General features: G+C 36.8%; 2 protein-coding genes across 4 annotated transcripts; one reads left to right on the forward strand and one right to left on the reverse strand.

The window, feature by feature from the left end:
- The first annotated feature begins 5136 nt into the window (after positions 1-5136).
- Positions 5137-8795, forward strand: LOC145792312 (uncharacterized). 3 transcript variants are annotated; one of them, XM_082873072.1, is made up of 6 exons: positions 5137-5364; positions 6761-6971; positions 7058-7150; positions 7231-7347; positions 8209-8337; positions 8429-8795. In XM_082873072.1, the coding sequence occupies exons 4-6, from the start codon at positions 7327-7329 to the stop codon at positions 8609-8611; spliced, it is 333 nt and encodes a 110-aa protein (XP_082729198.1). In that variant the 5' UTR covers positions 5137-5364; positions 6761-6971; positions 7058-7150; positions 7231-7326; the 3' UTR covers positions 8612-8795. The 3 variants fall into 3 exon arrangements, with proteins under 3 accessions (XP_082729198.1, XP_082729200.1, XP_082729199.1); XM_082873074.1 differs by having other exon boundaries at positions 7256-7347; XM_082873073.1 differs by lacking the exon at positions 6761-6971.
- Positions 8796-19128: 10333 nt separating this feature from the next.
- Positions 19129-22077, reverse strand: LOC114266629 (uncharacterized). The gene is made up of 4 exons (XM_028207556.2): positions 21939-22077; positions 20239-20516; positions 19723-20127; positions 19129-19634 (listed from the first exon to the last, which is right to left on the reverse strand). The coding sequence occupies exons 1-4, from the start codon at positions 21953-21955 to the stop codon at positions 19387-19389; spliced, it is 948 nt and encodes a 315-aa protein (XP_028063357.2). The 5' UTR covers positions 21956-22077; the 3' UTR covers positions 19129-19386.
- Positions 22078-72089: the final 50012 nt, after the last annotated feature.

The raw sequence follows: 72089 nt of genomic DNA on the forward strand, positions 1-72089 counted from the left end.
GAGATTGTGTGCTTTTTTTTTTCATGGTCTTTATTTGTGTGAAGAAGTTTGTTGTAAGGAGAAAGAAAGCAATGTCAGGTGAGTTAAATGATCTATAACAAGAATTCATGTAACTGTGTGTAGTTAAAATGTTTATCTATTAAAATTACTGATCTTTGGAAATATGTTCAAATTAGCTATTTGTTTGATTTTTACAACATGCATTTGTGCATATGTTGAGAGTTTCTTGCTTTGAAAATGAGGTTATGACTAGTGTGTAGATCTAGAATGAGGTATCTATTGAAAATTTTGAAATAAAATTCAATAGATAACTATTATATATGTAAAAAAGTATAACCTCATTTGTACAGATAACATTTTTAAACCCAAAAAAAAAAAACAAACAAACAAACAAACAAACAAACAACAACAACAAAACAAACAAACTCAACATTCTAACAGATAAAACCATAATTTCAAAATTATTTCAACAAATACCTCGTTTGTTAGACAAATGTTTCCTATAAATATAAAAACAAATTCAATAGATAACACCATTCAATTGATTTAATATCTATGGGAAACATTGTTCAATTGATTCAATAGCTTTTTTGTATATGTTCAGTAATGAGAGTTTATATTGCACAGATAAAGAAAAATTATATATCGAAAGGGATTACCTATTGAAAATTTTTTATCTGTGTTAATTCGTTAAGCTATAGTTGAAAATCATTATCCATTAATCACATTGAATTTTAGCTATCTGTTGAATTTTTTTTTTTTTTTTTTTGGATTCTATTAGGAACTTTGTTCCATTGATTCAATATGTTTATTTATCTGTTCAATATTGGTATATTTATATTGCACAGATAGAAAAATGAATTATCTATGCAAATGAGGTCTTTTATTTATATGATATATGATACTTATCTGTTTAAAATTTTTATGGCGACTCTGGTTTAAAATTGTTTTGGATGTAGGATTCCTTGTCATATTTGATTGTTCATGTCCTTATTCATCTTGTACTTCATTGAGTTTGGCTATTAGAGTATCATTGTTGTGTTCGGAACAGGTTCGTAGCTTATTTTTTTAAAAAAAGAAATTATGCTCATATTTTGGCCTCTTCGCTCAAGTGTTCTTTTTGTCACTCAAGCGGTCCTTATGAACTCTCAGTGCTTTTGCAAGTTTGCAAAACTACTGGGAGGGTGGCATTTTCAGCTCGAGCGGTCTTTGGGAACTCCCAGTACTTTTGCAGGCCTGCAAAAGTACTGGAGGGTAGTGTCCTTCGCTCAAGTGGTACTTTGTTCGCTTGAGCGATCTTACTTGTTGTGTCTAGTCACTCGAGTGACCATTTCTACAATCGTGTAACACCACAAAATAATTATAATAATCCAACTCCAAGCAACTAATACAAGATGACATAACTGAAATGATAAACTTTCATTAATCAGAATTAATATACAAAAGGTGATAAAGAATGAAAGCTAAACAAATGTTCATATGCCCTAAAGGCTTACATCTTTCCAAGCCAAGGCTTGGGTACATCAAAAATGAGTTATAAACTCAATACAAATAAAGCCCTAGGCTTGTACAAAAGTTAAACACAAAATAAACAAAACTAAGACTTCAGCTCCACAGTCCTCTAAAGCTAAGTCCTGGATTAAGGCATATCACCAGCACCTGAAAATGATTTTCCCAATTAAGGTGAGCCAAAGCCCAGTAAAAACAATCTAACACAATATATAAATCTTAACAAAGATATAAGTATGATGTACATCTACAATGCCTGTAATAAAATCATTTATAATTCTTCTACAAAACCATTCTATGCCAAACTTTATATCTCAATCCATTTTATCTCAATTCATAAATCATTTTCTATTTCATTCAAGCAACCAAGCTGAGGGTACAACTTAGTGGGTCTCTAACCAACACCACTATTATACAAATACTTCCATTTCTTTGCCATTTTACGGAAATTTCATCCACGGGAATCGACACCCATGTATGCGCGCGGTTTTCAAAACTTTCACATTTGGTACACAGGCCAACTTAATTCAATGGAGTCCATCTCCTTTCTTCTCCCAAGCATGAAGTACATCCTCTTTCTTCTCCCAAACATCATAAATTTACAATGTATCAAAGACATAGTCATATTCAATGACAACGGATAAGAAATTAGTTTCAATTCATCTAATTCTCATGCAATTTCTACAACAATCATAGTTATCCTCCACCAATAGCCCAAAACAGATATTTCTAAACATATGCATAATCTCTAAGTAGACAAATTATTCAAATTTCCATAGGTGAGAGGTAACACATATCCAACTCCACCATTTATAAATATTCATCAAATTTCATATTCCCAAAACCAATTTCATTTATTTATACAAAATAACTATTTGAGACATTTAGGGCAAAACTCTATTTTCTTCCAAAATCCACCCCGGGTATCAAAATCAGCAAATTTATCATAACACAATCTCACATCTACTCCCATAACCATTTTTGATACATACATATGAAAATCCCTCTTTTGATTTTAGACCAAAACCCTAGGTTTGTTCAAAATCATCCCAAAGTTTCAATATTCTTTACACATCAACAAATAACTAAGTTAAAACTCATAGAAGAGTGTAGAAAGTCCCTACCACGAAGCTAGAGATCAAGGAAACAATGGAGAAACTTCAAAGATGCCAAAACTCAACTCTATTTGGATCAACGGAGAGCCCTTGGAGTGCTCTACCTTTTTAACAAAGGCCCATGGGTAGAAAAACTACCAAATCTAGGTGAAAATGTAGAGAGAAAGTGAGTTTTAGAGAGAGAGGCTCTAGATCTAGGGTTTTGAGAGAAAAAGATATGAAAAAGTGATATAGAAGGGTGATGCTGCGAACTGATATACGCACAGTTCGCTAGAGTACAAGAAGTGATGCTCGAGCGTCAGACGTAATAAGTTGTTCCACTCGAGAGCAAGAAGTGATGCTCGAGCGCAGAATGCACACTCCTAGTAGTTTTGTAGACAACAAACCAACGCTCGAGCGCAAGAAAGGCCACTCGAGCTGATACCGCTCGAGCGCTTGGGCGCAGAAAGCACCGCTCGAGCGTAGAATACACTCTCTTAGTAGTTTTGCAAACCTACAAAAGTATTGAAAGTTCACAAAGCCTGCTCGAGCGGAAGAAGTGTCGCTCGAGCGGAGAATTAAAATTATGGGCACCCAAAGTTTAAAAACCAAGCAACCAACCTGTTCCAAACGCAACCATTACAATCCAATGAGGGGAATAAGACATGAACAAAAATATGAAACCACAAAACTAGGGTGCAAAATACAATGAAGGTCGGGTCAAAATCAGAATCGCTATAGCTGGAGCAGTCTGCGCATATATCAATCTGTAAAGTCACCTTTTTGGCTCATTTTTTCACGTCTCTCTCTAAATCTCAGATCTACACACTCCCTCTCTCTCTCTAGAAATCATATATAACACCAAATATACCTTGATCCATCAATTTCTACACCTTAGTTCCTTTGTTAAAAAGGTAGAGCACGTCGATGGCTTCGTTTTAATCGAAAAAGTTTGTGTTTTCGGCTTTGTCAAGTTCTACACATCTTTCCTTTGAGTTTTCTTCTTTGAGGTGGGGATTACTTTGACATTTTGTATGGTTTTTAACTTAGTTATTTGATTTTCTAAGCTATGTTGTGATTTGGGAATTTTTAAACAAAAATCTAGGGTTTGTTTTAAAAATTCAAAAAAGAGGTTTTCAAAATAGGCTCTTGTATATGATTGTGGCTTTATAAAAATGATTGGGTTATGATAAATGATAGATTTTATCCATGGGAATTGACTTTTAAAGAAAAAAGGATTTTACCCTAAAATGTGAATGTTGGATTTTATAAAGAGGAAATGGAATTGATGTTGGTTTTATGAAATTGGAGCAATGATGGTGGTGGTGGTGCAGTTGGATATGAATTATCACTCCTAATTAGAAATGTTGGAAAGTATATCTGTGTTGAAAATTAATTATCTGTTTAGAAATATCTGTTTTTGGCTATCGGAGGAGGATAGCTATAATTGTTGTAGAAATTGCATGAGAATTAGGTGAATTGAAAGTATTTTCTCATCCATTTGCATTGAGCATGGTAACATATTTAACACATTGAAATTATTGTTGTTTTGTGAAAAAATGGGTGAATTCCTTAGTAAGTCTAGATAGGAGTGTAGTTGTGGTATTATGTTGGCCTGTATATCCTTGGTGAAAATCCGTAAATCTACGCAGTTAGGTGTCGAGCCTTCCGGTTAATACTGGTAAAAATGACAAATTGGTAGTGCTTGTAGCCTACTTGCAGACACGTCCTAAAGATTCTCAGTGTTGTGCCCACTGCCCTATTTTCTATTGTAGGGGAAATGAATTGATATATTTGACATGTAAACTTGGCATAGCATGGTTTTGGAAAGAGATATAAAATATTTTGACATGAGTATTGCATATGCATTCACTTTATAACTCTGTTAAGATTCATACACTGTGTTAGAGTATCTTTACTAGTTTTTTACTCACCCTATGTAGAAAACCATTTTTAGGTGCTGATGATATGCCTCTGCCAAGGTAATAGCTTGGAAGGACTTGGAGCCAAGAGCTTCTATTTTTGGTTGTTGTTATATTTATTTTGTACAAGTCTAGGGTTTTATTTGTATTAAGTTTAAACTCACTTTTGGTGTAACTAAGTACCATCTTGGAAAGTTGTAGCGAATAGGGCATTATATATTTATTTAACTTTTATTTCATATCTTTTGTTTATATGCTATAGATTCAGGGTTAGGACTTATGAATGTATAAATGCATGTGTCACTCTTCTGTGCACTTGAAGTATATGAATGGAAGGATATTATGTTCAGAAATGTATTGTTATTTCACTACAACAATAATACTTAACGATCACACAAGAAGAATTAAAAATATCTCACTTTTTTTAGAAGTGTGATTAAAAAAATTAGATTGATATTTTAATCACACTTAATTTAATTGATTGTGATAGTATTTATTTTTATCTCATTTTGTAAATAACTGTGATTATATAAGTGTATACAAAAAAATATACGCTTGATTGTATATATTTTTGAATATATTGTTTTTATATAAAAATATATCCTAAAACTTGCGGCTTTTTCTCTTCCACGATTCTCAGCACAAAGACATGACTCCTTCCCTTCCAAAGAAGATTGAATTTCCAAACATATTAGACTCTTCCTTTCCAATTCACTTTGCCTCTGTTTCTGATTCATTATCCCTAATTCGGTTTCCACCTCCAAAATCACCATTGTTCCTCACTCAACAACCACTATTGAATTTTGTCTTTTGAAATCAACAACCTCTTCAAACTTCTTGTGAGTTCTCTCAGTTTTTTATGCCCCTTTCATATGTCATTCATGAGATATGTTTGTATATATTTATGTTTATGATTATTATTAGTGGAATTATATAAATATGGGGTTTCATTGTGAATGAGGGTTTTGGGTGGTGCCAGAAAATAGGTACTCTGTTTGATTGGTGAGTGAGTTTCCTTGCCATTCTGATGTCCTTTGGCGGGTGGGTTTCAGTGTAATTGGTGACGCAGCAAGTACCTTGAATCTTCCTTTAGAAACTCTGCGTCTATGAAAAAGTACCCATCTTTCACTGCCTCTACGATTTCCCAGTTCTGCTGGAGACCCCCAGCAGAACACGACCCCAGCACCCCCCCACTTCCACGTGGAGGGCTGCCACTGGCTGAAACCAAAAAAAAAAAAAAAAACAGTTTTCTTGGCCAATTAGGAGAGACCCCAGCACCCCCAATGGGGGTCTTAAGCTTTATTCTACGATTTCCTCTTTGTGTCTACTCATCACTCCCTTCATAATGTTTCTATCAATGTTGTTGGAGACAAATTCAGTAGCTTTTTCCTTTCATGCCCATTAAAAACACCAAAGATAGCCTGTAATAATAAAAGATAAAATAAAATAAAAAGTACCGTCACACAACCCTCTTTTTATTTGTATTTTTTGTTTGCACATATATTCTACAAGTGTTTTTACAAGTTTCTAAGTCATATAAAAATTTCCTTGATTATTTTTTTTTATATTATTTTTTTATTGATTTGCCAATTTTCTTTTCATTTCAAAGTTAAAACATTAATGGCCTGGTTTGAAAAGGTGGTTATTTTATTAGGTTATTTTAATTTTTGGCTATTTTAGTAGGCTAAAATATTTGTGTTTGGGAAGAGAGTTTATTTTTTTGTAGTTAGATGTGATATTTGTGAGAAAAAAAAATGAAATGATTACAAATTTAATGTGACATTTTGTCTTATTAGCTATTTAACCTATTTTGTATTTTTGTGAATTTTAACCCAAAAAAACTAATTTTTGGCTCCCCAAACACCCCCCAACAATAAATTAGCAAAATAAACCAAGTCCTTCAAAAATTCTTGATAGTGAAATTTCAGAATCATTACCAATTACTTGAAATATATTCTACTAGAAGCATGGGCACACACATAGGAATTTAAAATAATTATATTAGTTATTTGAAGCAGTTAAAATATAATAAAGTAGTTTAGATATACAAAAGTACCTACACTCCTCTTTTTATAAATTTTATTTTATTTTTTATTTGGTTATTTCACTAATTCCAATTTATTGAAAATTGCATTTTTTACACTTTATGGATTAAATTTTGTGTATTTTTGTTTTATATGATTGATTATAAACTACACCCCTCTTTTGATAATATTTTTTTATTTGACTACTCAGTTAACATACAAACTGGATGAAAGAAGTAAGAAAAAAGTGTTATCTTCAATTTGTTCAAAATGGAGGACATTCAAGAAAGAACTTACCAAGTACATACGTGAAAACAAATCCAAATCCTGAGATCATATCAAAACCACCAGCAATTTATGGATTCGTTGAACAAAGACATTGGGACTCATTTCTTGAAAGGCGACTATTAGAAGAGTTTGAAGTAAAAACAATTAAACTTTAGTTATTTAAAATGTCAATATGAAATGCTATACATTTGGATTAACTTTGTGTGTTACATTTTTAAAGATTTTGACTCAAGTTCAGAAATGGAGACGAAGTCAAAATAAGTATAACCATAGAATCAGTCGAAAGGGCTACGCTCGCTTTCAAGAAGACTATGTAAGTGGTTATAAATTTTACAATTTAATAGCAGTTTTGATGTGATTATTTTTAAAAATTGATGTATATTTGATTGATAGGAACGTAATACCAGATCTACTAAAGATTTAGACGGAAGCATTTTATGGAAAAAGGCTCGTTAAAATCAAAATGGAGAATATGATGACAAGACAATTATGGAACAAGTTGCGAAAATTGTAAGATATTTGTGTGTACTTATTGCATTTATTTTATACTCCTTCAATTGTTCATCTTTATAGTAATGTAATATTATAGGATGAGTTGACTAAACAAAAAAGTGATGGGAGTTTAACAACTGAAGGATGTAATGACATTCTTACTATGGCATTGTTGTACCCTTAATATTTTAGTCGAGTAAGGGGTGTAGGAAATTCTGTCACACCTAGCACCTACTTTCACTTGCTTAAACGTGGGAATCAGTCACATTAGGAGAAGAAATATAACGATCTAGGTAATGGTGGTACAATTGCAAGCTAGGCTCAGTGCAGTGGAACAACAAACACCACATACACCACAATCTGAACATGCTAGTTCAAACACCTTGAGAAATGGTGATGGAGGAAATTTTCAGCCTGATTTTCTCTCAACAAAAAACAAGGTGAGAACTAAGGATGGCATTCCACCCCAAGCAAAGATCATAAAGGTGTGTAGCATCAGAACACCTAAAGTTGTTATTTTTTCTAATACCGTTGGTGATATTCTTAGTTCTTTAATTGTTATCTTCTTGTATGTCATAGAGCAAATGTTCAAACACAATGAAAAGTGGTGAATGGTGAGTACTACCTTGTCTAGGTATTCTTTTACTGTGAATGGTGAGTTCTGAATTACAGGTAGTCCTCATGTTCATCATGGTGAAACCTCAAGGGGAATAAGCACTTTACTGTATTATATCAATTAATGCACTTTTGGGGCTGATAGTGTCATTTTTGTCTAAAGCCAAAAAAAAGCCTCTACAATTTAGCCACCCTCCACCCTCCCAGTCCCTTCCCCCCCTTATCCGATTAATTCTAATGTTGCTATCTTCGTATTTATTGTAGAGCAAATGTTCAAACACCTTGAAGAGTGATGATAAAGGCAATTTTCAACTTGATTGTGTCTCACAAGACAATAGGTTGAGAACTAAGTATAACATTCCACCTCAAGATCCTAAACAAAATAAGAGAAAGGTGTGTAGTTTTTATATGTTGATGTTGTTATATTTTCTAATATTGTTAGTGATATTCTTAGTTGTTCCATTGTTAACTTTGTGTGTTATAGGGCAAACCGTGTAAACTTGCAGTAGATTATATTGAAAATATTGTTGCTCATGGTACGGTGTATGAGAGAATTGAACCCAATGAAGTCATTCTTACGGTGCCATTAGGAGAATCCAATGTATGTATGTCTATTCAAGTTGTTATAGTAAAAAGATGTTCCTCTTCCTATACCTATTCCAAATGAAATACTTATTGTTGGAGAAGCAATAGGATTTTTTGTTGCTTGGACCAAAAATCTTGTATTAGTTGGTGATGAGGAAAAATATTCAAAAATCTTGTATTACACCTTCCTAAAAATATTTTGACTTCTGAAATTTCTTTTGTAAAAATTTATGAAACTACCCAAAGGAGGGGTAGGACCAATCCAGTTTTGAAAGTAGTTCAGGTAATCAATATCATTTTCTCTAATTTTATCATACTTATATTTATGCTAATGGTTGTTCAACTCAAGCATAACACTTTATATGTAGTTTCTAATCATAATGAAAATGCTTTCATGTAGTTCTCACAACAACCCACAAACGTGGAATGTGGGTTTTATGTAATGAGCTATATAAAAGACCTCATTAGAGATCAAAGCATCCCAAGAAAACAATGTGTGAGATAAATTCTAACTTTTATTACTATATTATATTCATGATACTTTGTACATCTTTTTCATTAGCTAATTGTTTCAAAATAACCTCTTGCAGTTCAATGAAAAAAAACTTACACATAAACCAAATGTAACGCCCCAAAATAAATACAATGACCTATCCACAATGTTACTTAAATGACAACACAAGATGAAATAATTAACTTCCATTAATTCCAAGTTCTTGTACAAAAGAGCAACACATGCGGGTATACATTCATAAGTCTAACTTTGAATCTATAACATGTGTTACATGGTAAAGAAGCAAATGAAAGATAAGCAATTAAGAGAATGCCCTAAACGCTTACAACTTTTCAAGCTAATACTTGGTTATAACAAAATAAATTTAAATCCAAATACATATAAAAGCATTTGGCTTGTACAAAACAAATACACAAATAGCAAATGAAGCCTTGCTCCAGGTCCTCCCAAGCTATTGTCTTGGGGGACCACCTTCTAGAAGCTTCCTGTCGGCTGCCAAAAGGGCTTGGCCGGCCAATATTTTTACGGTCAAGATGTGCTCACTTGGACAGAAATTGATCGTCGGTCATTTCAAAAATAGTCTGGCCACGCAAAATATTATTCGTCCAACCACTAATGCGTCCAATGATGCTCTTCTTAGAAGGTTTTCCCCCCTTCTCACTCATTTTAGCGTCCTATGCTTGTTTCTTTTGAAAAGAGATCTACTATTTTTGAAATACACAAAGTTTGAAATGGCTGAAATGCTTGAGAATGTTTCTCTTGCCTTAAGAAAATCATTTTGAAAATAGGTTTGAAGGTCTGGAAAACTCTTTGGCCAAAACGTGTGTTGAAATGTTTGGCTTTCTTTATCCACAACTTATACTTGAGCTGATCTTTACTTTCATCATCGGGAGCTTTTCATAGAGCCCCGAAGTCTTAAGGCCAGAGAAAAATAGGGTGTCTATAATTATTTGTTATGTGAATTTATGTACAAGTTCAAGAAATGATGAAATATCTGTACTCTTCAAGTTAAGTTGGACATGTTACGTGGTTTTGGTAGGTAAAGTTCGGTAAACTCTCAAGGGCATCAAGTAGAGTAAAAATTTAGTATCACGATAATATTGATGATACAGTATCATTAATTCACAATAAATTTATATGTAGAGGTTGAACCTCCCTTTCTAGATATAACCACTTTGCCATATATACAAGGGAATGTAAATGACAAGAAATTATTAGATGTTGATAGCAATAATGTGATATCACTGTTGTATTTAAGTTTTTTAAGAATTCACATTTGAGATTCAGTAATGCAACATCTGCATAAAATATAATATATAATGTGTGATTAGTTCATTTTAATGGCGGCAGATGAAAAGAGGCCCAATTAACACCAGGTGCGATGTGGAATGTTTGATCATTGAAATTTTACCATAGCCCAATTTAGTCCATGTTTGTATCTTCTTTTTCTTCTAGACAAGTCGAGTCCACATAGAGGGTAACCAATGTTAGTGCTTGTTTATAGTGGATGGAGCCTAAGCTTACAACTCATCAACCAAGAGCCCTAGCTTCTTTGACCCAGATTCAATTATAAAATTCAGAAAAATCGTAGCCCAAGCCCAAAGCACACAACAAAATAATAGAGCCCAAAACTGCAAGTATCCAATCAGAAATTATTCATTCGAATTAACTCTACTGAGAAATATATATTGTTTCTGTGAGATCAAATAAATATATGCTTGAATAATTCATTATAGGATGTTTTCCAAATTTTGATATTTGTTGGTCATAAGGACACGTGTATAGCACTTTTTTGCTGTTAAGTCCCAAAATGTGGTGATAAGGATAATCCTTGACATTTTTTGTCCGTATTATTTTGTACTAAAAAAAAAAAAATAACATGCTATGATTTTAATTATATAAATATATTTTTTAATAAAATTAATATATCTGAATTTGTCTTTTTCGAAATCTTTCAAAAAGAGATTTTATATTGAATATGAAATTTTAAATATATATATCAACAAATGAACCTTTGGCAACGCAACAAATAGATACGGTATGGTAACAAATAAATCTATTTTCTAACTAATTTAAAACATGTCAACGCAAAGGAAACCCATGGCAAGGTTGGTGTCATGGAAACAATGATTGAATACCATAAACTGAAATTTTTCCTGGACCGAATGACATGATTTTTCGATATTATGTTTCACGATTTAAGTGAAAAAGTATCAATTGAAAACTAAAATATTTTTTTATTTTTTGTTTTCAAAAAATGCACACAAAATCACTTACAGTTGTTTTGGATAGATATATTTCGAAAAATACATGGAATAAAAAAGTATTACTTTCAAAACAAACTACCAAACACTGTTATGGCCAATTGAAGTTTTAGAACCATAAATATTAATCTCATTGTGGGGGCCAAACAAAAATTACAAATCCAAACGGCAATCTCCAAGCCCGTCTAAATATGGGCCGAGTAAGGTCAGGGTTCACTGGACCAAGCCATTGCCGAATATGAAGAAGCGCCGAATAGTTCTCTACTAAACAGAGCCGAGTACATCGAGGAAGTCGGCATTGACCCATTAGCTGGGACCAGAATGCTCTTTTCAATGAAGTATGGTGAGGGATGGGCCTAGACAGAGTAATGATGGAATGATAAGCTGCATGGAACAAGAGTCAAGGAGGGGGACTCTATAAAAGGAGAGAAGTTGTATAAAGAGGTAGGTGCTAAACAAACTTAAATCCAAAGAAACTTAAAAAGACCAACCCTTATACCAGAACTAACTTGTTCGTTGGAGTGCTGGTTCCGGCACCGTCGTCCGAAATGTTATTTCTATTTTGGGCGACAGCTGGAAGATCAAAGGCTTGTTTGGACCGAAGGAGTGTTCTCTTTCCACCTCCACACACTCATTTTTTTTATTTAAAAATAAACAAATATATGTGTATCAGTTTTTTTAATTTTAAAAAGTTTTAAAAGTGCACAGATAGGACATCTAATGCATAGACAGCACAGATAGATAGCAAATAATGCACAGATAGACAACAAATTACACAGATAATGCACAAATGGACAACAAAGAATAGATAGTCTTGTCTTCATTTTTAATTTGAAAATACTTTAAATGTGCATGATAGACATACTATTTGTCTATGTTTTTTTATAATTAAAATGTGCATAGATAGACCTATCTATTTATGCATATTTTTTAATTTTAAAATAATTAAAATGTGCACAAATAGATCTACTTATATGTTCATATTTTTTTAATTAAAAAATGGACACATAATTAGGTATCTTTGTTTAAATCGCAGCCGGAGAATCACCGGCGCTAGAAAATTTGTTTACATCAAAGGGAGGAGAGGGTTGGCGACAATAGGCAATGGTGTGAGGTGATTAGATAGGGGGAATTTGTTATTATAGTTGGGGAGTAATATGATCTTTTAATTTTGTAGTTGTCATGATAGTCTGAAAAGATTAAAAATTAGGAGAGTGGATCAAAAAATTTCAAAATAAAATTTATGACCGAAATATGACATGACATAATAATATAAACTAATATTATGATTTAATTTATTTATTTGTTTATTTTTTGCTAGATCGGGTTGTCAATATCTATCTCCAAGTCTTGACTTAAACCAAAGGGCTTTATCAAAGTTGGCCCAGTTGTTGGCCACTATGACTTTATTCAAGCCTGAGCCTAAACATAGTAAACAATGCCAAGTCCTAAAAATTATTGGATTGTGTCATTTAGGTCGGGTTGAATCTGCTCAAATTGTAGAAGAATGATAAGGGCTTTGTCTCATATTCATTTGTAGATCTGAAGATGTGATACTATCATTTTTCACATTGTAATGGTGCATAAACTTGTTGATGTGGAAACACTCAAAATGGATTCTAAGGCTCAGTTTGGTTAGATACATAACACACGGAAGTAAAAGAAAAAGAAAAAAAAAAAATTATGTGTTTGTTTAGATAGAAAGTCTTAGAAAGTAATTGAAACTAAAGTTTCCTACACAATTCAAACTAGCATATTAGTTAAGCTAACAATTTCTTGCAAAATATATAGGAAAATTTATTTTTTTCTTACAAATCTTGACAAGATTTTTTTTTTCCCCCCTTTTTGCTCATGTTTCTCCCTTACAACTCCCTATTATGTAGTGATTATTATTTTTTCCCATCATTTTCTTACAAAAATTTTCATCTATTCAAATGCATGCAAAAATATACATTTTCATTTCTTTTTCCTTTCTTTTACTTCACTTTCTGCTATTTTTATTTTCTATCATCTATTTCTTTCTAAACAAACGGAACCTAAATGATTATATATATATATTACAAAGAGAGTTGTCATTTTTTTTTTTGGGGGGGGGGGAGAATTAAAAAAAAAAAAAAAAAAAAGCTTATACTATCATAGTTTCACTTTCACTTTCCTTTTAACTGCTGCCTCTGTGCTTTTTACTTTAAAAGCAAAAGATTAATCATTACTTCTCCCTCTGCGCGTGCTTGGATTTAGTTTATTTGATACAGAGATTTAGTTTATTTTGATTTTGACTATGCAGTCATAAGTGATATTATAATTATCTATTACTATAAACCTTAACATATATATATATATATATATATTTATTGAACAAAGAAAAGAAATGCAACCCTTAAAAGCTTATAAATAGATGTCTCAAGAACATTCATTAACAAAATCGACGTAATTTTCAAACGCCAACAGCTTTGATATAATTTAGAAACTCATGATTGTTGCTTCTTCTATAGAGGATGAATTAGACCTTTGGAAAATTGGAAAAAAGTGGGAGAGCAAACTTCATATAAAGAAGGGAAGAGAAGCCTCTTCAAAAGTATAAATCTTCGTGGTCAAAAAGAATGTTTTGCATCAAGCATGGACTGTCAACTTAGTAAGGCAAAACCAGAATGTCATTTTTTTTTTTATGCAAAGAGAAGAGAAGTGGCATTGGAGTTTCTTTTTATTTATTTATTTCTATTTTTGTAGGAGGGACAAAACAAGTAAATTAAGTCTAATATATGAATTTCCTCTGACATCGAATGCCAGTTGATTAACAATACAAGAAGATGCCATATTAATACTAACTTCCCAAGTCCATGTTGTTCTCGAAATTGGCTAGTAAAAGTGTATATAATTGTAGAAATTGTAGAAGATTGTCAGAAAATATGAACTAAAAAGTCATTATAATTACTGTTATTTAGACTTTTTGTATCCATCTATATTTATTATGTCAGGACTTTTTTTTCTAGCCTTTGGAAAATCAAAAAAACCTACGGTTAGACTTGATGACTTTTTTGTTTGTATATGTAAAATGTAGTTTATAAATTGACTTTCAAGTCAACATAATAAAGTGTGTAAATTCTTTCCATTTTTGATTGTTTATTTCGTCTTCTAACTTCTCTTAATACTATAACTCCATCATAATTTCATACTAAAAATAGTAAAAGGCTTGTTGGCCTCCCGGTAAGTGTGGATGTGCCTAGCTTAGTCAGCAAGGACCTATAGTACAAAATGATGTTACTAAATGTGTGATGTGAGATACCTTTAGCTTCTATCAACAAAGATATCTTTAGCTAACACATGGTCCATAACCATTTTTGGTCCACTCCCACCACTATGTTTCTAAGGTGAAGATTGTTTGCCAAATTTAGTCCATGTCTCCAAGGCCCATAATTCCGCCTTAATGGCTGTGGTAGCTCCAATGTTCCTGTAGAACCCGTCAATCCACTGTCATTTGTGGTCTCTAATGATTTTGCGGCCTCACGAGTGGAATTTACATCAAGTGATTGTAAGAGTCAAAATTGAACATCACTTCCACTAAGCTAGCGTGTGTAACTAATTAATAGTTTTGAAATAAATATGGTTCTTATGCAGTATTCTAGATCAATGACCCACTTAATTTGTTGTAACTTTTTATTAATTAAACAATACCACTCTCTCAGAATATCTAATAAATTTCCAAGCCAGCCATTAATAAAATAAAACTCATCATTGCTTTGTTAGGTTTAGGCAGGACCACATATTGTGGGGATTAGGGGGAGGGGATATACTAGGGCATAACTTAAGCCAATTGGGTATTGATTAATTATTTCAGGTACAATTCACTGATGATTAACACATGCACCCATAGCCACTGGTCCCAAACCAGGCAACATCTGATGCAGGTGACCATCTATATTATATATTATTCATTGAACAAATTATCAAAGTGCATTGGCATTTTTTTTTAGTGTGATGGAATCACCCTTCAATTGTGGATTGAAACACAATCATTTGAAACTATGTTTAGATTTTGAATTTGGAAAAATAAAAATATAAAGAAAAAAGTGATGAAATATAGAGCTTTTTTTAATATTTATTATTTATTTTTATTTTTTTTCTTTTTTCCATAAATTGTCCCCCAAAAAAATAAAAATAAATAAATAACAGATTAGAGGATGTTGAAATGTAGTTAGATTGGTCAAGGGATATAACTGTGAAGTGCAAAGAATTGATTACAGGTTGGCAATATCAGGTTTGGAGCTAATTTTACAGCTCTGTAAATTGAGCACTTGAATGTAGCTTGCCTTCGAAGATGGGCATGTTCCTAAAGACCTTAACAAAACTTTGACTACTTAAGGCCTCGTTTGGGAAGAGGTTAATTTAGTAACTTTTTGGTTATTTGGCTAAAAACGTAGGTAAAAAAAAGAAAATGTCTCGTATCTCAAATTTTGTGGCTCAAAAGTGGCTCAAATAGCCAAAACGACGTCGTTTTGGCCATTTTTATGTTGTTCTGTACTCAAAACGACGTCGTTTTAACCATTTGAGCTACAAAATTTAGCTAATTGGCTAAAATAGCCTCTTGCCAAACGAGGCCTTAAGGTTGATCATCCTGAAAATATGAGCCAATTGCGCCCTATTTCACTTTGTAATGTCATTCTACGGATTATCTAAAAAATTCTTGTTTCGCAACTTCGCCCTTTCTTACCGAAGCTCATCTCACCTTTTCAAGGTAGTTTTATCCCTGGTCGGCAGCCCGCTGACAACATTGTGATTGTACAAGAGCTGATTCACTCGATGTGAAAGAGTAAAAATTGAAAAGGGTGGGTAACTATCAAGATTGATATTGAAAAAGCTTATGATCAGATTGAATGAGATTTCCTTAGAACAGTTCTAGATGAAATTAACCTCCCCTCCAATTTGATTTCTCTCGTCATGGATGGTGTCTCTAACACCCAGTTATCTATTCTTTGGAATGGTGAAGCAACCCCTCTTTTCAACCTAGCCGTGGATTGAGACAAGGGGACCATCTATGAAGCATGGGTAATTTGGAAAACTTGTCATACCCGTAACGGATACTTACCGGCGTACTGTACCTCGTACGGTACTTGTATATATGTACCGGGTACACGAAACACGTACTCAAGTTTTTTCTTCTTAATTTTTGGCATACCCAGACGTACTTAGTATATATTCAAGCCGTACCGTACCTCATTTGAAAAAATATTTTTTTCTACCACAGAGATAAAACTCATTTCACTAGACTTCCTTTTTATTTTTTGTTTTATGCTTAGCATGATTTTAAAATTAAACTATAATTTGTAAGTTATTTAATATATTGACATTTAATTTTGATTTATACTTTTACTTTTGGAATTAAATGTTAATTATAGGTTGGACCTTAACAAATTAAACCATTTAATTAATTTTTGCATTACACTAAATTAAAAATAAATATTTTTTTACAAGTGTACCAAGCCGTACCCGTATCCTATTTTTTTTTAATTTTACCATGTCGACGTACCCATATCGTACCAGTACTCGTACATACCCGTGCTTCATTGGGGACCATTTATCCTCCTATATGTTCCTGTTGTGTATTGAGAAGCTAGGAAGGAATATTGAAAATGCTGTTAATCAGGTCCAGTGGAAGCCGTTAAAAATTGCAAGGGATGGTCCAACTTTCTCTCATCTTTTCTTTGCGGATGATATGCTTCTTTTTGGGGAGGCTACCGATCATCAACTTCAGATTATGCAATCAGTCATGAACAAATTTTGCCAAGCATCCAGGTGGCGAATTAATTTCCATAAATCAAAACTCTTTGCCACTTCCTCAGGGAGAGCTCGTGCTTTGAGTCAAGCCTAATATTCCACATACGAATGAGTTAGGCAAATATTTGAGAGTTTCTCTATCTCACCCAAGGATCCCTGTCCTTAAATATCCCTGTCTACCTGTTTCAAATCACTCATAATTATTGGTTGTCTTAAAATTCTCAAATCTTGAAATTCTCATATGATGTAATGATTGTAAATGATTTGGGACATGGGACATGAATATTTAGGGATAGGATGCTTTCTCCTCTATTTCATGGTCAAGTTTCAAAAGCAACCTATGGTTATATCCTTGACCGTGTGCGCAGCCGTCTGGCTGGGTGGAAGTCTAAACAACTTTCCTGGCTGGCTGGGTGCTTATGGAAAGCCAGAAATGATTGGGTTTTTAATCATGTTTTGGTCGATCCAGCTGATACAATCAACAAAGCCATGCTCCTTTGGGCTGATATTTGTGATGCTAATGAAGATGCTACCAATAGGACAATTTCTACTCCCCTAACTACTCAGGAAGTATCTTCATGGTCCAAGCCTTCTCAAGGCCAGTTCAAAATCAATTGTGATGGCAAGAAAACTTCTTTAGCAGTCATCATCCGCGTTCTTCCATTCCCTTTTCTTTTTCTTGGGCCGTCGAAGTGAAATCATGTGGCCCATTGCTTAGAGCCTCAAGCAACCTCAAAGGCTCACTCCCTCCAGATTGGGTTAGGAATCCCCCTTCCCAATTGTTAGCTTTGTTACTTTCTGATGTCTTCTTCGTTCAAAAAAAAAGTTCGTAGAATTGATGATTCTAGCAAATTAAATCATATTTTGAAATGATTGATGCAAACTGATGTCGTAGTTCTTGGGTCAAGCTAAGTTCAGATTTGAAAATTATGTTCCATGACAATTCAATCAATTGATAAGACCATTTCAGACATTTTAAGAGTTGTTTTGGGTATGTCTTATAAGTTGGTCTTTTTATTTATTACGAAAAGACGTGCAAAAAAATAAAAAAATAATCAGCATGCTTGGTTAGAGTTTTTCAAAAACTCTTTTCAGAAAATTTTACTTTCTTATTTTTCATATTTTTTTATTTTTACTGAATTTTTTAATATTTTAACCAATTTTTTTTTTTTACTTTTTAGACGTATCTAACATAAATATACTTAAAAAGTAAAAAAATTGTGAAAGAAACCTTTTAAAAATTCACTAAATATCAAAAATACAAAAAAAAATACGAGAATTCAGTACATTTTTTGTATTTTTATGTATTTATTAATTTTTAAAAATATTTTTCACAAATTTTTTACTTTTTAGATACATCTAAATAAGGTGCGTATAAAAAAGTAAAAAAAATGTTTAAAATTTTAAAAATATTCACTAAAAACAAAAAAAACACGAAAATCAAAAAACTCAGTTTTTAAAAAATTTAATCCAAAAAACTCAAACCAAACACACATAATGAGACTCAAATAAGTCAATAAGTTGATTTTTTTAGCAGATCTCAAAAGAGGCCTTAGAATAGGAAAAATTATCCATCAATGGGAAGTTGAGAAAATTATTACTCATACCTGGAAAAGTTTATAATTTTAATAATTAATATTAATAAAGGTTATCATTAATTTATAATTATTTTTAAACTTTTACCCTAATTTGAAAATTTTCCTTTTATGTAAGGTTTATTTATTTATATATAATACACGGGGACTAAAATTTACACGCAAATGAAAAGATTTGAACATCTAACCTTGTATTGAGATAGGATCATTTTGGCCAGTCTAGATAATCATATCAAAATTGTTAAGATCGAGATCCTACGTAGGATCGTTTTGGGGGTCTGTAGAATCGGATCGGGGATCGTAAAATCCTACCAAAACGATGAAAAAATGCAATAATTCTTAGATGTCTAACTAATACTATCAAAATACATATAAAATGACCCAAAAAAATTTGAGAATGTAGCTCAAATGGTAGAGCTCTCATACTTATGAGTAAATCGAGGTTCAAATCCTCGCATTCTCACTTGTGTGCCTTGCTCACTAACAATAATCAATTCAAATATACATTTTGCACATTTTTTTAAACAAAGAAAACATAATAAAAGAAGGTGGCAATTCAAGTTGTCATTCAAACATTTTCCTCAAATCTTAACAAAAGAACATACTGAAAGAAAATAGCAATTCAACTTCAAGTCTTCAAGTTAACACTTGCACAACATTGATATCCTTAAGAAAACAAACTAAAATAAGAGAAGAATAAATAAATAAGAAACTAAAATAAGTCATCATCTTCATCGCCGAAATCATCATTGCCACAATCAACAACATTGTTGATCTCATTGCCTCCCTCATCTTCATCATCACCTACAGTGTCACCCAACTCCTCAATGTCATCATCACCAATAGTAGCATCATCAAAGTCATGATCAAAATCCCTTGGAGCATTCATGTTGTCATCCATATCATCATCATCACTTACTTCATGAATTTCATCGACATTTTCTCCAATATGGTCACGGCCTAAGTTAGAGTAAAAAAAAAATCCAAATTAAATCCAAATTGCAACTTCTAATTAAAACTAAAAGATGTATCATGTACCTATACTTACATGCTTGTTCCAAATCCCTTGCAAGAGCATCTACCTCCTCATCTTCTGAATGACATCCATGTCGAGCATTCCTATCAAGCACATTCAACCAATTTCCTTCTCTTGGAAGAGTTGGCTTCTCTCTCTCTGTTATCCACTCATCGTTTGATGGAGCATCATCCAAACATAATGGATTCATGATTGCTGGTCTATTCTTGTGCCTTTGTCTCAGTTTCAAATTGTACATGACAAAGACCAAGTCATTCATTCTCTTTTGGTGTAAACGATTCCTCCGCTTTGAGTGTACCATCTCAAAAGCACTCCAATTGTGCTCACACCCCGATGAACTACATGTTAGACTTAATACCCTAATTGCAAACCTCTTCAACTCAGGACATTCATCACCAAAAGAGTCCCACCAATCCCCTACATCGAAATTTTAATTAAGTAGTTCAAAATTTAAAGTTCTTCAAAACAAATAATCATAACATAAGATTGATACAACTTACAAATCAACTTAGAGTAAAAATAAATAACCTGGAGATTTCTTTTTTCTAGTCAAGATTGCATTTTGTATACCAAAGAGTCCTCTTGCATTCTTGAATGCATCAATTTGCAAATCTATCTTCACCCTCTCATTAGTGTCAGGGACCATTTTTTCAAGACATTTGTACAACCCAATTTTAATCTCTGCATTAGCTTGAAAATTGGGACTATAATGAAACTGAGGGTTCAAGAAGTATGCCGCAGCATGCAATGGGTGATGGAGTTGGGTTTCCCATCTTCTATCAATGATGGCCCATATAGGATCATAGCTGACACAATTTAATAAATATTATTAATGAATAAATAAAAAGTTTAGGGAAATAGTATTAAAGAGTAAATAGCCAACACTAAATAAAAAGTTTACCATGCTGGGACATTATTGAAGTTCTTTTGAATTTCCTCTTTCGCACAATCCATTGCTTCATAAATGAATCCCATTGTCGAATGCTCATCCGAATCAACCAACCTAAGTACCTTAATGAGAGGTACTGCAGCCTTCAAACAGGTAGAAACACCCTTCCAAAAATGTCGATTGTCCAAAACAATATTTTCAATTTTTTTTCCCTTTTTCAGACTTCGCAAATCTACTATTCCTTCACTTCTTTGATGTAAATAGAGAGAACAATGCACCTTTTTGCTCATGAAGACGTCTCAATGTCAAGTAAGAGGTAGCAAACCGAGTAACCGCAGGCCTTATAAGTTCAATGTCTTTTGTAAACTCCTTCATCCAATGAATAAGATCGGTTCTTGAATAAATGCATACCACAATCTTTTTTCCTTTACCAATTGTAACACGATGAACTTGTATTTCCTTCTCAAAATCTTCTAACATCAAATCTATGCAATGGGCAACACAAGGAGTCCAAAACAAGCCCTTTCTCCTATCCATTAATGTTCGTCCCGCCAATTTATAATTAGAAGCATTGTCAGTTACAACTTGCACAACATTTTCTTCTCCAACCTTCTCAACAACCTCATCTAACATCTCAAAAACCTTTTCACCCGTTTTTGAAATGTCGGATGTATCTAGTGATGACAAAAAAAATAGTTCCATTAGGGCTATTCACAAGAAAATTACATATGGATCTTCTCTTTCTATCTGACCATCCATCCGACATAATTGTACATCCGGTCTTCTTCCATTGTTCCTTAAACTCATCAACCAATTGTAGTGTCTCATGCACTTCTTTTTTTAAAAATATCACCCTAATTTCATGGTAAGATGGTGGCACGAGTCCTTTTCCATAATCCCCAATCTTCTTAACCATGAGTGGAAATATAGGGTTGTTGACACAATTAAAAGGAATTGCACTAGTATAAAAAAAACGAGCTATAGTTTGACAAACATCATCTCTCTCTTCTTTCTTAAACATTTGATTGAGAGTTTTTTGATTTTGACGTCCAGATTTTTTCATCACAAATTTATCCATGGCACCCACCCGTTGTTGTTTGTTTTTATGATGGCATGATAATAGTTCCATCTCCTCTTCAGAATCATCACCAACGTCAAACATCTTTCTCTTTTTATTTTGAGACTCTAATGTTTGAGTTCTTAAAAAACTCATGAACTTTTCTCTAACATCTTCTGGGACTTGAGGACATGGCTCAACATTTTGATGAGTACAAGCTAAATGATGTTTTAATCTAAATATACCTCCCGATCGAGTCACGTTACAATACTTGCATTGTACCTTTTTGGTTGCAGCATCTATTTCAATTCCATGTTCCCAACCAGGATCCGTTCGGTTACCCGCAACATTTTTCCTCTTCCTCCCTCTTCCAGAACCAGAGGCAAACATTGTTAACTCAATTCACAAACCTACAAATCATATATTGAATATCACTAAATTGAATCAATTGATTACAATTTACAATTTGATAGTTGTGAAATATTAGACAGAAAAAAGTCAAGTTACAGACTACATAACACCTTAACAAATTTGGTTTTCTTATTGCACATCATAACACATTAAAAAAATAAAATAAAATAAAAAAGTATATGTTTAATCCAATCTTTATAGTGAAAATGGAAGCAACCAAATGAAAAAAATGGAAGCAACCAAATGAAAAATACAACAGAATAAAAAAGCAGAATAGAACCAAAAAAAAAAGAAGAAAGAAACAGGAGCAGAAGACAACAGAAAAAAATGGAAAAATGGAAGAAGAAGGGGAAAAGGAGGAAAAACAAAAGGCGAATGAAAGACAGAAAAATGGAAGAAGAAGGAAAAAAAAACAGCAGCAGAAGAGAACGGGAAGAGAAGGAGTCGAACAGAGGAGAAAAAAAGGATGAGTCGAACAATGGAAGAAGAAGAAAAATAAAAAGAAGTCGAACAGAGGAAGGAGTCGAAGCACAGAGAAGAAGAGAAGAATGAGTCGAACAGAGAAGAAGAAGAAGAAGTAGCATACCTGGATGAAGGCTGGCTGCTTTCGTTTCGTCGTCAGTTATCGGCTGATCATATTCAACTCTCGTGACCAACTTTCCCCAATCTTTTGCCCTAATCTTATGTCGTGGGTCTTTAGAAAAGAGAGAAGGCATCAAACCTGTATTAAAAATATGAGAAAAAAAGGCCAAAAGTAGGATCGTGTAGGATCGCGATCCAAATACGATCCCACGATCCCATATACGATCCCACCGATCCTGCTACGATCCTGAACAAAATGTGATTCATCATACGATCCAGATCGATTCCCCAAAAATGGATCATAGGATCGTACGATCTTACAATCCGGATCGCGATTTTAACAACTTTGAATCATATTTAGACATTTCAAGTAGGCTTTAAGGGCATGAGTTAACAAATTATTTGTATATTCTTCAACTATTTATTTTTTATACAAAATATGCAATTATTTTGAGTGTGTTAAAAGTAAATTAATTATCTAGTCTTTTCAGAGAGAGTACATTAGCAGTATGCCCATCCGTGGAACTATGTACTTGTCTCAAAAAAAATAAAAATTTTGACAAAAGAGTAATGTAATACAAATTAATAAATTCTTCAAACTTTTGAGTCTTTAGGCCAATTTGAGACTAGCCACAACTTATAATTATAAATTAGTAAGGTTCTTATGAACTTCTGTTTTGGATAATCCTGTTGAAAAAAAAAAAAAAAAAAACCATTTACATTACAAATGCATCTATTTTGTTGTATAAGTGAGGATGAGAGTGTTATGACACACGAATCCAATTCAATGTAAAATGACTCAAATATATTCCTTTATTGACTTGGCTTCTTGTGCTGTTCGCTTGATGGGTTAAGCAATTTAAATTGGACAATCAGTTATAACTATACATTTGAGATTAGATCTCGATCTAGACTCTCTATCTTTCATCCCTAAAGTGCAAAAACATAGCATGAGGGTTCTAGTGAAATCCATGGTTATATCTTGATGAATTGAGAGTAATGAAGTGGTCAAAGCTCTGTGGTTGAAGATCATAACGAATTTCTACTTCAATCGCACTTTTCAAAAGAAACATTCTTCAGTGAATTCTGAAAACTTAAGCTTGAAAGATTATGTTGACTTTAGAGTAAGTTCACTGCATGGATTTTACATTGACGTTGGAGAAGTAATTTTGTAGTGAAGATGGCATCATAATAAGTCTCAAAGAGTTGCGTTAAGTCTTGTTTGTCGTAATTTAAAAAAGTCAAAAAGTCACTATCATATTTAAGTTACATCATTTTATTTAAGTCTCTATCGCATCACTTCAAACTCAATCCATACACAATTCATATTTCATAAAAAGTCAAAAAGTACATTTATTTAGAATATCTCAAACAACCCCTTAATTGGAGGTGGATTTGTTAATTGATTTGGTGAGGATGCCTTTTGTGTAATTCTTATTCTTTGTAGTAGATTGTTTTGTAGCCATTGGTCTGTAGGTTTTTTTTTTTTTTTTTTTCATATTTAATATCACAATTGGATGTCCAATTGTAGTTTTTTTTTCATATTAAATTTATTTTATCATTAATTTGCTTAGATGTAATTTGATTTGCTTTGAATTAGATGTATCATGTTGTGATTATGTAATTTGTTCAGTTAATTGAGAAATCGGTGGAATTGGCTTTAAATTACAAATCAACGAATTTTGAATTTAAAATTTTTTTACTCTATTAAAAATATATGTTTATGTAACAAAGAATTATTTTCACTGTGTTACAATAGTGGATATGCTGTAAAAAAAAAACAAATCTCGAATATCAACCTTTAGGAAATGAGAAATTTTTTGTTAATTCCAAATATTTATGTGATTTTACATCCATTCAATAACAAGAGAGATGTGTGATTATGTTATTTGAAAAAATAATAAATAAAATGGTCAAATGTACTCATATTATTAAAAGAGCATATCATATTTTATATGTTTTGAACTTCAATTTTTTTTTAGACAGTAGTCAAAGATCTTCGACTATCAAACAATTACATTTTCAATTGAATGAAAATTATTTAATAATTTTGTGACACAAAAATCTCATAATACAAATATGATTCAATAATTAAAAGCCATTGAAATAGAAATTTGAGAAGAAAGAATCTCTACAAGCAACCCTACACTGACACATTGCTGAGAAGTCTGATTTGGTGTGAGTACCCACACAGATAAGTTAGGTCTGCTATCTCAATCATCTGCATATAAAAAATCATCATCATCATGATCTCCATTTTCATTCATTACAGTGGTGATTAAGAGTTTCAATAATAAAATTTTAATAAGAACATTAGTGACGTGATAACTTAAAAAAAAAAACAAAAACAAAAACAAAAATAAAACAAAACAAAAGTTAAAATATCAAATCACACTCACAAATTATAACGCTTCTAAAACTCATAATTTAAAAGTTTATAGCATTTTTCTTTTCATTATTATAATTCTGACCGCACAGCAACTCATGTGGGTCTCTTCCACGTCACACATCAACTCACTTCATAACTTCACACCACCGCCGCAGCAATACCCATTCTTACGAGAAGTTTGGTTCATGTAAGGATAGCTCATGTGATGCTTTGGCTCAATTTGGAAAGAAGGTTATAAGTGGCGCGTTTTAGTTTTTTGCCAAAACGTGAAAAGTGTTTTTTTTTGTCATAAATTGATTTGGGATGTTGGTTATAAGTCAAAAAAAAATTACAAAATTACCCTCCATAGATGGAAAATGAAAGGGTAAAAATGTGTAATTTTTCAATTAATTAGGGATACTTTAGTCATTTCATTATGATTTGATATTATAAATAACTATTAATGAAAAAAGTCAAAAGTCACTTTTTATTAACTTCTCAAATCATTTGTCTAAAAAAGTCAAAAGTTTGGTTAAAAGCCAAAAAATTATTTTTTACTATCTTTCCAAAATAAGCCTTTATATTGTGATTAATAGATAACTTGATATTTGTGATTTCATATATCAAATGATTAAGAAATTTAAGAGTTTATGATTGGTTCAAACATGATCACATAGTCTCTAAGAATCAATTAATAATTTTTACATGCCTACGTTTACTGTTCCACACTGGATCACAACTTTTGACGGGAAAAAATAGGCATAGCTTCAATTTTCCAGCAAGATCACAACCGGACGACGTGTTGACCAGATGATCTCTGGGTTTGACAATGTTGGTTGTTAGAGAGAGAGTGAGAGAGAGAGACTACACTACACCACACAAACCTACAGCTGGAAAACAGTAGACTCGACAAGGACAAGGAGGTAATTATTTGATAAGATTCCATTATTCCTTATGTTGTAAAAGAAAAAAGATTGTACTGAGTTGTCTATTTAAAAATTCAATAAATGAATTAAAGTATGAGAAAAATATTAGAGGTTGTTTGGGAATAAGTGTATTTTTAAAATTTTTAAATTAAAAAATTGAGAAAAAAAAGATGGTTGTTTGGGTTAAATTTTTGAATTTTTATGAAAAAAATATATATTAAAAAATTGTATAAATTAATGTGTAGGAAAAGATTAGGACTATGAGTTGTACGGCCGTACAGTCTGCACAGGCCGAATTGGTGCTAAGAAATGATTGCCTACTTTTTGGGCATTGCACTGGACGGTGCTGTTCAGCTTGTGGGGACTATCACGGGTCCTGTTTTGATAATCTGAACCGTTTAATGTGTAAAACTCGTCAAGTATTATATGGCTGTAAAAAATCACGTTTATCGAATATCAATAGTTATTTAATCAGATTAGTTTTTTTTAACTGTTAACTATAACACCATTCATTTTTTTATACAAAACTGATTGATCATGTAGTTAGTGATATCCGATCAATGTGATTTTTTACAGACATATAGTACTCGACAAGTTCTACATATTGCACGGTTCAGATTATCAAAATGGGACTTGTGATGGGCCCCCACAGGCCGAACAACAATGTGTTAAAATTTCACCCCAACTGTTCAATTTTTCTAAAAAAACGCAGTAATAGATTTGAGCCGGTCAAACTGAGTTGTAATTTTATGTGTAAAATTTATTTATTTATTTATTGATTTTAGTGAATGGTGATAATTTTTTAAAATTTTTAATAATTTTTTGACTTTTTAACTCTTTTTGGGTATCTCAAACCGGCCATAGTGTAGTGTGCAGCAATAGAAGTAATTATTTTAGTTTGTGCAATTAGTTAAAATTTGATATAGCGGCGGTTTGGAGAGTTAGTGGTTAAAATAATTAATGAGATAAAATATTATATTTAAATTATAATTATTTTTTATATTATTAAATTAATTATAAAAAAAGTTAATTAATCTTTTAAGTATAATTTTTTTTAATCAGGTTAAAATAGCTAAAATGTTAAGAAATCAGTGTGTTCGAAATGATCATCCGGTCATCTGGGCGGTCGTTCGAATATACCAGTTTCTATGTTTGATTCTGCAAAAATAACACCTAACCATTAAAATATCATTGCTATAATTTTACCATTTTTTACTATTCATTATTAAATTGCAACAACGATAATATTATTATAACATTTATCATTAAAGATACTCTGACATTGATGTTCCTTAGTTTCATAGAAGAATATTGGCTCATGGAGTGAGAACCCAGCTCGTTTAAGAATTGGTTTGTTTTCTTAACATATGTTTTTCATTGCTTCTCAAAATAAACCCTTAAGTAAAATCCTGAATTTGTAAACACTAAATTTTTAATTTTGTCAATTTAAATTTTAATTTTTTTTATTTTTTTTCAATCTAAACTATTTATCTATTTTTAATAAGTAAAATCGATGAAAAAAATGAATACTTTAATCATTAAACTACCTATTTATTGGGGATTTTTTTTAGAATCCCTGGTATTAAGATTTTATACCATAAAGGGCATTCAATATTTTAATAATGTCTATGGTCTCTCAAATTGATCCGGAGAAAATTCGATTTAGAGAATTTCTCTGGACTTCACAGAGAAAATCTCATCAGAATTTCTCTAGACTTTTTAGAGAAATTCACTTCAACCTAGAAAAATTCTCTCAAACCAGAGAAATTTCCCTCTCTGACCTAGAGAAATTCACTCAAACCAGAGAAATTCTCCGTCTTTAACCCAGAGAAATTCTTTCTAAAACCAGAGAAATTCCATTTTATGTGATTTTCAATGGCACGTCACACTAATTGTACCTGCAGGTCACGGTCTGCTTGTTACCTGCCTTTATGTGTGCAACCAAAAAGCTTTGTGTGTTTTTGCAGAGAGTTTTGTGTATCTACAAAGATGTGCCCTCATGGGAAGCCACTGATCTTTCTCTGATCTTTGGATTTTTGATTTCTTATAGCACTACAACAAAATGGTTCTTTAATGACAAAATCACTTCGTCTCTAATAGTGAAATTTTCGTCACCAAATTGATCCGTGACGAAATAATTTCGTCACCACGTTCGTCATTAATTCGTCGTCACTAAAAGTACCTGATGACAAAAATTTATTTTGTTACCTATTATTGGTATTTGGTGACGAAATATTTGTCACTAAATGTTAAATATTTTGTCACCTATAACGTCCATTTCATCACCAGAATTAAATAAAATTGGGTAAATTACATTTACCTCCCCTGAGGTTTCTGACAAATACAGGGACCTCCCCTGTGGTTTGAATAATTACAGTAACCTCCCCTACTTTACCTGACAATGTCAAGATTCCCCCAAAATGTGACTGTCGTTAGAAGATCTAACAGAAAGTGCTGATGTCACTTATTATAAATTATGAAATGTCCAAAATACCCTCATTACCCTCATTGCGTTCTAATTCATCTTTCTACAGCCTCACTGCCTTCTAATTCACCATTCTACTCCTGTCCTGCCTTCTAATTCACCTTCTTATATATGTATACATATATATAAGATATTTATGTATACATATAAAGATTTCTCACTCATTATATATATGTATACACACAGGTGACCTTTCCTTATAATTCCTTATAATTACTTATCCCAATCAGTAAGCTTGCTATAATTCTTCTGATTGTGATCTGTTTTCTCCACGGCAGAGTTCTCTTTATGTCTTCCTCCCGCACCGCCTCATTGGCCCCCTCTTCCGAGTCTTCTCTCTGAATTTGGCTTGACTCTTCCACACCCATGTTCCCCATTTGAATGATCAAACTCTTGACCTTTTTCTAATTCAATCATGAACAAAACTTATATATATATATATATATATGTACTCATAATGAATTTGAAGAAGTGAAACAGAGTAAACATGAGTGATTTCTCGCCTGGGTAATTCTCGAAATTAATGTATGTGTTGAGAAATCTTTAGAAAAAAAAAAAAAAAACCAGAAAAGGTCGCCAAAAAGGTCAAATCATCACCAACACCGAACCACCAGATGGGTCTCTGGCTTCCTTTGCATTTACACAAACAGAGATTCTCCAGAAAAAAAAATAAAACAAGAAACTAAACCCAAAAGCCCATTATTTTGAGGGAAGGTTCGTCGTCGTCGGAGAAACGGCCTAGCGCGGCGGCGGCGGCTTCAATATTAGAGGAGGAGGCGGAGACGACACCCCAAGCTGAAGCGAGCTCGAGAGGAGAGGGAGATGCTGAGAGACCCTCGACAGGGTTGCGATCGTGTGAGGCAGAGACGAAGCAGCTGCTGTGGGCGTCCCAGTCGCAGTCGTTGCAGAGAAGGAGGTTGTCGGTGGCTAACCATTTCTCTCTCTCTCTCTGAAAACCCTAACTGGTATAGGAGCTTCAAAACCCTAGAACTAGAATGGAAGAAATTGAAAGTATATACTAATTTTTGCACAAGCTATTGAGGAGAATAATCGCCGGTGGGCTTTGGGATCGCCGGAGGCAGTTGTATTGGTTGGAGAGATTATAGGTAGGAGAGAGGAGGAAAGATGAAAGAGAGATGGGGACAGAGCATGATGTTAGTGAGATATGTACGAGAGATATAGGAATTAAAGGGTATTTTGGTCTTTTTGAATTCAAATGAAAGGGCAATATGGTCATTTTGTATAATCAAGTAACGTCGTTTGTGCAAAATTAGCGAATTGGGGGAATCTTGACATTGTCAGGTAAAGTAGGGGAGGTTACTGTAATTATTCAAACCACAGGGGAGGTCCCTGTATTTGTCATAAACCTCAGGGGAGGTAAATGTAATTTACCCAATAAAATTTTACTATATTTGTTTTGGGTGACAAAATATTTCGTCATTAAAAATAGCGATAGAATTTTTAGTGACGAAAATATCGTCACCAAAAGATGGAAAAAAAAGACCCTTCAGTGACGAAAACTTTTGTTAACAAATATTTTAATTTAGTGATGAAATAGTGAATATGTGTGACGAAATTATTTGTTGGGATTAGAAAGTTTTAGTGTCAATTTTTTTTCGTCGCCAATAGTAAATAAATTTTAAAAATTGGGGGCGAGGGTTATATTTGTAATTTTTTTTTTTCAATAAACAATACCTGTACATTTTAATAATCTATTAAATAAAATATCTAGTACAAATCAATATAAAATTAAACTGTTCATTATCATAAAACAACCCAAGCAAAATACATGTCTCATAGTATCAAGAAATTAATATATAACATCCAAATTATAACATCTATTCTAGTAAAATCAAAAGCTACAACACAATCAAAATAACTTGTGCATTTTAATAACCTGCTGAATATAATATCCATTACAAATCATTACAAAAACCTGTTCATTTGGTGATATCAACAAAAACCTGTTCATTTTAATCTATTCAATAAAATATCAACAAAAAGATAAGATCCATCACAATATAATCATAACCCACAACAACATAGTCAAAATACATGTTTGGTAATATCAACAAAAAGTACAACTACACTGTGATGGATGTGTCTGGTAATATCAACAAAAAAACTCTTGTTATGCAGGTTACCAAATTCGTTCATCTCCAATCTGCCATTTAAAAAAGAAAAAAAAAAAGAACGACAACAACAAAAGGTTAAGGTAACCATTCACTAAATATGTTAATATGCAACCTACAAGAGAAAAAATAAAAATTTCAAATTAAATTTTAAACCAAATTTTACCGTGCTTGTTCCGTAAATTTTTACAACTTACATTAGTTTCTCCCAAGGTGTTCATGATATTTCTCAGCCTTTTAACGACTATTTCAAGATTTTACTCCCTAACGGCCTATTTTCAAGCCTAAATATTTTCCAACCGAGAGCCCTATGATTGTTCTGTAAGTTTTCACAACTTATGTTGATCCCTCCCAAAGTGTTCATAATAGTTTATGATAATCTCAAGGTGTTTGTGATGTTTTTTGGGCCTTTAGATGCATATTTCACTATTTTCCCGGGACCTTGTGCCTAAATGTCAAAAGTAGTTTTTTTATTTTACCCTAGTTGAAGAAGAAATGTTCTACTAAATTAACATATAAACATAATATACTAACCAAGAAGCTTGTCCATCAGAATCTGAACTTTTCCCACTCTCAAAATTTCCGGTGATACCTTTCTGCATCAAACACTCTATGATACTTTGTATCTTCTTGCTTTCTTTCTTCTTTGACTTTTGAAACCTTGCAATTTGTTCATTTTGATGTGCTATTTGCATCTCAAGGCATTGAACATAGTCACTATTTTCAGAAGGTGCAACAGTAGTCTTCATTGAAGAAGAAGGCCTCAAGCCGAGTCCTTTCACATAACCTGACCTTGGCTTAAGCACCTTGACTGACAACTCCTCTGGGCTCAAGGGGATCACACCAGTCTGCGAGAGGTGCTCTGCTTGCATCTGTATCATGTCGTCCTGTTAATTTCAAATAAATCGAACAATTATTAGTTATTCTACCCTACAAAGCAAATAAATAATTTTATCAAAATTAATATGCATTGCCTTGTACATACATAATTAGCTTGGCTCTCCGACGAAATCCATTCATGCGTGTTTGAATTATAGTGGATGGACTTGTAAAATTCTGCCAACTCAGGCACTTCTCCATTTAAAATTATCTGATTCATTTGTTTTTGAATGTTATTTCAAATATTTAAATAACAAAGCCTACTAATCCAATAAAATAAAATAGCATAACACACCGAGCTGTGCACCCTGACCGGGATTGATTTTGATCCACATCTATGTTTTGTTTTCATTTGCATCCTATTATTCACATTAGTTAGTGATTGTTCCGACACGATTGAAACACCAATAAAAATAACAAAACTTAACATTAGTAAGAAGAAAATTAATTTTTGACAATTAACATAAAACATTATACCATGAATTTTTTACTATTCCACTTCTTGTCAATTAGAGATGTCCATTGATTAAGAGTAACACTTGTAGGTGGGTGGCTTCTCGCGTACTTCTCCCCTCTTGCATCCTTAAGTTGTTTGTATTGTTTATGCAACCTATAGGTGAAGCTACTCAATCGCCGACCAAACTGTGTTTAAAGTCCTTGCTACATCACTCGGATTGCCTTGTAGATCAAATTGATCCTGCAAAATCAAATCATTTTTTTTATAAGTTAAATAACCTAAATTTTGTTCACATACACAATTAGACGTAGCAGCAACCAACTGTGATATATACATTTTATTTTGTAGGCTTCACTAGTTATATTAGAATTTCGTGGAAGCTCTCAAATCTAATTTCACACTGACCAGAAATTATATATTTAGATGTTCATTTTATCTTATTTTAGTTTATTTTCCTATAAATGTGAAATTGCTCTTTCATTGCTAAGAACAACCAACTCAGTAATTAAATTTCCAAGCACCTCTGTTAACAAAACCAATCTTATATTTGCTAAGAAACCCACAATTATATAAATATTCTGGTTATGAAAGCAAAAATCATCCCAGTAACAACTTGCAAGTTGAAAGCCTAGAGAACATATTAGCTAACCCTAAACTTTGCAACGCTATCGAACTTTCAACAGAACAGAAGACACCACAACATTCAAGAGCCATACCCAAAATAAATGGTAGTCAATAAAAGAGTTGAGGAACCATTTGTTCAACATGGTTTCAATTCAACTAAGATCATTTACATAAACTATAGGATACTATTACTAACCAGAAAGAGCCATACCCAAAATAAATGGTTTTAGAAGCAAAAAATTAGAATTCAATAAAAAGCCACACATTAAATTAGCAAACATGAATGACATGCAGAAGCTGAAGGTGTCCTGATACCAAAAACATAAAACATTCGTAAATTAAATGAAAAAAAGAAACATCAAAATACAAAATAGTAAAATTTAGGTGTAACACCTTTTTATCAAAGGCCAAAACAAAACTTCACTCTAATAGCTATGAAGGCATGAATTTAAATGACAATATTGATTATTGATGTTGATGAATTGTCAGTTTCCAATTCATGCCTTCATAGCTACTTGAACTATTTGATACTCTTTTCTGATCTGACATCATACAGAATCTCGCAAAGTTTTCCCTATCCATTGCATGTCGGTTCTCCCTTCATTTGATTACCACTTTGAAACATTTATCCAACCTCCAAAAGATGATGACCATTACATCCCTAAGCCATTTATAGAAACTTAGTATTTTGAAGTATAACCAAATGACATTGTTGATGTATGCATTGCCCACCATGAGTTAAAGCATTAGGAAATCAAGTTTGAAAACTTCAAACAAATTCAATCTACAAAACCCCAAAAGATGCAACCACCAACTGAGAAAAGGAGCAGAAAAGAGCAATGTGTAGAACACCAAACAATTTCAGTCATAGAAAGAAAAAAGAGTGCAGAGTTATACAATGCGAGCAAAATAAGTCAAAAATAAAATTGGTCAAGTCTCAATGCATGACATGAAGGTGGTAGGATACAATGAAAAATATCCATTAGGCTTGAGGAATGTGACCCTCTAGCCACCATTAAGGATGACCTTAACATTGGATAGTTTTCCAAGAAGTCCAAATCCCTTTGCACCAAGACCTACTAAACAAAATGATTAATCATCAGGAGAAGTCAGTAAGCATGGGAAAAGACATTTTGATCCCAGAGAGCAATTTTCTTATTTAAAAAAATAATATCAATCTTGGTAAAATGTAGCAATCTTATCAGTTGACAGAAAATGAGGTTGCCTACTACATCACACAACTTATCAAGTGAAAAGTGGCCCATCAAACATGCTAGAGTTACTGCCCCTGTTTTAGCTAATTCATCTGTTTCTGAATTGGACAATTCAGGCACCCTTGCTTTAGCTAACCAAGGATCTCTGCCTCTTTCCTCCATCTATTCTAATTAAATCAAATACCCTCTGCTGTCTGTCACCTTCCTGAAGCCAATATAATGACCTCTATCTATTCATAGCTATTGTTTCCATGATTTGATTAGTACTGACAAGAATACTTCCTTGTTTATTTGTTGGCATCACTAATTATATTAGTGTTTACAAATATAGGCATCACTAGTTAAATTTTTAGATTTTCTGTTGTGTTTCACTATGCAAGGATGCAAACTGGAATACATAGTTATAGTTGCATTCTTACTAATCGTTAAATTCTTTCCAAAAATAGAAGTCTTTGATATGCTACCATGTAATATCTTGTTTAGCAGCAAGTTCTTGTAATCACCCTAACAAAGAGAGTAGTTCTCACAAGAAGCAAAAACTTGAGCATGACCAAGCAACAAACTGAAATAAACCCCTATGGTACACCATTTTTCTCTAATCCTTTCCATCTATCACCTCAATTTCAATTTCAAAAAATATAAAAGGCAATAGTGAAGGGTTTTAATTTCAATTTTCATGTGTCATGCCTCTTTTACTTGACAATAATTACCTCCAAGTGTTGGATCATCGGCTTCTTATCAGCATCGTGAACCTTCTTCCACCTACGAACACTCAAGTCTGGTAATTGCGTTCGAACCTCTATGTCAATCTTGGAGGCCAACTTAGAGGCTTGCTCTCCTACTAGTGCACGGAACTGTTCAGGTACAGGAACCAACATCTTTCCATCTTTCTTGACAATGCGTTGGGTTTGTATGCCGTGTGTTGGACCACAACCACGTCTGTTATGTGATGCTGTAAGGATATAATATTAATTGAGTTAGTAAGTAAACAAATGCAAGTTAGACCTCAAATTGAATATAAACAACTTTGCAAACTTACCAACACTGTTAGATGCAGTCACTTCATGCTCAGGTTGCACATTATGAAGTGGTAAGGGTTGGGTACCAATCTCTTGACCTGGGGGATCCATCCCTTCTTCTTGGGTGGGAGTTAATGGCCCCAAATGAGATTGTAAACGAAACCCCGGTGGCATCTCTTGTTCCTGAAATAACATAATCGAATAGTAAAGAAGATACTTAACACAGTTAAAATATATTTTAAAAAAGATATGATGTTTAAGATATATGAAGAAGATATTTAAATAGTAAAAGGCATGTTCACACACAAATATAAAATAATGTATATAATACCTTGCGGTAAAAGGAACCCAATGACTCATTATCGCTATCGTTCTCACTCTCTGACGGTTTATACTCATCATCATCGTCTACCTCAACCCTAATTCCCTTTTCCTTTGCATTTGCACATTTGGGCTGAACCATACTCATCAAAGAATTTGTGATATTCTTTACTCCAAGATTGTTCATTACCTCATAGTTCTTCTTGATTCGCTTATTTCTTTGTTTCTCATATTCTGTTAGCTTCTTAGTTCTCAAATCACCTGGTTTCAGCCATTGTCTTTTTCCTTTGACCATTTTCTACAACTATATAACATAATTCAACTTTAATTGGAAAATATAGACAATATAATTATGCACCATTAAATAAAAGAAAAAAAACATAATCCCAAAATATCCAAAACACCTTAATTGAAAGGTATTTTACGTAAGCTTGTCGTACCAAAATAGATCAAATGTTTTTAGCGAACTTGTTGCCGAACCATAATCCAAAAGGTACAAAATATAAAGTTGGCACATGACAAAAGTACTCAAAAACATTACTCATCATGTGAACCATGTATTTTTGGAAAGCAACATCGTGAAAAGTTTCCAGTGGGTAAATCTTGGAGAGCTACAAAGCATCTAATGCTGGTGCATGCTGATGTATGAGTATGTGGTCCAAAGGTGAAATAGATGCTTTGGCAAGGGAACGACCAAGTGAAATAGAACAACCAGGTCCAAAGTTTTGCATGTTTTAACAATCTCTTTTTGTCAAAAGTTTCGATGGCTAGAAGAGTCTCCTATATAGGTTCATGGTTTTCTCTTTGTAAGAATTTCACAGGAATCTTCTTTCTTTCTTTTTCTTGGTGGAGCTCTAATTTCTGTCTCATTCTCTTTGTCACTTTATAATTTTTATCTTTAGGAAAATTACTTAACATGCATCAAACCTGGTTGTAGATTCTCAAAAGCTATATTCAGCAAGTTGCAAAGGCAGAACAAATTTTATAGTTCAATTTGTATGAGCTCAAAATCTGTGATGTGTATTGCCACTTAAACCTTTGACAATCTAACATCCAAATTAGATTTATAAGATTGCAATAGACTTTGATTTACCACGAGTAAAATGTAGTTAAATATGGTACCCAAATGCAGCTTTTAAGTAGGGAAAGAAATGCGAACAGAAAAAAGACGAACGTAATAGTTATATATGTTAGGAAAAGTTGTTAGATTTATAGTCCAAAAGGAAAAAAAAAATGTTGGTTCCACCTTTGACATTAACCAGGAATAGCACTTTTATGAGGCTAGATTCCAATTTGTATATAAACATAGCATTCTGATTAAGAAAATAGTACAACTACCATAAACTGTTACTTAAGGAACCACTTGCCCTTAACTTCATCAAAAAATTCCAATTAATGCAATATTTTCTTCTGTCAACTCATAGATCACTTGTTATGCTATTAGTAAGCATGAATAAAGATGACTGAAGTAAAAAGGCAAAGGAGTGATATTAGTTAAAAGGTAAATGAATCCTACTAAAACGAAGACCTTGTAGGTAATTAGAGAACAATCAAATGAAGAAACCAATAAAAAGAAAACCACCTATAGAAAATGTAAAATAAACCAGCACACTGAAAGTAACTACCAAAAATCACTACTTTAGCATATGGATGAGGGAGATAGAGGCAAAATATTTGGAGTGACAATGCATTTGGAAATCACTTGTTTCTAATCTTTTGCTTGCTTTGGCAGGGAAATGGATATCCAGGATCCCAGGGAAATGGATTTTCGGATCCCAGGGAAATGAAAGGAGGATTTCAAGGTGTCAACGCTTCAGTCCAATTTCCTAGGAGGGAAGTTTATAAGTCCTCATATATAATTAGCCAAACATAAATTCAACACTCCCACCACAAGCATACCATGTAGCTCTCATTACTGCCACAGTAACAGCCACTACCACCACCCCAATTTTTTGAATTGTAATGCATATATTTTAACTCCAAATATTTCATAACAAGGAAGTTCCAATCCCTTGAATTAATATTTCACACAAAAATTTTAAATCATATTGTAGAGTAGTGAAGGTTTCCATGGAAAAAAAATCAAGACAAGAGATCCTCTTCTTAAAAGAGGTGATGTTCCTGTAATGCATATATTTTAACTCCAATTAGGATTGATGATCATTGATGCTTAACATAATTATGTTTTGCATTAATCATATATTACATTTGATTTTCTAATTGTTACACATTATGCAATATTGCAAATTCTAAAAATATTTTTTCATAAACACCCTAACCATATTTGTATTTTTATTTATTTTTTGCTATATCGATGTATAGAATTTTATTACTTTTTAACTAAACTTGATTTTGAAATAGAATAAATATGCGCTTATTTTCATTTTTTTGTTTTGAAAAACAGCTTAGATATGGTAGTGAGTATGCAGAGAAAGCGTACAACAGTGGCAGTAGTAGTACAAGAAGCCATGGCCATGATTATATGTTGAATGAAGAATATGGAAGATATATTTATCCTACAAATGAGTCACCTTCTATCTCCTATAACAATAAGGCAAAGCAGCAGCAGCAGCAGCAGCTCAGGCAGAGCAGTAGTAGCTCCATAATTCTAAAACTATCAAGTTGCTCCATAATTCTAAACTATGGGGTCTTTTGATAAGGCAGAGCAGTAGTGTAGCCACAGGCAGAGCAGTAGTGTAGCCACAGGCAGAGCAGCAACAGCCACAGCAGTCAGCTGCAGCCAAGGCCAAAGTCCACAGACAGAGCAGCCAGCTGCAGCCAAGATCACAATCCACAAACAAAGCAGCTAATACTACAGCAGCTGCAGTTGCAGCTCTCTCTATGGTATAGTTAGACAGTTGTAGTCAGGTTTAGTTAAACAGAGCAGATAAAAGTTAATTTGGTTGGGGAAGCAAGCTAATTTGGCTGATTGTATTGTTGGTGGAGGTGTTAGGAGAATTAATATATAGGCAACAAATTGTTGATGGGTTTGGTGAATCAATGGTTGAGCCATGGTTGGCTGCTCATGGTGATCCTTCTAGGTAACATGCTTTTGGTGTTCTTACTCATTTGTTCATAATTTCAATTTTTATACCTTTGATTAATTTTGTGTTTTGCTTTAAATTGGAATTAATAGTGATATTTTTTTTTGATCAGCAAACAAAGGAAGTATATAAATATTAAAACACAATTACAAAAGAAACATCCAGCATAGCTAATTGAAACCAAACAAAAATTGGCATCAAAAAGCTAGCCCAACATCCGCTAACAATACAACAGTTGGTGAGAAACCAACTAGAGGAACCACAGAATACCAACCAAAATCAATAAAACAAAGTAGACCTCATACCACCACCCAAAAACCAGAGAAAAATAACCAAAACATAGGAGAAAAAAACACCAGCAAGTAGCACCAATAAAGTACCAGCAGCAGGCACCAAAAAATAGCACCAAAACAGAGGAGAAAAGAAAAACACCAGCAGCAGATCAGTAGCAGGAATGCACAATTTCAAAATAGATCAGAAAAACAAGACACCATGCCATGCACAACTTCAAACTAGTCTGCTTGCACCAATCATCAGAAGAGAAAAGAAATAAGAAATAAGGCTAATAACACTCCAGCAACTGCACACAGAGGAGAAAAATAGAACAAGCACAGCTTCAACCTATCCCTCTTCTACAAAACTTAATTTGTTGTAAGTTAAACAAGAAATCATTGACAGAGAAAGGCAGCTCCGGATCAGCAGCTCTAACCCATATATAAGTCCAGTCTCACTAGTCTGAACTATGGAGTTTCTGAAAAAATGCATATTTTCATTCTACATAACAACGACGTAATTCCAATTCAATGGAAATCCATGAAAAATTGCGTCTTGAATTAGCATAACCTAAATACAACATTGAATGGGGACTGACAAGAACAAAGAATCTACAACCAAAGTCCATATAACCCTATTGGCATGAAAGCAATGAACCAACATCTCTATTATAAAGCAAGAACTAACAAGATAGACAACGGTTTAATGATGTCCAGCTTGGGGTTTGCTTTTCATTTGAATCTTATAAGTGGAATTCAATGCTCATTTACATTCTACGTATGAAATAAATTGATAATATTGTCCATTGGTCATATCAATAGTACAGCGGTTTCTTATTTTGCCTCATGTACACAATCCTAAAAATATTAATAGATGCATAATCAACCTTATAGTGGTTTGATGGAAAAATATTACTTCTAAAAATACATACAGGTAAACAAATTAATAAAGATGGGGGCATGTTCATGCAAGAGAGAGAGAGTTTGAAGAAATGGTAACTGACATAAGTTTTGTAATCAAGTTTTTCTACAATGGAAGCATCAGTTATGGTATTTACATTGGCTTCACATTGGTTCATCCGGTGGTTCTCCAAAACACTAGATCACTACACTATTCCATCTCACCCTCTCACTATTCTCCAAAACACTATTTCACCTGTTTTCTACAATCTAAAAAAACATTACAAACAAACTTCACAAACACACACACAAACACACACATATATATAAGATCAAATAATTCAAGATGAACCCTCATTCCATAAGAATCCACATACTACACATTCAAATGGACAGGTTTGGATGGGTTTGAGTGGGTTATGAATGGGTTGGGTTGGAATGGAAGTGCTGGCAGATGCGGTGGCTATAGGGGTGATGGGGAATGACGATGGTAGAGAAGTGGTTGCGGTAAGGTAAGTGATGGTGGTTGCGTAGTTGGGCTGACTCAAAGAACAAAAAATAAATAAGTTGGGTTGGATTATCTAATGGATAACTATTAGGTAGTTTAGTACTTACCCACCATGTAAGATTCAATTTTTTTTTTTAAAGATTCATTTTAAATAGGTCTAAGTAGGTCATGACTCATTTAAATTTCTAATGAGATTGGTCTGTATTTACCCTTCTCTTTCTCTAGGAGGAGTCTAGCATGCATAGTTTACCAAACGAAAAAAAATCAAATTTGTAATTTCTACTACAAGTATAATGTATAACTTCAAAGTCTCGTGGAATCTACAAGGCCCAATCAAGGGAAAAATAATATACAATCTAACTTTATTCACTAATATATCAAATTCAGGTACTGTTTCTTTCAAAGTGGAAATGGCCTGAATGGTTTTGAACCCCTAAATGACTGAAAACTTTACATCTTATAAGAACAAACTCATGGAACCTAGAGATTCATATCTTTTTAGAAACCGATTTATATTGATTTCCTTGTTGAGAAACCAAATTGTGAATATTTTTATTTTTTTTAAAAAGGCATGCCCATTAGAAATATAATGAATCAATTATGGCTCACATGAATGGACAGTAATTGTTCCAAGTTATATGAATCATATTGAGACCCAATGATGTTTTTAACTAAAGATGAAATATAGCATTTTAAGTTAGTGACATATTGGCTAAGCTCCAAACATTGTATACAACATACATATATATAAATACCCCTAAGTGAAGGGGGAGGAGGATGCAGCTCATGAGACTCAAATCACCAAGCTAAGCCCTGTAATTGAGAAGCCATTTTGATAATGGTAATTTTTTTAAATTTAATAAAATAATAGTAGTCCAAAAGCATAAAGTAGGCAACAAATTAATCAGCATTTTAGGGGGTCATGCAAGAGTTCTTAACTAAGTTAAGAAATTAAGTACAAAAATTCAAATAAAATGATTCAATGGAAAATAAATTCAAGCTTCTTTACAGAAAATAAGCAAACAATGGTTCAATGGAAGCTGCGTAAATGGCCAAATTCCACAACCCCAATACATAATCTTTTTCTCTCAACACAAATTCAGTCCTTAGGCCTATTTTCAAGTGGTGAGATCAGATTAACATGAACAAAGAAGCAAACCCACTAAAAAGCAAGGCAAACCCAGAATTGGTAATATAGCACCAATCGAATATTTGGCTTTCACAAGCCCCTAATAGCACAAATCAACCCAACAAGAAGAAAATCAAGACATGTGAATCCAAAAGAACAGTTATAAAACCCTAATAAAAAATAGCAAACACAGATATGACAGAGCCAAACAAGTATTCGGAGATAATGAAATTCGAGTATCAAATCAAAAATTGAGAAAGGGTTTGTAAAGCACGGGGCGAGTTTGGAAATTTTGAAGAGGAAATTTCAAAAATGGAGTGATTGTAAGAGAGAGAGAGAGAGAGAGAGAGAGAGAGAGAGAGGGAGGGAGGGAGGGGGGAATCCGAACATACCTCAAGAATGGAACAATCAATCGTCGCCGCCGCCGAATGGAGAGCACCGTTCGAAGTCAAAGTTGTCTTTCCTTCGAACCTCTCTCTTCTCCCTCTTTTCTCCCTCTCTTCTACTGGGTTTTGCAGCTTACAAATTCTATGTTCAGAAGCCAAACGAAAAAATTAGTAGAGCCTATTTTGGGTTTTCTTTTGCCGCTCAATTTTCCCTTCGAAATTGGTGACAAAATAATTATTGACAACAGAACTGTTTTCTCACCAAATGATATAAAAATATTAAAAATTATTGGTGATGAAAATATATTCGTCATTAATAATTTTATAATTGGTGACTAATTTTTTCCTCACCAAAAGTCTCAAAATTTTGGCGCCATAAAAAAAAAAAGTGAAAAAATCTTCAATGACAAAAAAAATAAAAATAATGATGAAAAATAATTTCATCAGCTAATTTTTTTATTATATATATAGATTGGTGACGAAATTTTATTTTTCTCTCTAAAAATGGTACATTTGGAGACGAAATATTATTTTCTTCACTAAAAGGTACGTCTTTCGTGTCAAAATTTATTTTCGTCATTAGTTTTCGTCTCCAAAGACTCTTTTTGTTGTAGTGTAGGTTTTAAAAGTACTGCATTTTGTGTATGGAGTAGAGAAAGTAGGTTTACCTTGGGCATTGGAAGTGGTAGAGATTTTGTAATGGCAGAGATTTGTTGCGGAGTAATAAGTGATAGCGAAGCATCGACTGTAACAAGCCCGCGGGGGGGGGGGGGACCTCGCTACAGTTCGGACTCTCGATTTTGTGTCGCGGTTCTTAATCTTGAACCAAAGAGTCCAAATCTGGCAAATCGTTTTGAGAAACAGATTTTTGAAAAAGTAGTGCCAAACATGGACTGCTTTGCCAGATACAGAGTCGTCACCTAAATATTTTTTAAAATGGGAAATTTAGGAAACCCTGACTCGGTGCCGAAGGCCACATGTCCGTCATCACCGGAGTTGTCTCGGCTCGGGAGCTTGGGTACGATCGGGGAAGGTCAGCTATGAGCACCCCCTTTCGCCCGGTCCGAAGACCGGCCTCTACTAACCGTGATATCCGTTTTTGAAAACTTTATGTGTTCTTAAACCAATTATTAGCCTAGAATTACTATGTTATGCGCGCAGCAAACAAGTATAGACTAGATTGCCTAATTTGGAAAGAAACATTGCATATCCGTTCGTTTTGAAGATGCTTTGGAATTTGCTACTCGCAAGTAGGCTAAAACACGGATTTCAATGAGTTCTTCCAACTCAAACAATCCAACCTTCACCCACAGGCATTCAAGCAGTTTATAACACATAAGCATCTAGCCACATGTTAAGCATGCTGTTATGGCAACATTCACACTCATGCGATATGCTAAAGCGGAAATACTTACATCGTACTCCGTGCCAAAACAAAGAACTCGTTAGCAAACATGCATGATCCAAGTCCATGTTGAGTGTCTAATGCATCGCATACAAAATGTTGCTAGAATAGGCTCAGCTATCCTAAACATGTCATGTGAAAATGCACAATTATCACATATTCACTTTTTGATTTGAAGTACGAATGTAGTTAGCGTGATGTACCGAGCCTAATGCATGTAATACAAAATGCATGAATGCACGCATGCGTAGCATAAGGTATGCTGAATTTAAATATGCCCTAATCTACCATCATAAGCAGGTAAATAAAAGGGAAGAAAGACGTGAGGTTGGAAGACATACACACACTCACGCACACTTATTACAGATTTGCCCTCGCTCGGAGGGACCGAATAAATATTACAAATTAATTAACTACGCAAGCTAATTAATATTACAAATTGCCTAATTTAATTAACAAATTAAATAGACTAAGAAAAACAGTAAAACACCTCGAGAAGCGCGCCGCCATGCACAAGCTGCCTCTGTTTTCCTTCCTTCACTCCTCTGGAGGCTGTCAAAATCTCAGGGTTACATCCCTGGGCAATGGGGAGTACCACCGGCTGAGTGAGATCATCACCGGCACTGGTATGTGGCCATCGGCACAAAATTGAAGCTGTCGGCAGAGAAAAGATTGCCGGCCGGCACCTTACACTGTCGGTCGGCAAAGAAAGCCTGCAGAACCTGCAACTCACAGCAACAGAGGGCAAAACAAGGCATGGCAGCACAATTCAAGGCATGTATGCACCAACCATGTCCCTTATCATGATAATGACTCAAAGGGGCATGTGCCTCGATTCTCGGACCACCAATCAAGCATTCCTATGCATGATGGCCCAAAGACCAAGTATGCAACTTTGATTTCAAATGCATGCAAACCAAATCAAACAAAACTCCTAATCCCTATCATCCAAGTCAAGGGACAAGGAATGCATGCGAGATGCAATGCAACCTAGGCATACAAGCTAGGAATGCAACATGGCATGGCAATGAACTTATGCAATTATGCAAGCATACATGTGGCAATACAAATGGATGGCAAGATGGGCTTATACATGAATTAGGCAGCTCTAATAAGGCCTAAAACAGTGGCCATAATGACCAAAACAAGAAGCCAAAACACATGCACACGTACACACGATTAAGGCCCAACACTTAGGCGCAAATTAGACAACCCTCAAGCACACTTGAAAGGGGCAATCATGAACAATTAACATGCAACATGAGCTCTGAAATCATGCTAAAACAAACCTCAAGAATCACTTAAATGGCATTCAAATGACTCAAAACAAAAGCATGAATAAGCACCAAAACATGGAGCATTGCTACACAAGCTTATCAGGCATTAAAGAGACATGCAAGGCAATCCAACAAGCATGGAAATGGGACTGAAATGGCATATAGGATGATCCCAAATCACTAAAACAATGCAAAGATGGCATGCTACACATGCACACTCTCAAGGCTAACAAGCCTAAATACAAAGGAGCTATATCAAGCATGCCGAAATCAACCCAATCACTTAGGGACAGACCTAAAACATGTCAAGATAAGCACAAAATCTTCACAAATGCAAGCCTAAAACATGCTCCAACAAAGGCTAACAACCTAAAACATGTTAAGGCATAAATAAGGCATTACATGGCAACTATGCTAAGCATGCATGGAGTTCCAAAACCAACTTAAAATCATGTTATATTATAGGTATATAAGCATGAAAAACAAACCAAACATGCTCAACACACACTCAAGCATAGGCTCTCTCAAGAGGCCAAAATATGCCCTTTTTAAGGACAACAAGGAGAGGGGGTGGCCCTCTCCTTCTTGGGATTTCAAGGCATCATCTTCACCACTGAAATCCCTCAAGATTTCAGTGGTGAAGAGACCCCAACACCAAAATCCCGGAGCTAGCACAAAATGGTCCAAAATGAGGCCTTTCAAGGCCTAAGGGTGGTCAACAACCCTCAAACAACAAAACACTCTTAATAAACAATAAAGAGGGCCTAAAAACAGAAATTTTTTATGTTATACAATAAGCACAAAAACAGCTCTAAGATGGGTATAAAATCAATGCAAAAAAGGGGGGAAAATGGGACTAGATTCTCACCCTTGAAGCCTTCTTCACAAATGATGCTCCAATGGCCTCCTTTGGCTCCAAACTAGTCAAGAAACTCAAGAACAAGCCCTTAGAACCCTAGTTTCAAGAGGAAGGTGAAACACTAGGTGTTTGTGTGCAATAGTAAGACATAAAGCACCTAGTGAACAAATGGGAGGGAAAGAGAGATAGGAAATGTATCTCACTCAAACCCTAGAACAAGAGCTCAACAATGGCTGTCTTTTGCTCCCAAAAAAAAATCTCTCCCTCTAACCTAAGTCCTCTCTTCTTCTCCCTAGAGAGAGCCTCCCTCTATATCTCTTGTAAAGCTTACAAGACAAGCTTTACAAGAGGGAGATCCCTCCATACACGTGTATGGAGGAGCGCAAAAGCAAGACAGCTGTTTAAAAATATCTGCAAAAGCAGATGAACAGCAATCGGCCGGCCAAAAATGCCATCTTGGCCAAAAAGAGTGCCGACCGGCACAAAATAGTGCTGACCGGCAACAAATAGTGCCGGCCGGCAAACTACATTGCCGGTGGCATCAAACACCAGCCGGTGGCCTCTAGCCACTGCCGGTGGTGGGTGGGGATGGTCTACAAACCTCACCCTGCCTCTCAAGGGCAAGATGCAAGTGTTTGGTGCAAAACCAGACACTAAACGGTTGAGTTCGGGGATCCTGAGGCAAGGCACGCGAGCCGAGACCTCCGGGAACTCCAAACGAACACAAACATGGATAATCACCGAGTGTTCAAACGGTGACGTCCAAGTCTTGAGGACGGTCAAAAATGGGGTGTCTACAGTTGCCCCTCTTTGACAGAACTCGAAAGTCATAACAATGACGGGAGTGAATGTCAAAGCCCAGAGACGACCCGTTTTTGACAAGGCCGAAGACTTAGACAAACATGCAAGACAATCAAGATATGCGCCCGAAGGCAGGGGCAAAATGCAAGACAATGCAGAGAGCCGGACATAACTTATGATCATGCAAAGAAAAGCTGTAATGAAGCAAACATGCGACAGTTTTAAGCTAGCATACCAAACTACACTACAATGCAGAAAGGATGTAAGAGAATTATGGAATTCTCAATACGTCTCACTCGGGAGATACAATACCTGTGCGGCTCGTCTGGTTGCACCAGCTTCAAATGAACCGTACATACAATATCGTGCCTGCAAAGAAAACAAACTTAACAAGTACAATATTGTTAGCAACATGCATGACAATGCAAAATGGATGCAAAATGATATGCAATATATACAAAACAATATATAAACAATGCAAATGAAGATGCAATGTAATTGAAACAATGCAAGCGACATGCGAAGCATTTGAATCGTGATCCAATCACGAGTGGTTCGAAACCACACCTATGTCAAATAGATTGATGGAGATAACAAGTCTGCCTACCATAGAACGGTCAACTGAACTATGAGTATTGTAGACAGACGTAAGAACAAGTATTGGGTGGAATTGACATAAGTGGGGAAACGACCCGCTGGAGAAAGGACTACGATCCTAATGCCGGATGCAAAAATTACACTACAATGTAATACATGAATATGGCACGCAGGCCAAACCAAATCTTGCCTAGGAAAGGCATGTACACATACAAGCCATGTGTAACACAGAAAAGGTGCCGCAACCCTCAACCAATATATCAGCGTGGAATCGGCGCGATACACATGCAGAACTGTGTTTTAACATGAAAAGTAAGGGCACATACCGGACCAAGCTCAACCTGGAAAGGCGCAAGCCATGGATGGAAGGTGATGCAATGAATGCATGCAATTTACAATGCGATATCTACAAATATGCAATGGAATGGATATTTACAACATGCATGACAATGCAGTGCAATGCGACCTACTGGGGAAAATGCAATGGATGCATGCAAGCTACGATGGAAATGCATGACAATGCACTATGATGCAATGACTATGATTGCAACTTTCCCTATCTTACCAACAGGGCGATATACTAGGTTGGTTCAGTATCCAGAATTGAGGTGTAGACATGCCGCCTCAACCTATGGGGCTTCCATACAAATTTCAAGCCGAGGGTAAACCCCTGGGTATTTAAACCAGACTTTAGTCTCGGAACTCCCGAACCTTTGCGTTCTAGGCATCAGCCGTTCAAACTCTAGTTTCCACCGTCCCAGTTGGTCTTCTAGGAACTCATCGTAAACACAGGCAGGTGGCTTTACCAGACCACCGAAAGTCGTTCGGGCACAACAAACACCAAAGGAATTGCACCTTTAGAGGATTTAAGGTCTCCTAGACCGTGCGTGTTTAAGGTCTCGCCAGGCCGCAAAATACCTGTCCGGTTCGTCTGGTTGCTCCAGCCTCAAATGAACCGTACATACAATATCGTTCCTGAAAAGAAAACAAACTTAACAGGTACAATATTGTTAGCAATATGCATGACAATGCAAGAATGAGGCACGCATGCCGTATGGAATGTAAGTTGATGCAAATGGACTTATATGCCAAATAAAAAAACGTGCACATCAATGCACCGGAGGTTTCGCACCTCCCAAGGATTTAAGGTCTCCTAGACCGTACGTGTTTAAGGTCTCGCCAGACCATGCGTGTTTAAGGTCTCGCCAGACCGTTCACAAAATGTAAGTGTGGCACACATGCCACACGGAATGTAAAATGAAACAAATGAGATACGTGTGTCTCATAAGATGCAAAATGATACAAGTGGACTTACACGCTACGCGAAGCCGGTTTTGAAAGTTGGACTTATACGCTACGCGAAGCCGGTTTTGAAAGTTGGACTTATACGCTACGCAAAGCCGGTTTTGAAAGTTGGACTTATACGCTACGCGAAGCCGGTTTACACTCAAAACAATGCAATGTACTAACAAGTACAAGCGAGGTGCGCAAGATAGCGCGAATGGATGCATGCAAGATGCAAGTGAGGTGCACGAAACAGTGCGATGCGCAAAACAACGCGATTGAAATACAATGCACAAAACAGTGCGACAATTTGAAATGCACAAAACAGTGCGACAGTTTGAAATGCACAAAAAAGACTTAAATGCGCAACAACGCACGTGTTCCGGAATGCATGACAATGCATGGAATGGAAATGCGATGATGATGCATGAGAAATGTGCCCGACAATGCAAAGGGGTGCGTGTTGCAATGCATGTAACACGTGCATAACAATGCAAATGTGTGGCGCATGACAGCGTGATGTAATGCACCGAAGTAGTGTGATGAACTCGTGCAACACACATGGGGCAACTTTTGAATTTAAAAGGATACAAAAAGGATACACCTTGCACGAATTCGAGTGCCACGCACTGGAGACACGGCCCGCGGTTAGAACGGAGGCCGGTTGAGCGTTAGAGATGCACTTTCTTGCACTTTCTCGAGCTATGAAGACCCAAAACAACTCAAATGGCCTAAACAAGGCTGTAGGAACCCCACCGGCCGAAAGGGGAGGCCACCGGCTGGCCATCGGCATAAAAACAATTCTATCGGCACAAAAAAGTGCCGGCCGGCACAAAACATTGCCGACCGGCAAACAGTTGCTGATGCGGGGCAGTTTTGACTTTTCACCTTGGGTGTTTTAAAATAGGGCTTCAAGCCCTATTTCCTCACTTCTCCACCGCCGAAATCCCTTTCCCTCTCTCTCTAGAGTGTTTCTCTCTCATTTTTCGGCCGTTTCTTCGCGTTCTACGCTCGTTTCGTCGTCGGATTCGCGATTCTCTTTGCGTTTCGAACATTTTCCATCGATCGCATTTTCGTTTCGGTGCCTCGTTTGGCGTTCTAGCCTTTTCGGGGTTTGTTCCCCTCACTTTCCTCTTCATTTCCGTGCCTTTTCACATTCCGGCCTTCCCGGCCATTTTCGACCCTCTCGGGAGTTGACTTTTTGGTTGACTCTTCGTATTCCGGCCCGGTTTTCCTTTTCCTGACCATTTTCACACCATTCTCTACATGGCGGACGACATTCCACGTGGCGGGACTCCCCCGGACCACGAGATGGATCCCGGGGTCGAGCTCCTACTACTGAGCGAGCGCCCGTTCGACCCGACGACCTACCGGCCGGCGATCCATATTCTGCCCCCCGACGGCCTGCGTCAGTTCCGGAGCTTCGAGAGGCATGTGGCGCCTGAGCTACTGCTGCGTGAGCCTACCTCCCACCTTTCATTCGGCACTTCTGAGGTAATTCTCTGTCTTCTGTTTTACTTTCCGCAATGTAGGATACAAAAACTGTCATAGTTAGTTGTACTCTTTAACTGCTTGAATTTGATATACCGTAGACCGTAGTTGACTGTAAACATACATACAACTGATATCTGTTTGAGACTGACACATGCACACACACTGCACTAGCCCTGAATCACTCAAACACACTGCACTCACTGTATTCTACTGCATATACACTGGCACCCAGTATTTGTCTGAATCTGTCAAACCTGCATGCATGCTATATCTGTTCTGAAACACCCAAGCACGTTGACACAGCACACGTATTTCACTGTAAGCACACCGGCACCCGGTATTTGCCTGAAACTGACAAACTTGCATACATGCTATATCTGTCCTTTCAAAACTGCATTTTGAATGTTGTCTTGCCACTGTTATTTTCTGTTTACAGGAGGGTTCCCATACCATTCACGGGTATGGGAATACTGGTGCGCGGGAGTGGTATGATGAGCTCCCTGACGCAGTCTGACGCATCGTAGACCGAGCGGGCTTGGGGACCTTCTGCCGAGGGCTCTCCAGATTGTCCACATGCAGACCTCTCCTTGCCGCTCTGGCGGAGAGATTGTGGGACACCACCGATTCTTTTCATTTCTCTGCTGCAGGGGATATGACGATGACCCCTCATGATTTCTCGATGCTTACTGGCATCGGGGTAGGGGGGGATCCGATCCCTTTTGACACAGACATAGATGAGTGGACCGCCGCTCAGGTCCATCTACTGGGGGAGGCGCCACCCCTAGCTCGCCCAGGTTTCGTCCGATACTCCTGGTTCGAGGTCCAGTTTCGAGTCCAGCCCGTGTTGGAGGAGGAGGCGCAGATGACCCCGGAGGACGAGGAGAGGTATGCTCGCGGCTTCCTCATGTTCCTGTTCGGGACTACCATCTTCGCCGACCGGGCGAACACCGTGCCTCTCTGTCTTCTCAGCGCACTGGTGGACGTTCGGGACATCCTGCACTACGACTGGGGCGGTGCTGCTCTGGCCACCCTTTATGGATATATGAGCTCAGCTTCGCGCAGCAGCGGCCAGCTACTCGGAGGCTACTGGCGGGCTTGAGAGGTACACTTCTTCTCCGCTTTTTTCATTTCTGTCTCGTACTTTCTGTACTCTGTACACTGCACACACTGTAGTCTGCTCTATACTTGCTGTATACTGTACACACGGCACACACATACATTCTGCTTTACACTGACTGTACACTGCTCACACTGTACACTGCAAACAATACACTGCACAACACACGGCTCTGCTATTTCTGCTTTATTCTGACGGTCATACTGACATCTGTTTTGCAGTTGTGGGTTTACGCCTACTTTCCTAGGCTTGCCCCTGTGCCAGTTGCGGAGACTCCTCTGGCCGTCCCGTTTTCGAGTCGCTTCGACGGGAGATGCACCCGGCGACCACGGGAGACGTTCGGCTTCTTCCGCCGATATTTCGACACCATCACCCCCGCGGAGGTATGCTTTACTTACAGTTCATTTAAGCTTCGCTTTCCAACTGTATATTTCAATAACAGTAGATAACAAACTGTCTGCCATTTTCAGATCACTTGGCAGCCGTGGGCTCCTATGCCGGCGGCGATGCGGGGTCGGTTCCCTGGTGCGGAGGAGACCTCGCGTTTCCGGATTCTGCTTGGGGGCCCGGTCTGTCGGGCTTGGTACCTGGGGGAGCGTTTTCTACGCCAGACCCTGGGGTTACCTGAGCAGATAGTCCCGGTTCCCCCTCCTGCAGACATGAGGGAGACCGAGGGGCTGACCACTGAGTAGCTGGATGACTACTCCATCGGCTGGGAGAAGGCCGGCTTTCGAGGCACTGGAGACTATCAGGAGTACGTGCGGACGTACCTGATGCACCCCCTGAGCGGCCGTCGAGCAGAGGGGGCCAGGCCTGTGGCATCGGCGGCTGGGGCCGGAGCGGGAGCAGGGGCTGGATCTTCTAGGAGTGCCTGGGTCCGTGGTAGGGGTGGAGTGCAGGGAGGACGAGGAGCTGGCTGGCCTGCCCTGCCTGCTGTACTGACTTTCCAGGGGCAGGGTGGGTCGACCTATCAGATCCCCTTCGCCCCTCCACCGGCTGGTCACGAGTTCATCGATGTCCCCGACTTACCTCCGGTATGTTTTACTGCATTTCTGTACAGTCATTCATTTCAGTTTACTTGATATTCCACAGAATATTGATGTATCTGATACTTTTGCAGGCTTCTTCTGGGTACACCCGTCAGTCGTTGGCGATGAATGCCTCGATGATGGGGATGCTCCAGCGGACTTTTGATCTCCTAGCCCTCTACAGCATACCGGTATGTCCTTCTGACACTGGCCTCAAACCATTCATACACTGATTCACATAATCCGATGCACGGCATGACACCTGATACACTGATCTCACAGTACCTGAACACTGCATACACTGCATTCTGCACTGTTAAACTGCCCACGGCATTCTCATACTGTACTCATATACTGCATTCTGCACTGTTAAACTGCTCACGGCATTCATACACTATACTCGGCATTGCATTCTGCACTGATAAACTGCTCACGACATTCTCACACTGTACTCATACACTGTATTCTGCACTGATAAACTGTCTACAGTATACTGATGCATTTCCCTTTTGTGTACTTTTTCAGCCTCCTTTCCAGATTCCCATGGCAGAAGGTGCTCCAGCTGGGCCTTCTGTCCCTGCCCGGGAGAGAGATGAGGAGGGCCGGATATTTCCCCGTACTAGGGGAGGGCGTACTCATGTCGGGAGCAGCTCGCGAGCTCCAGTCCCGGACGATGATGGTGACGAGGAGTCAGAGGCGGAGTCCGAGTCATCAAAGGAGGAGACCGGAGGCGGTTCTAGCTCGGGCTCTGACGACGATGCTGATGATGCTCCTGGACCCTCGTCCAGGAAGAGGACTAGGACGGACTGACGGCCCTTGGAGTGCTCGATACAGATGCGGCTTTTTGTTATCTTTCTCTTTCTTATACTTTTCTTTTTGTTGGTAGATAGATTACCTTGTACTGCCGCAGGCAGATTTTTGTTTCCAAAACTTGTACATTTGAAAAGATAATGAAATGAAACGGACTTTTTATCTGAAAAAGTGTTTACATTTACACATTCCATGCATTGCATCGCATCTCATCATGTTACACCTCAATGTAAATGAAATTGATTGGTTATCTGAAAATTGAACACTTGCACTGTAATAATCAGATAACTTAAACAACTAACGGCGAAAATAACCCAAGCAGCCCACTGCCTGATTCTGGACACACAGCCCTTGCTCTGTTGGGGGATTAATCTGCATACAGCCCATAACACAACATTCGATTCATTCTGTACACGGCAAAATTCTGAAAAAACGGCCCAATCTAATAGGACGGACCTCAAAGATGGAACCGGTTGGAGTTGAAAACATGTTCAAATGTAGAGAATGGCACAGCATTCTTGAGCATAAATGATTTTTGAAATCGAATGAGGGTTTTTCAGACCGGGATGTCGAGCCTACAACTGAACACAGCGGGACGGACTCAAATATAGGTGCACGACCTAAACACAACGAGACACGCTCGGGAAAGACTAAAAACAAAAGACGAGAGCGTCAAACCAAAGAGACACGACACACAGATGCGTTAGCGAAGATGGGGACCTCGGATCGCGAGGAGCCAGTTCAATCTGGGTATTGTTTCCCGCCCCCTTCTGATTTGTGATTCTCACATCACTCGGCTCTCGAGCTCGGATTTTCTCTCAAAACCCTTTTTCCTCACTTTTCTCTCAACTTACACCTCTCTATTCTTCATTCTCTCATTTTTCATCCCTCCCCGGGGTGATTGATGGATAAAAAAGAAAGGTGTGGATTCATGCTCAACATCGTTAGCTCACAACTATTTCTTCTGGCGGGTAGAGCGCCCTTCTAGCAAATACGTCGATGACGGGGAAAGACAGAACGCCTGACTCAACTGTGCCCCTAGTTCATCATTTTAACCATTCTTTTGTTTTTGCTTTCTACTAAAACAATTTTGATCAAAATGAGAGTCGGATTAATGTACTTGCTCGATTTTTGATTTGAAAACCATGCAAGTCAGGCAGCAAGCACTGAAAGTTTTCCTTTTTGGGTTCAAGACAATGGTCCGGTTTTGGAAAATGAAATAGTTTTCGAGAAAATAGTCAGCCTCAGTAAAAATTTTCAAAAACTATTTTTCAAACAGCTGATGCTCGACGAGCATGGAGCTTACTCTTCGAGATGCGCAACCTCGGATCGGAGGCAATGGAAAATTGCCCCTGGTTTGAAGGGGGTGGATGGCAACGGAAAGTTGCTCCTGGTTTGAATGGCAGCTCACGGCGGCTTGTGGCAACGGAAAGTTGCCCCTTGTTTGGGATGGTGCCGCAGCAATCTGTAAACAGTCTTCATTGGCGATGGTCGAACTCTCAGACACAGAGATGACGAAGACGGTCACAACACATATATGGACACAATCACCTTGAAGGGTGTTGGCCACTGGACTTTGGGATGAAATCGAAACCATTGCATGGACTGAGACGCTATGAAAGCGTTGGGGGCTAGACTTCATGATGAAGTTGCCTACGTATCCCAAACATGGGAATCAAGCCTCACGTAGTTCCGGTTAAGGTACACTCGGGTATTTCAACCTTCACTTTTCACTTTTTTTTTCAGGCTCTCACTTTTGCCAAGGCGCCCAATGCGGGTTTTCGACCTTGCGAGCTTTTTTTCATCTTCTATTTCTTTTTTCTTGCATTTTTATTTTTCTTTTCTTTTTTGCATCTTTTGTCTTTTTCTTTTCTTTTCTTCTTTTTTTTGTATTTTTGCTTGCTTTTTTTTTTTATTTTTCTCTTGCTCTAACTTTTGCCTGGGTCGCCCTTTCGGGTTTTCGACCCAGCGAGCCTCTCAAAGGGTAAAAAGTGTAGCAAGTCCATGTCAAATGGTTTTTTTTTGAAATTGAAGCCTCTCTGTGTCTAGGAGAACGGCTGTTGTACTGATTTGCGGAGAATCCATCCCGGTTACTCCACAAGCTTCTTCCGGTGAAATCTACTCCTTCTGATTCGGCTTTGGTGCCTCTTACTCGAGGGCTGCTTCGAAACTGGCCATGCAGACCCTTCACGGCGTTTGTCCGTTGAACTTCCTAAACGTTCTGAACGGGCTCAAAGTCGGAAAACAAATAGGTTGAATCTTGAGGCTGAGAGCGATCCTAGGCTGCGCGACCTCAAGAGGGATTCCACACAAGTCTTCACAGGGCCGCGTAAAACATTTGTTTTTGAAAGTTTTTAAGAAAGCGACAAATCGCTCGCGCCGAAGATAGTGTGGAACCAATCTGGATCAGGCCAGGATCCTTCTCAGTACTCACGCCGACAAGCATGATTTCATTCATTAAAAGGCTTAGCACGCCTCTCTTTCTCTCAAAATGATCAAAATTTTGCAAAACCCGAGGAATTCCTTCCTCTTCGTTTTCGTCACCGCAGTGTTCAAAAAGTTTATTTTTGGAAAACTTAGGTTAATGCAATGAGTTTGGCGCGCAGGAGAGCAGGCGAGATGTACTGTCAGCCCAATCAAATTCTCTGGCACTTATGCTGAAAGCAAGCATGAAGTTTGAGATAGCAACAGCTGTTTCATTCGGCTTTGTTGGTGCAACTGGCCCCTCGGCAGAAACAGACTCAAAACAAAAAAAAGATAATTACAAAACAAAACGGTGTTCGGGACAACAACCCCAGAATCACCTGGTATTATATACAATGGGGACTGACTCGATACAACCAGACAGACCCTTAAGCAAAAAAGACTGACTCAAGACAAAGAGACAGACTCAAAACAAAAGACTGACTCGACATCCAAGCCAGGATTTACAAAACTCGGTTTCACCGATGCTCAAAAATACGTGCCAGACGCTTCAAAAATACACCAAATGTTGCCCGCAGGCGGTCCACTTCACATACTCGCAGTATCTGAGCCCTCGAAATCCAACAACTGAGTGGTGACGGGCTTGCCTGAGGTGGGTGGTAGGATAACCTTGTTATCAATCAAATCCTGCACTTCATGACGAAGGCGGGAACATCCATCGGTACTGTGACCGGACTGTTGATGGTACGCGCAGTACAAGGTAGCATCATGAGTGGCGGGGAGATTCTTCGGGAGTGGCCGGGGCTCCAAAGGATTAAGATGCCCATGCTTCGCCAATATTAGCAATGGCCTAGACAAAGGCATGTGGAGGTCGTGAAAGACCCTGCGCCCTCGGGGCAGGTACTTTGCAGTTTGAGGATTCTTGCCAGATGCACTAGCGAAAGGATCGGCTGGCGCTGCCTTGGCCTTTTGAACCTTTCCCGGTGCAGGGTTGGGAGTGACAGGAATTGTCTAGGCATGACGGGGCCCATCCCGGTTTTCTGCCTGGCTTGAACTGCCTTTGATTGGAGCGGGGAAAGCATCTTCCACAGCTTTGATCACGATTGCGGATGTTTGTTGCTTGTTCATCCCTCTGACTTTCAGAGCCTCGACTGCCCACAGCAGTTGTTCAATAGGGTCGGCGTCTACCTTTGCCTTGTCCTTTCCCCTGGCCTCAGCCTGATCAAGGGTCGGGGTTGATGCTGGCATGTCGCGGCTGTAGCTGGAAGTCACCTCTGGCTGGCTAAGCTCTATTACGATCCGCCCCAGTAGCGGGGGCTCTTGTGGCACGAAATTCCCGGCACATGGCGCCGCTGGCGGTGAAGCCGACATTCCATAGGCGAGGTCTGCCACAGACCTTTGGAGGTCACCTATCATTCCCATCATTTCGAAGGTGGTGGGCTCACGAGCCTGGTATAACAGAGGAGCCCAAACCGGGTGCACAACGGGCGACCTGGGCGGGTATGACATACTGATGCTGGCCTCACTCTGCGGAGCGGTCCCCTGCTCCAATGCAGCCGTCATAACCACAATTTCTTCTGAATTTTGTGCCGCCATAAATCCTGCCTCAGCAAGGGGGGACACTGGCTATTCTGTATCAACTCTGCAACTCTCTGAACTGAAAGAAAAAACAGACAGCATTTCAGCCCAAACTGATCGAATACGGGCGTAGCCAAACAACTGTACCCTACTGCTGATCACTGTTCCCAGATTTCTGTTCCCAAAATACTGAATCTGATACCCGCGGATAACTGACTCCTGATAACTAATTCTCAACAATACTGATTCTGGTGCCCTCGGGCCCGATACTCAAACTCGCAAACTGGTATATGCGTTCCTGTAGAGATATACTCTAAAAGCACATAGCAAGTAAGTGAGAGCCAAAACACCCCTATGTTGGGGTAGGGTTTCCCTATCCTATTTTGTCAGGAACTAGGGTTTCACTATGCACACAGCAGTTCTCAAACAACCTAATATCGGGTAAGTAACCTGTCCTAACTTGGGATGGTCACTATGGATTCCGAATATGCACTAGGTCGAATGGTCAAAAAGGGTGCCTCGGTAAACCGGAGTTTGTGTTCCCATACTGTCAGAGCCCATAGCCGGTCAGCCTTATGGACATGCCTTGACAAGACAAGCCTCCGGCAAACCGTTCAGGAATGGCAGATGGCAAACACTGTGTTCCTAGGCGCACCAATGCACATGCAATGCAAAGAAACACATAAGCGAAATCAAAACAGGATATCACGAGTTCGAGTCAAGCTCTCTAAAAGTCCCCAGCAGAGTCGCCAGAAACTGTAACAAGCCCGCGGGGGGGGGGACCTCGCTACAGTTCGGACTCTCGATTTTGTGTCGCGGTTCTTAATCTTGAACCAAAGAGTCCAAATCTGGCAAATCGTTTTGAGAAACAGATTTTTGAAAAAGTAGTGCCAAACATGGACTGCTTTGCCAGATACAGAGTCGCCACCTAAATATTTTTTAAAATGGAAAATTTAGGAAACCCTGACTCGGTGCCGAAGGCCACATGTCCGTCATCACCGGAGTTGTCTCGGCTCGGGAGCTTGGATACGATCGGGGAAGGTCAGCTATGAGCACCCCCTTTCGCCCGGTCCGAAGACCGGCCTCTACTAACCGTGATATCCGTTTTTGAAAACTTTATGTGTTCTTAAACCAATTATTAGCCTAGAATTACTATGTTATGCGCGGAGCAAACAAGTATAGACTAGATTGCCTAATTTGGAAAGAAACATTGCATATCCGTTCGTTTTGAAGATGCTTTGGAATTTGCTACTCGCAAGTAGGCTAAAACACGGATTTCAATGAGTTCTTCCAACTCAAACAATCCAACCTTCACCCACAGGCATTCAAGCAGTTTATAACACATAAGCATCTAGCCACATGTTAAGCATGCTGTTATGGAAACATTCACACTCATGCGATATGCTAAAGCGGAAATACTTACATCGTACTCCATGCCAAAACAAAGAACTCGTTAGCAAACATGCATGATCCAAGTCCATGTTGAGTGTCTAATGCATCGCATACAAAATGTTGCTAGAATAGGCTCGGCTATCCTAAACATGTCATGTGAAAATGCACAATTATCACATATTCACTTTTTGATTTGAAGTACGAATGCAGTTAGCGTGATGTACCGAGCCTAATGCATGTAATACAAAATGCATGAATGCACGCATGCATAGCATAAGGTATGCTGAATTTAAACATGCCCTAATCTACCATCATAAGCAGGTAAATAAAAGGGAAGAAAGACGTGAGGTTGGAAGACATACACATACTCACGCACACTTATTACAGATTTGCCCTCGCTCGGAGGGACCGAATAAATATTACAAATTAATTAACTACGCAAGCTAATTAATATTACAAATTGCCTAATTTAATTAACAAATTAAATAGACTAAGAAAAACAATAAAACGCCTCGAGAAGCGCACCGCCATGCACAAGCTGCCTCTGTTTTCCTTCCTTCACTCCTCTGGAGGCTGTCAAAATCTCAGGGTTACATCCCTGGGCACTGGGGAGTACCACCGACTGAGTGAGATCATCACCGGCACTGGTATGTGGCCATCGGCACAAAATTGAAGCTGTCGGCAGAGAAAAGATTGCCGACCGGCACCTTACACTGCCGGTCGGCAAAGAAAGCCTGCATAACCTACAACTCACAGCAACAGAGGGCAAAACAAGGCATGGCAGCACAATTCAAGGTATGTATGCACCAACCATGTCCCTTATCATGATAATGACTCAAAGGGACATGTGCCTCGATTCTCGGACCACCAATCAAGCATTCCCATGCATGATGGCCCAAAGACCAAGTATGCAACTTTGATTTCAAATGAATGCAAACCAAATCAAACAAAACTCCCAATCCCTATCATCCAAGTCAAGGGACAAGGAATGCATGAGAGATGCAATGCAACCTAGGCATACAAGCTAGGAATGCAACATGGCATGGCAATGAACTTATGCAATTATGCAAGCATACATGTGGCAATACAAATGGATGGCAAGATGGGCTTATACATGAATTAGGCAGCTCTAATAAGGCCTAAAACAGTGGCCATAATGACCAAAACAAGAAGCCAAAACACATGCACACGTACACACGATTAAGGCCCAACACTTAGGCGCAAATTAGACAACCCTCAAGCACACTTGAAAGGGGCAATCATGAACAATTAACATGCAACATGAGCTCTGAAATCATGCTAAAACAAACCTCAAGAATCACTTAAATGGCATTCAAATGACTCAAAACAAAAGCATGAATAAGCACCAAAACATGGAGCATTGCTACACAAGCTTATGAGGCATTAAAGAGACATGCAAGGCAATCCAACAAGCATGGAAATGGGACTGAAATGGCATATAGGATGATCCCAAATCACCAAAACAATGCAAAGATGGCATGCTACACATGCACACTCTCAAGGCTAACAAGCCTAAATACAAAGGAGCTATATCAAGCATGCCGAAATCAACCCACTTAGGGACAGACCTAAAACATGTCAAGATAAGCACAAAATCTTCACAAATGCAAGCCTAAAACATGCTCCAACAAAGGCTAACAACCTAAAACATGTTAAGGCATAAATAATGCATTACATGGCAACTATGCTAAGCATGCATGGTGTTCCAAAACCAACTTAAAATCATGTTATATTATAGGTATATAAGCATGAAAAACAAACCAAACATGCTTAACACACACTCAAGCATAGGCTCTCTCAAGAGGCCAAAATATGCCCTTTTTAAGGACAACAAGGAGAGGGGGTGGCCCTTTCCTTCTTGGGACTTCAAGACATCATCTTCACCACTGAAATCCCTCAAGATTTCAGTGGTGAAGAGACCCCAACACCAAAATCCCGGAGCTAGCACAAAATGGTCCAAAATGAGGCCTTTCAAGGCCTAAGGGTGGTCAACAACCCTCAAACAACAAAACACTCTTAATAAACAATAAAGAGGGCCTAAAAATAGAATTTTTTTATGTTATACAATAAGCACAAAAATAGCTCTAAGACGGGTATAAAATCAATGCAAAAAAGGGGGGAAAATGGGACTAGATTCTCACCCTTGAAGCCTTCTTCACAAATGATGCTCCAATGGCCTCCTTTGGCTCCAAACCAGTCAAGAAACTCAAGAACAAGCCCTTAGAACCCTAGTTTCAAGAGGAAGGTGAAACACTAGGTGTTTGTGTGCAATAGTAAGACATAAAGCACCTAGTGAACAAATGGGAGGGAAAGAGAGATAGGAAATGTATCTCACCCAAACCCTAGAACAAGAGCTCAAAAATGGCTGTCTTTTGCTCCCAAAAAAAAATCTCTCCCTCTAACCTAAGTCCTCTCTTCTTCTCCCTAGAGAGAGCCTCCCTCTATATCTCTTGTAAAGCTTACAAGACAAGCTTTACAAGAGGGAGATCCCTCCATACACGTGTATGGAGGAGAGCAAAGCAAGACAGCTGTTTAAAAACATCTGCAAAAGCAGATGAACAGCAATCGGCCGGCCAAAAATGCCATCTTGGCCAAAAAGAGTGTCGACCGGCACAAAATAGTGCTGACCGGCAACAAATAGTACCGGTGGCATCAAACACCAGCCGGTGGCCTTTAGCCACTGCCGGTGGTGGGTGGGGATGGTCTACAAACCTCACCCTGCCTCTCAAGGGCAAGATGCAAGTGTTTGGTGCAAAACCAGACACTAAACGGTTGAGTTCGGGGATCCTGAGGCAAGGCGCGTGAGCCGAGACCTCCGGGAACTCCAAACGAACACAAACATGGATAATCACCGAGTGTTCAAACGGTGACGTCCAAGTCTTGAGGACGGTCAAAAATGGGGTGTCTACAGACGTGTGAACTGAGTTCACGAGTGGAAAGGCATTGGAGAATGGTGATCCGACGATTCAAGTATGTTGCCGACGTGGCCTCACCTGAGACTTCAAATAGAAAGACGTGCCAGAAACTAGAGCACGATAACGCCTCGACAACAGTTCGTCGGATGGAAGAGAACAGTTTTTAGAGTAAAAAAATGAGAGATCGGAGACGAAAGAGAGCTCAAGAAGACGATGACGACGATGAACTCCGGCAATAGAAGTGGAGTTCGTCGGAGAGAGGAGCAGAGAGAGAGAGATAGTAAGTTGATTTGAAGGGATCAAATTTCTCTGTGATATATGGGTATCGGGAGTTGAGGGACCTTAGACATCATAAAATAATATTGTGGATCTCTTCCATTATTAAAAATGGGAAAGGAACCTTAGATTGATTTTCCCTTATTAAAAGCCTGACAAAATAAAGGATCGATTTAACAGACAAAAGAATAACTACTGTTTAGATATGGGAGTCAGAAAAAATAGATACTCGCTTATTGGGCCTAACCCAAACAAGGCCTACAATGGGTCCAGCCAAAACAAATATCATACCCCTCCCCATCTATATAAATGAGGGGCATCCCAAAAGTAAGGTATATATGATCTCTCTGTAGAACACACATACACCCCTTCATTTCTATACTTTCATTCTTTTAATCAAGTGACTAACTTCATCATCGGAGTGTCTCCGGGCAGTAACCCCGGTTGGGTGGCACCGATCATGCTCAACTTTACAGATCTACAAAGACAAAGTTTATCTCTTTGTTGGATCTCCACAATCTGTGTGAGAGGATTTTCCTGGTCTCACAATTGGCGCCATCTGTGAGAATCGTCTACAAGAATTCAATGAAGGAAATGACAAACACCACACTTAAGATACTCAGATCATCATTACACGTTACCAGAAACAAGACCCATGGTTGATCCTATCCTTTTCCTCTTTGTTTAAATTTATTTTTGAAATTCAATCTTGTTGTCTATATGTATATACATATACACAGATATATCTATATATGCATACATTTATGCTCATAGATTTGGTCTAATATATATTGATGCTCATAGATTTAGTCCAAACATTTGTTTAATATCTATCTCGACATTCTCTCTAGAAGAGTAGTCGGCACATATTAGTTGGATTTACTTTTGCATTTTCATTCTCTCTCTCTAAAAATGGGTTTCACACTTTTCTTGGTGAAAGCATTTTTTTGGCATTACCAATGGGGTTTCTCGGCCAAATTCATACACGGTCTATCTATTTATTTATTTATTCTTTGTTTCTCAAACTTATCTTGAAATTGATTCTTAACATATAGGCACGTGTACCTATGCTAAAAAAGTTGGTCTTCATTTTTTCTCTCTCTAGATGAAATTGACATAAAAAATGCCATGAATTATTATAACAAGTAATTTAAAAAATTTTAATTCATAATTTGTGAGAGTATGACACAATCTATACTGTGACTTTATTCATAATTTTTTACTTTTTACTGAGGCAATCTATATGGCTCATGTTGATGCCCAAAAAAAAAAATGAAGTAAAACTTCGACAATCTTTCAGCTAATGTGTTGGCCTTGTAATTTCTTTATTTCTCTTTGGTTCAATTCACTTTTAAGTAGTTTCCTTCTTGAGATTATGCGAACACATGTTGCATTTGATTGATTCACTCTCTTTGGCAGGACTTTTTGGCATGACTTTTTGCCCAAATAATTTTTGTTATATATAAAGGAGGTTTGAAAGCTCTATCATCAGCCTCATACACAAAAAGTTCGGCCCTTCATAGCGACCGACACCATAAAGCTCGGTATTGCTCTTTAGTATAGGATCAACACCTCGGCTTCATTGCTCGGCGGTTTAGTTCAACATCAAAATTAACCATCTTGGCCAAGTGTCACGAGCCGACTCCTTTAGAGGCGCAGTGGATCAATTTTTGCCCGTGTGGCGCTCAAACTCCACCAAGTTTAAGCCCGCCATAGCTCGTTGACAAATCGAGTGTTGATGATCTCACCCGTTTGAACATTAGGTCCCAATGCTTTGTCCAGCAAAACAACTTCACAAGGAAGCTCCGTCTTCACCTGAATGCCACAAGTAGGCCTGACGCCTCAAGTGCACCAAGCACGGCATAAGTCGCTTCATAACGCCAAGCTTACTTCAAGCAAGGTGCTCGCCCAACTTAGGTTCATGTCATCAAGGTGCCTAGCCACACAACAAGGTGCTAGCAAAGGTCCTCAACTTAGCTAACAAGCCAACATTGAACGTTGGGTCTTTGATAGCATCTCGAAGTGCCACAGGGTCACGCATGCCTCAATAGATGCATATTGGATGGCCACTTGGTCATGCAGAACCCACAAGCCACCGAGGGCCAATCTCGTGCCCACAGTGTAGTCCTTGTGCCAACACGCGTGCTAGATTCCGCCCTAGGCCATTGCGCACCTTAGCGTTGCACCAACGTGTAGCATGAGTAAGGCGACGTCTCAATCCGTAGCTCGCTTATAGCATAATGTAGTCCCTCAATGGACGTAGTCGTTGCATAGCTTGATGCCTTCATTCGATAGCCCACATATGCGGTGTCGCCCTCCAACCGCTTAGCTTAAGCCACAGGATCCCCTCGTGCAAGGTTGAACCCAAACCAAGCACTAGAGTTGGCACACGAGGCCTTTAGTGGTGCCTCGATAGCCCATTCGGTCCAAAACGAGTCCCAAAGATACCATATTGCGTGGCACAATGGAAACAACGTAGAGGACCTCTCACCCGGGAGGGTCGCGCAGTGCCTACATCTTCGCACCGTCCACGGGGCTCCCAAACCCACATGGAGACTCTAAACACCCCTCTGGATGCCTAAAGCCCGCCCTTAAGTTGCCCCAAGGTTGCTCACTTCAAGCCCAGTTTGGGCGGGGAGGTTAGTACGTAGCACACCATACCCCCTTATAGTAGCTTGTTAAGCCCTTTTTCATCTGGCAGGAGGAAACATCATACATGTCCGAGGAGTCATAATGACTTATATAGGCTACGGCTTTGTCTTGTGTTGGCTATTGGTGGCATACATGCCTTGGGCTACTTGGGGCCAATGTTAGGCCACGTTGGGGCACTTCCAATGGCCACTCTTGAGCACTCAAATGGCCACACCACCGCGAGCGAAACGTCACGGAGTTAGCCTTGCAAGGCAACCCGTGACACCAAGCCAAGCTACTCCTCGGCAAACTACCGCCAAAGTCAATACGAAGTTTGAAAAACAATAATCATTGACGGTTGCCAAAAGAACGCTCAAACATCCACAATACATTTTTTAATAAGCATATGCACGAATGACGACACGTTGCACAAGCGTGATCCAAGGGAAACTCGCTTCTAAAATGGAACCTCTATTCTTTTCTCTTTCAATAACTATTGTCTTACAGTATGATTTCTATATACATATATTCTTATAACCTTCAATTTAATTAAAAATATTATGCCTTGTCAGAAGATGTTTACAGATATAGAATTTAGTACTCCACCATTTCTCTGATGGGCGACCAAATGATATCAAAGAGTAAAATTCAACTGCAGCCTAAGTGTTTCGGCACGCTAAGAGACACCGACTAGTGTTTGGCAAGCTAAGCGACGTCGACTAGTGTTTCAACAAGCCAAGAAGAGTGTCGATTGGCACCAACAGTTGGATCAAGCTCAGCAAGCACCGAGAGGATGGCTGTGGAAATCGAAGTATTGCTAACACAAGTGATTAAATTAACCGACTGCAAAGTGGATTGACAACACCATTGCCATGTGTAGACGAAGTTCATACGCCATCAAGTTCATCAGTTTAAAAACAATGAAGTTGTTCGGCAATTCAACAAAGCTACTCGGTAGCTCTATAACCCCAAGCTCTATTCTTTGGCAACGAGAACGACTCAATTTTTCGCCACTGAGTGCATAGCCAACAACGTGAACCACCAATCTCTTTTGTCGAGTACATTGTTCAGCAAACTAAAAAGCGTAGTGATGAATTCAAGATATTGCATAGTGGGTTATGCAATAGATATCATTTTCAGCAATACTAGCACAAAATACGTTCAACAATACTTTTGGCATTCTTGCTATTGCATTACTTTCTATTGCAATATGTTTGGAAATCTTTCTATTGCATAACTCTTTCTATTCCAATACTTTCGACAATACTCGGCAGTAGAGCAACATTATTTGGCTAACATTATTCCGCATTACTCGGTGGTAGAGTAACCTTATTCGGCTAACATTATTTGGAAAACATTTTCGGCAACATCATTCGACTTATTGCTTACTCAGCAAGACTACTCGGCCACACATACGTCATCCTCCACATCATTGGACATTCTCGGCAACCAACTAAACAAAATTGCCCGGTGCTACTATCTCCGCATCGGCACAGAACTAGCATCTCGACTTGCCAAAATCCACATCTGAAATACCAGAGGATTTGCGTCGACTCAAGGAGTTCAAACCTACCAACCCAACAAGCCAAAAAGTAAGCAAAGTCCGTTGAAAGTTGCAATACATAACACATTTTCTGACAACTGAAATTTCTGATGCTATCAAACTCAAGCTTTGATCATACCAACGTGAAGTACTCATTGATATGAGTCCAATGCAACAAAGCGCATCGAAATCGGAGCTCAAATGAAGTTGTACGAGCCAGTCAAAGTTTGCCCAAAAATTCATCCATTTGGCCGGAAAAGACGACCAAAGTTGGCATGGCAAACAAAAGAAAGCATTCGGTGCATCGTGGCTAAGTTACATCCCATAATAGCCGAACAATCACATTCAAATATATATCTTGCCAAATAGAGACACAAGGCTTTGTCTTGGCACAATGGTTCAGTGCTCTTTCTTTCTTCCAAAGGCAAGTGTTTAAGTCTTGTTGGCACCATCTTTCCAACAGAGCAATGCAATTTGTTAGTGCTACAATGGAACAATGCTATTTTTTAATGCTCTACCATTGGTGTACTTTTTTTTCCACTTTTCACTTATTTATGATTAACAAGTTTGCCTCATTGGTACAGGCAATCAATGACACGAGATATATTATTCAAAATCCTTGCCATGTTAGCAATTGATCGCTACTTAAAATCAGCACAAATTTCCGAATACAGCGCAATCTTTGCACTCGACACAGAGCGCCATCACCCTCGCCCGGGGGTTATAATACTGCGGTCTACACCGTCGCACGGGGGTCATAATATCATGGCTTGCACCCTCACTCGGAGGTCATAATACCGCGGCCTACAACCCTTGCTCGGGGGTCACAATACCGTGGCCCATCGTTATGATTTGTTTAGAACTTATGTGCTTTCGTACTATGATCCCCATCATTTATTTAACCTCTCTATACTATATTACCCATTAGGCTTTAACTCACCCCTCTCCCTTATATATATATATAGTTATACGTATATTTGCACATACATTCAAGCATGCATGCATTCATACATCCATTCATTCATTTATTTTTCTTCAAAGTGTTCTTTACCAAGAAACTTAACATGTATTTGAACAGTGCAACTCATAAAAACTCTCATTCCTTCTACCGTAGATAATAAAAGTTTTAAGGCAATTCTAGGAGCCAGAAAAAAAATAGATACTAGCTTATTGGGCCTAACCTAAACAAAGCCTACAATGGGTCCAACCCAAACAAATATCACACCCCTCCCCATCTATATAAAGGGGGGGCATCCCAAGAGTAAGGTATGTCTGATCTCTCTATAGAACACAAACACACCCCTTCATTTCTGTGCCTTCATTCTTTTAATTAAGTGACTAATTTCATCATTGGAGTGTCTCCAGCCGGCAACCCCGGTTGGGTGGCGCCGATCATGTTCATCTTTGCAGATCTACAGGGACAAATTTCATCTCTGCATTGGATCTCTACAATCCGTGTGAGAGGATTTTCCTGGTCTCACACCAGACTAGACTCACTCAGGCATTTACCTATCTATCTATCTTGAGGGCGGGAATCATTCTACTACTTCCTAGGAGAAGTCCCTTCGCTACCCTTCCAAAGAAATGGCTTGATTTGCCAAAGGGATGAAATCAAGGTCACACCATTAGGGTTAGCAAGAAGAGAAAATTCTATTACGAAAGTGCTACTCGTTTCATGCCCCTTTCTTTTTGCTCCCTATGTGTCTGATTTCTTTTTTTCGAACTAATGACTAAAATACCAAATTTTTTTTTTATCGATTTTACTTAATAAAAATAAGCAAATGATTCAGATTGAAAACAAATAAAAGTTTAGAGTTTAAATTGACAAAATTAAAATTTTAAGATTTATTTTATTATAAGCACTAAACTTTGGATATTTTTTTATTTTAGTTATCCCAATTTTTTTTTATTATTATTAATAAAATTGATTTTTTTAACCAATACGTTGATTTTTAAGTCATAAGCAAACAAAGCCTTAGCTACTTTTGGAGTAGTCTATGACATTGTTTATGTAATATTTCTTAGGGTTATTTACATGAAGACCCTTTAAATTATTGAGAAGTATTATTTTCACCCCTTAAACTACAAAAGTATATACATAAACCTCTAAACTATTGAGAAGTATCACTTTGATCCCTTAAGTTATAAAAACATGCAAATGGATCCCTTAAACTATACGCATGTTTCATTTTGACCCATTTCATTACTGCATTGACCTTTTTTAAAAAGAAAACACCCTTTAACACTCTATATAACACCTAACATAATTTCTTCTAAATTTTTCTCATTTTTCCATATTATTATTATTATTTAAAAAATTCTTTTTGCAAACAAATACAGAGAAAATATCATTTTATCTCCTAAACTATTACGTGAAAATCAATTTGGCACCCATATTTCGCATTGTTTTAATTCGACCTCTAAACTTTTTTTAGCCTTCATTTGGAATGTGAGTTGACTTTTGGACTTTTTTGGTTACTTTAGCCAAGGGCTAAAAAGTCTTGTTCGGGATAGGTTTTTAGGCTTTTTTTGACTTTTGTGAGAAAAAAAATGAAATGATTATAGGTTGGATGTGACATTTTGCCATATTTGGCTAAAATAGCCAATTTTGTCCTATATGGCTAGTTTAGCCCAAACTAGTATCCCAAACATAGCCTAAATTTGATCTCTCACAGTCTGTTTCCATCTAAAATCAAACAGAACTTGCTGACGTATTATCAAATTTCATTTGGAACTTTATTTTAACCCCAAAACTATATCTTAAAAATTAGTTAGCCCCAAATATTAAAAATAAATAAATTTAAATATTTAATTAATCATCATATTTGGTTCTAACTTTCTGAATTTATTTTTCTGAAAATTGAGTTATTTGCTTTTCGTTTTATTTTTTTGTTTTCACTAAGTTTTTTTTTAATATTTTAAATAATTTTTTTTTTTTAGTTCTTAGATACACTTAATATAAATACAATTAAAAAGTATAATATTTATGAAATTTTTTTTAAAAAAAATTTACCAAATACAAAAAAATATAAAAATTCAGTATATTTTTGTATTTATTAATTTTTTAAGTATTTTTTTACAAATATTTTACTTTTTAGGTACATGTAGGTTAGATGCATCAAAAAAGTAAAAAATTTACTTAAAATATTACAAAAATTTACTATAAAAAAAACAAAAAAAAAACTCAATTTTAAGAAAATTAAGTTCAAAAAATTGGAACCAAATAATTTGTCATCTAAAATGAAAAAAAATTAAATTTTAAATAAAAAAAAATTGAGTATTAATCATGTTGAGTGTTCTTTAGACAATAATTGAAGTTTAAACTTTTTTTTACCTGCTCAAATCTGAAATTACCAATAGTCAATCAGTTCTATTGAAATTAATTCGGAGAATAAACTAGTCACAATTGCGCACGTGCACACACATAGAATAGTCATTAAATTTTTTGCTCAATTAGTTTCTCTAGGATCGACTCGAGATAATTTGAGACTTAAAGAGATAATTCTAAATGAGGATATATATATATATATATTTAAATTTTTTGGTAAAGTATGTTATTTAAAATTTATTTTTTTCATTATTGTGATAAAAAAATAGTTATTAAATATTTAAAATTAATTTTTTTTAGATTTGGGGGGCTAAATGATATTTAAGGTGTATTTTGGGGATAAAATGAAGTTTTAAATGAAATTTATTGTCACGTCAACATATTATGTTTGATTGTAGACACAAACAGACGGTAGGAGATAAACTGATCAAATTTAAAAAAGTTTGGGGGTCAAATTAAAATAATGCAAAGTTTGGGTGCCAAATTGATTTTCGTATAATAGTTTGGGGGGGAATGATATTTCCTCAAAAATATATTTATAAAGAATATTTTAAAAATAACAACAAAACAATAATAACGATTGATTATATTTATAAAAAAGTAATAATAATAATAATAATAATAATAATAATAATAATAATAATAATAATAATAATAACAACAATAATAATAATAATAATAATAATAATAATAATAATGAAATTGTAAATATATAGAGTGTTGAAGAGTATTTTTTGTCTAAAAAAATATTTAAAAGTTTGATTTAACAATAAAAAATATTTTTAAAAAAATATTTTAAAAATAAAAATAAAACAATAATAATGGATGAATGCTTATATGTATAAAAAGTAATAATAATAATGATGAAATTGTAAATATATAGAGTGTTGAAGAGTATTTTTTGTCTAAAAAAAATTTAAAAGTTTGATTTAATTCACGGTGCAATAACCGAATAGGTTAAAGTGAAACATGTCAATAATTTAGAAAATCCATTTGTGCGCTTTTATAGTTTAGGAGTCCATTTATATGCTTTTAAAGTTTAGAAAGTTAAAATAATATTTCTCAATATATAAGAAAATTTTATGTAAATAACCGGATTTTCTATGAATGAGTAATCAAAAAATATGAAAAGTGAGTCATTTCTTATGGTTCAATTACTTAACGACGATTTTTCAATATTGATGCCGCTTGAAATTTTTTACTAGAGAATGTTGCATAAGAGTAGTGACATACAAGCAAAAATATATATATATATATATATACAAAATTATCCTATAGAAAACATAATGCTTCACTATTATATTTATAGTTTACAAGTATGCTACTGTTACATTATTCTTGTGGCAAATTTTATATAAAAAGATAAATTATAAATATACCTTTTGAGTTTTATTTAAAATACGAGTTATTCCTTGTAGTTCTGGAAATTACATCTGCCCTTCAAGTTTTTAATTGTATAGCAAATTACTCATTTTATTAATAAATTGTTAAATCATTTAACAATTTTTAATGATGTCAAAAATATATTTTAATTAACAATTCATATAATTTTATTGTCATATAGAGAAAAGTTAGAAATTTCATTTTTCGTTTGGTTAATTTTGCAAAATAAAAAATTCTGATAAGAGAGTATTTGTAATGTCTAAAATCACGGAGGCAATCTGTATTTTAAGTAAACTTTAGGGAGTGTATTTGTAATTTACCCTGTATAAAAATTACGATAATTACAAAAACACCCACAAAAATTTGCTTAAAATATAGTTTGCCTAATATGATTCCAAAAATTACAAATATCTATATTTCATTTAACAAAATTAATAAGATAAATGAAATTCTTTAACTTCCCTCCAATGCCACAATGTAATAATTATAATTATCAATTGAAACTTATTATTTCTATCAATAAAATTATTAATTGACTTAATGTTTAATTAATGAAAGAAATCATTTGTTACACAATTAAAAATTTTAAGCGATAAAATATAATTTCTAAAACTATAAAGAACTATTTTTATTTTAAACAAATCTCAAAAAATGTAATTGTAATTTATCCCAAAAATTATGATAAGTTTAAGGAAAAATTACTATTAAGTGAAAATCGTATAAAATTATTATATATTTATGAAAATATTTACAATTTTAATTATCAATATTTATAAAATTTATCACTTATTTATCATAAATAGGTTTCAAAACTCCCCCATGTAGACGTCCCCGAACGTCCCGCGAGGGAATCCCGTTTTGTTCATTTGGGCTTACTACAGTTCAAGACTTAATGTCACGGTCCTGTATCTAATCTCGCAGAGTGCAATGCAAGACCGATGAATCATCAAAGAGTCCAAACCCAGCAAATCGTTTTTGAAAAACTGATTTTTAGAAGGAAGTGTCAAACATGGACTGCTTTGCCAGATACAGAGTCGCCACTTGAATATTTATTTTGGGGGAATTTAGGAAACCCTGACTCATTGCCTAAGGCCACGTGTCCGTCATTACCAAAGTTGCCTCGGCTCGGGAACTTGGGTACGATTGGGGAAGGTCAGCTATGAGCACCCCCGCTCGCCCGATCAAAGATCGGCCACTACTAAGCATGATATCGAGTTTTGAAAACATATGTGCTCTTATTCCGGTTATTAGCCTAGAATTACTATGTGATGCGCACAGCATACAAGTATAGACTGGGTCGCCTGAATTGGAACAAAATATCTCATGTTCGTTTTGAAAAACGGTTTGAAGGTGCTACTCACAAATAGGCTAAGACGTGGATTTTGCCACCCTCGGGTAGGCTTAGAAAATATGATTTTGCCACTCTCAAGTGGGCTTAAAACTCTCATTCAATGCATTGTTCCAATTCAAATAACCCAACCTCCACCCACAGGCATTCAGGCAGTTATATCACATAAGCAGTTAGCATCATGGCAAGCATGCTGTCATGTTAACATTCACATACATGCAAGATGCTAAAGCATAAACACTCACAGTGTACTTTGAGCCAAAACAAGAAACTAGTTAGTAATCATGCATGATCCTAGTTCATGTTAACAATCGCTAATGCAATGCATGCAAAATGCAACTAAGATAGGCTCGGCTACCCTAAAAATGGCATGTGAAATACGACAACTCGATACACATATTCAAGTTGGAATTGAAATACTATGCAATTAGTATGGTGCGCCGAGCCTGGTACGTGCAATACGAATGAATGTATGCAAACATGCTATCATAAGTATGCTAATTGAAATGTGCCCTAAGACTAACCATTGAAAGCAGGTAAGTAAAACGGAGAAAGACGTGGGGTTGGAAGACATGCATCACACACACCCACACTTATTAAAAAATTCGCCCTCTCTCGGAGAGGCCAAAAGAATAATACAAACCAAATAAATAATCAACTACTCTAGCTAATTCAATATTACAAAGCCTTAATTAATTAACAAATTAATTAAGCTATTAAAGTAGTAAAGCTGCCTCGGGAAGAGGGTCAAATGCATGCATGCTCCATTCGCCTCGCTCGGAAACCCGTTGCCATGCCACATGTTACCTCTATTTGCACTGTTCTGCACCTCTAAGAACTGTGAAAATCCTTGAGATACCTCTGAATTACTCCCTGAGCACTGTGGGATGTCACCGGCCAAAAGATAAGACCACCAGCCATTTGGAAGTGGTCACCGACCAAAAGTGGGGCCATTGGCTGGACTTTGGTAGCCGGCCAGCACTGAAGAGGGCCGACCGGCCATCTGTTCCTGCAGAACTCTGTTTTTGCTACAACAGAGGACAGACAGTGCATGGCAAGGAATTTACAAGACAATGTATGCACGACCACCCTCCCTATCATGCTAACGCAAGGGGGTTTGGTTTTCGACCCTCGGGCCACCAATCACACATTTCAATGCATAATGGCCAAAGGCACCAAGTGTGCAATTTGATATCAAATGAAATGCACAAAAACACATAAGGGCCCCAACCTCTATCATGATCGATTCAAGAGGCAAGGGATGC

Source organism: Camellia sinensis, chromosome 6 (assembly GCF_055761805.1).
Source record: "Camellia sinensis isolate YWXY chromosome 6, ASM5576180v1, whole genome shotgun sequence".
NCBI lineage: Eukaryota > Viridiplantae > Streptophyta > Magnoliopsida > Ericales > Theaceae > Camellia > Camellia sinensis.

Coding starts and splice junctions, on each gene's coding strand:
- LOC145792312 (XM_082873072.1), top strand. CDS start 7,327: ATGGAACAAGTTGCGAAAATT. Junction 7,348..8,208: donor TGGAACAAGTTGCGAAAATT/GTAAGATATTTG, acceptor TATTTATTGTAG/AGCAAATGTTCAAACACCTT. Junction 8,338..8,428: donor CTAAACAAAATAAGAGAAAG/GTGTGTAGTTTT, acceptor TGTGTGTTATAG/GGCAAACCGTGTAAACTTGC.
- LOC114266629 (XM_028207556.2), bottom strand. Junction 20,128..20,238: donor TAGAAAAAAGAAATCTCCAG/GTTATTTATTTT, acceptor ATTTCGATGTAG/GGGATTGGTGGGACTCTTTT. Junction 19,635..19,722: donor AAGGGATTTGGAACAAGCAT/GTAAGTATAGGT, acceptor ACTCTAACTTAG/GCCGTGACCATATTGGAGAA.